Raw genomic sequence first — 67,038 nt, forward strand, 5'->3', positions numbered from 1 at the left:
ACCGCCGCTGTTCAAGAGATGATTGTTCTTGTGTACTGGTTAACATCCTACATTCTGGGGCTGCCAAGATGAAAGTTCCTGTCCACCAAAACCTCTCTACACTCTACAATGGCACACAAACCTGCATATTAAGCAAAAAGTATATGTCTGGCCCATAATAGAATGGCTACAATGTATATTGAATCAATGAATGAAACAATGATATATTTTAACTATGCTAACATATTGGTGTGGTTTGGGATGGGGGCTAGGAAGTGAGCAAGACAGATTCTTAATAAACATCTTTCTTCAGTTTATTAGGGTACCAATTTATATAGAGATGAAAAAAAGTTGAAATCCTGTAAGTAGTTATTTGGATCAGGAGGTAGTAGTACCATTAATTTTCAAAGAGAAGACTGTTCTTTTTTCTCTTATGTCTTTCCTTTCTAGAAATGAAAAACCTTATGAAGCTGTGGCTTTTCAGAATCTTTCAACTAACTTTGATTTTGGAAAAATATCCAAATATCACTTTCCTTTCTATTCAGAGGGATGCTTCATCAAGTTTCATTACTACAAATTAAAGCCTTTTGCTTTGTTCAGGAATATATGAAAACTTGACTTTGGAAGAGTATTCCCTCTTTCTCTTATAATTAATAGGCTATTTCTTATAGTAGTTTTAGGTTTACAGAAAAATTAAACAGAAAGTTCCCATATACTCCCTCTTCCTCCACCTACAAACCCAGTTTCCTCTATTATTGACATCTTGTATTGGTGTGGTACATACCATGAAACTATGTGGTACATAGTTTCACTGCCCTAAAAATCCTCTGTGCTGCACCTATGCATCCCTCCTCTCCTCCCTCTAATCACTGGAAACCACTGATATTTTTTCTATCTCCATAGTTTTGCCTTTTCCAGAATGTCATATATCAATACCTAGAATCATACAGAATGAAGCTGTTCCAGACTGGCTTCTTTCACTTAGCAATATGCATTTAAGATCTTCCTTAAACATGCATTTAATGTCTTTCGGTGGCTTGATAGCTCATTTCTTTTTAGCACTGAATAATATTCCATTGTCTGGATGTGGCCTAGTTTGTTTATCCATTCACTTATTGGCAAGTTTTAGTTACTTCCAATTCTTGGCAATTTTGAATAAAGTTGCTATAAATATTCATGTGCAGGTTTTAGTGTGAACATAAGTTTTCAACTCATTTGGGTAAATATCTAGGAGCATGATTGCTGGATTGTATGGTAAGACTATGTGTGCTTTGTAATAAACAAACAAACTGTATTCCAGCATGGCTCTACCATTGTGCATTCCTAGCTGCAATGAATGAGAGTTCCTAGTGCTCCATGCGCTCAACAGCATTTGGTGTTGTCAGTATTCTGAATCTTGGCCATTTTAAGTGTGTAGTGGTATGTCATTGCTATTTAATGTGAAATTCCCTAATGATATATGATGTTGAGCACCTTTTTATTGGCTTGTTTGCCATTTGTATATATTCTTTGGTGAAGTATCTGCTCAGAACTTTTTTGCAGTTTTTAATTGAGTTATATATTTTCTTATTGTTGATTTTTAAGAGTTCTTTGTATATCTTGGATAGAAGTCCTCTATGAGATAGGTGTTTTGCAAATATTTTCTCCTGGTATGTGGCTTGACTTTTCATTCTCCTAGCAGTGTCTTTTGCAGAGTAGAAGTTTTTAACTTAATCGAGTCCAATTTAGCTATTTTTCTTTCAAGGATCACACTTTTGGTACTGAAGCAAAAGTCATCTAGATTTTCTCCTATGTTATCATCAAGAAATTTTATGGTTTTCATATTACATCCAGGTCTAGGATCCATCTCTTTAAAAAATATTTATTTATTTATTTGGCTGCGGCAGGTCTTAGTTGCAGCACGTGGGATCTTCACGGAGGCACGCGGGCTCTTTTGTTGAGGTGTGCCAGCTTCTCTCTAGTTGTGGCGTGAGGGTTTTTCTCTCTCTAGTAGTGTCACACGGGCTCCAGAGCATGTGGGCTCTGTAGTTTGCAGCAGTCTGGCTTTCTCATTGAGGCACATGAGCTCAGTAGTTGTGGCGCGTGGGTGTAGTTGCCCTGCAGGATGTGGGATCTTAGTTCCCCGACCAGGGATCAAACCTGCATCCCCTGCATTGTAAGGTGGATTCTTTACCACTGGACCACCAGGGAAGTCTCTCTAGGATCCATCTTGAGTTAATTTTTATGAAAGGTGTAATAAGGTTGGAGTCTAGATTCATTTTTTTGAAAGTGGATGTCCAGTTATTCCAGCACCATTTGTTGAAATGGCTATTCTTTCTCCACTGGATTGCCTTTGCTCCTTTGTGAAAGATCATTTGGTTATTTTTGTGTGGGTTTATTCCTGAGGTCTCTATTCTATTTCATTATTCTATTTGTCTACTCTTTTGACAATACCACTCTGTCTTGATTACTGTAGCTCTATAGTAAATCTTGAATTTTGGTAGTGTCAGTCCTCCTACTTTTTTCTTCTTCAATATTGTGTTTGCTGTTCTGATCTTTTGCTTTCCCGTATAAACTTTAGAATCAGCCCATTGATATTGCAAAGTAACTTGCTGGGGATTTGGATTGCATTGGGTCTATAGATCAATTACGGGAAGAACTGACATCTTAACAGTATTGAGTTTTCCTATCCATGAACGTGAAACGTCTATTTATTTAGACCTTTGATCTCTTTCGTTAGAGTTTTATAGTTTTCCTCACATAGGTCTTGTACATATTAAGTTAGATTTGTACTTAAGTATTTCTTTTTTTTTCTTTTTCTTTCTTTCTTTTTTTTTTTTGGAGCTAATGTAAACAGTCTTGTGTCCCCCCAGCCCCCCTGCCCCATTTTATTGAGATATAATTGACTTACAATATTATGTACGTTTAAGGTGTACAATGTAATGATTTGATACATGTATATACTGCAAAATTCTTACAACAGTAAGGTTGGTTAACACATCCTTTACCTCCCATAATTACAATTTTGTTGTTGTTGTTATTCTTATGGTGAGAACATTAAAGCTCTACTCTCATAGCAACATTCAAGTATACAATACAGTATTATTAACTATAGTTCATAGTGTTGTGTGTTTTTAATTCAAATTCCAATTGCTCATTTCTTTATTTAGGAAAGCAATTGACTTTTATATATTAACCTTATATCCCACAATCTTGCTATCATTACTTATTCATTCTAGGAGTTTTTCTGTTTGTGTTGTTGTTGATTCTGTGGAATTCTATTTATTGCCCTTGTTTTTTGTTTCTTTTTTGTCTTCCACTCTCTTTCTGCCTTCTTTGGTTTTAAAAAGAGGCTTTCCATATGATTCATTCTATATGATTACATTTTCTCTCCTCTCTTGGCATATCAATTATACTTTAAAAAATTTTAGTCGTTGCTCTAGAGTTTGCAATATACTTTTACGACTAATCCAAGTCCACTTTCAAGTAACATTATACTGCTTCACCAGTAGTGCAAATGTCTTTTAATAGGGTTTTCCCAATTCTTCCCCCCATCCATTTTAATAGTGCTGTCATTCATCTCACTTATCTATAAACTATAATCATCAACTATACTTTTACTTTTATCTTTCTGAACAAACTGTTATTTGTTATCTGTTAAATCAAAAATAAGAAAAATTAAAAAAAAATTTATTTTACTTTCATTTATTTGTTCCATAACACTCTTCTGGTTTTTATGCAAATTTGAGTCTCTAACCTATATTACTTTCCTTCTCTCTGAAAAACTTCTTTTAACATTTCTCGTAAGGCAGATCTACTGGCAACAAATTTTCTCAATTTTATTTCTCTTTCATTTTTGAAGGATAATTTCACTGGCTACAGAATTCTAGATTGGTGGTTTTTTTCTTTTGACAGTTTAAATATTTCACCCATCTTTTCTTGCTTGCATGGTCTCTGAAGAGAAATCCAATGTAATTCTTATCCTTCCTCCTCTATAGGTAAGGTATTTCCACTACAGCCCTCTGCCCCATGACTTCTTTCAAGATTTTCTCTTTGATTTTCTGCAGTTTGAACAGACTTTTTGATATTTTTCCTACTTGGTATTCTCTAAGCTTCCTGGATCTGTGGTTTAGTGTCTGTCATTAATTTTGGGTAACTTTCAGCCATTATTTCTTCAAATATTTCTTTGTTCCTCTCTCTCTCTTCCCTCTCCAGTATTCCCATTACAGTTAGATTACATCTTTTGTAATTGTCCCACAAATCTTATTCTGTTCCATCTTTTTCATTAATTTGTTTTCTTCACATTTCAGTTTTAGAAATTTGTATTGACATATCTTCAAGCTCATTCATTCTTTCCTCAGCTATGTCCAGTCTATTGATGAGCCCATCAAAAGCATTCTTTATTTCTGTTACATTGTTTTCAGTTTCTAGTATTTTCTTTTGATTCTTCCTTAGAGTTTCCATACCTCTGTTTACTTTACTCATCTGTTCTTTCATGTTGTTCTTTTTCCATTAGCACCCATAGCATATTAATCACGGTTATTTTAAACTCCTGGTCTGATAATTACAAAATCTCTGCTATATCTGAGTCTGCTTCTAATGTTTGGTTTATCTCTTCAGATTATGTTTTTTGTCTCTTAGCATGTCTTATACTTTTGTTGTTGAAAAACAGACATGGTATATTAGGTAAAAGGAACTTAGGTAGATAGGCTTTTACAATGAAGTCTTATGTTTGTCTGGCAAGGAGATAGGCTATGCTACTTTTTGCTGTAGTTGTGGTGTCTGAAGCTAAAATTCTCTCTAGTGTCCTTGTTTTTGTTTCTCTTACTGTTTTTGGATATCCCTAGTGATTCTTTAAATAGGGTCTGAGGCTTGCAGTTCTTTTAGCTCTAATCCCCTGTTATTACCCAGGAGCCCTACTGATGTGGTGGTATGGTATGGTAAGGTGTGGATGGAGGGAAAGCATTCTATAATCCTATGATTAGGGCTCAGCCTTTTGGTGAGCCTGAGTTGAGGATTTCCCTTCTCTCATGTTGAAGGCTAGAAGGGGCTGGAGTTGAGTGTTCCCCTTCCCTAAGGTAGGTTAGGCTCTGGTAAAATAGCTTCCCTTGAGGACAGATCTTGTTAAGAACAGAGTGCTCTGAAAGTGTTTCAAAAAGGTGATTTCTTCTCTAGCTGTGCAAAAAGCAAGAGATTTTCCTCAGATCTTCACAGTGATTATTTGTTAGGCTCCTGGAGTTGAAACTCAAGAAAGTTGTGGGGCCCCTCTAAGGCTGAACCCCCTATGTAGTTTTTAATTCTCAAGCTGGTCCACACAGAGCCTCCAGCAGTTCCTCACTTGCAGTTTAAAGTGTTCCTACTGATATTGGCTCCAACTGTGATGCTGACTTCAGCTTCTGGCTTCCGCCCCTGGTAAACTGTGATCCTCTGGTAAGCTATGATTCTCTATATCTGTCTATCTGTCCCTCCAGGTTTCAGGGCAGCAGTTTGCCCTGTGACCTCATTTCCCTGGTGGATCTAAGAAGAGTTGTTGGTTTTCAGTTTGTTAAGTTGTTTTTTCTTATTGCAAGGATGGATCCTTCCAAGCTCTTTAAATGTTGGACCAGAAACTGAAAATCCTTTGGCATTCCTTTGTAAATTTATGTTTAAAATGTCTATCATAACTGAAAAGTGCTAGTGTCAAAATTTCAGTCTATTCTTTTTCTCCAGAAAGTCAGACAAATATACGTATTTATTTTCTGTTTTGATCCTTGAAAGAAAAAAAAAGACTTTTAATGTCTATTATCTGCTAAGCACTTCCTTCCAAATGATATGCTTTTTCGTTGTTCTTATAATAGAATAGATCAAGGTGGAGAAGAGGAGGAGCACTAAGGATAGTAATGAGTCAAGAATCACTTATTGACCAGTAGGTCTTCTTATATAGTTTGATACATTCTAACTTATCTGAATCTGATGTGTTTCACTCTTTAAAAGGCTCAACGCTGTATGTTATTTAGTACTAATCTAGATTTCAAGTTTTACCCTGCCTCTTCCTGAGTCACTGCCTAACTTACTACTATAGATATGGGTTAAGGGTCAATTGAGTCATTTGCAAGTAATCTTTCAGCCTACTTAGAAAGTTCTGCAAAGTGGCTTGGAATGAAATTTGGACACTTACAAAGATTAGAAAATAATTAAGATTGTTCGTTAAGGTTTATTCACATTATAATGATTTAAATGCATTTATTAATGGGTGTTTATAAAGAGGATACTTTAAAATTTTACCCCATAGAAAGTTTTGCTTTTTAGAATTCTGTTATTTAACAGGATTGATTGAATTAGGGAACACTATTTAGCTACTTTGTAATTATGTGAAAACAAGTTGAATATTACCACTTTCCATGTTCATATGTGTGAGTATACACATATATATGTCTACATACACACATAAAATACCATATTTTATACATTTTTCTGAAAGGAAAATTGAACTTTGAGGCAAATGTAATGACTATTCAAAAATATCTTTTGCTGATCGGATTATCATTCTGCTTTAAACTTTTAAAAATGACTTAGATTTGGTATTACAAAAGGCTCACTTTTTGTTGTTGTTGTAATAAACACTATACGTGTTAGCTATAATCACTGGCCAGAGAGAATTTCTCACCAGCATAATGAGAGAGGAAATGATTGAAGATCTCTGCAATCATGCTCATATACAAGGGTGGGAACACTATGGGCAGTTCTACAGTTGAAAACAGAGAATATATGTGAATTTATATTAACATAATTGGCATTCTTAGGAAGTTAAAACTGGCTGAACTGCGGTAGAAGCCCAAGTAATTATCACTAGCAGAGGCACAAATTTGGGGGTAATAATAATGATAAGAATAATGAAAACAAGACCACCAACAATACTAATGGCTAACATTTATTGATAGTTTACTACGTGCCAGGTATTGTTCTAAGTACTTTACATGTATTATCTCATTTAATCATGCCCGGATTCTATGGCATAGACATAAATTAGTAAACTGAGGCACAGAGAGGTTAAATGACTTGTTAGAAAGTGTCAGAGCCTGTACTCAAGCTCACTCTTTTACGCGGGCCTCTCACTGCGTGGCCTCTCCCGTTGCGGAGCACAGGCTCCGGACGCGCAGGCTCCGGACGCGCAGACTCAGTGGCCATGGCCCACGGGCCCAGCCGCTCCGCGGCATGTGGGATCCTCCCGGACCGGGGCACGAGCCCATGTCTCCTGCATCGGCAGGCGGACTCTCAACCACTGCACCACCAGGGAAGCCCTCAAGCTCACTCTTGACCCTGGCATCGGTGTTCTTAACACTAAGTTTTCAGAATTTTAAATTAAAAGGTTTTTAATTTACAGAATTATTCTTTCCACAATTAAAAAAAGAAAAACATGAATAATTATTTTTGGTCCTTTCCTCTTTTCAGGCATTTTCCATGTTACTTTTCAAGAAGACTTATCATTCAGTGTTGTAGATTTGGAAAAAAAAAAGTAGCATTAAGATCAATCTTTAACCATATCTCTGGATCTGCTGACCAGTTAAGAAGAGGTGCTATGTGAATTGATTTTTGTCTTACCAGAGTTTAATGCTTATGTTACGTGGACCATTGTTTTTACATGACAATATAATTGAAATCTACTACAGATATCCACATTAATTTATAACCCAAAGCTAGATTGTAACAATATAACTAATAAGGCAAAGGTGAGAAGTAAAATAATCTAGTGCCAGCTGGACATATGCGTGCAGTGCTTCTTTGTTTGGCTCAAAACACATTTCTTTTTCATTTAAAAGATTGACAGTCTTGAAATGTACGCTTCAAAAGCCAAAAAGTGATTAAGTCTTATCCAGGAGCTTGGCAAACAGGCAATAGTGGCTGCCACCATTGAGGTCCCCTGCTCAGGTCTCGGTGCGGGTTTTGGAGTCTCCTTCCTCTTTCCTGTCTACACAGTGAACTCAATTCAGGTGGTAAGTCTCGAACTAAGGGTCGTCTTCCTCTTTTTCTAAATCCATCTAAGATTATTTTCCACTCTTTGAAAAGTAACAAGAAAATAAATGTCAACCTAAAACCATTTTTCCTACTTTTTTCTGAAATTCGGGTTTATGCTTTTTTATTAAAGTCACGTATCTATTTGTAATGCTTATAATAATTTCAGATTTTAAGAGTTCCTGCTACCTTAACTACTTCCTTTGAGAGGTTTACAGCAAGAGGAGTTTATTTTATATTTTTATTCGTATTTACTCAGTAATCAAACTTCATCACTGAGAAACTTAGGGGACAAAGAGAGTACCCTAGTGTTCTATGGCAAAGGCTGCGGTCGGTGACATGGCCCATGGTTGGGTAACCTGGCAAGAAAGACCCCACCGTAACACAGCTGAGCAAAGGGACCAAGGGTTTGCTGCCACGAAGCGAAAAGTCTGCTTTTTTTAAACTGAGACTTGGCAGAGCGCGCGGCAACCCTGCACAGCACAGCTGCCGGAGAAAAAGACAGCGGGAGACTTGCTGCTCCGAGAGCAGGAAGTGTGATGCAGGCTTGGGACACAAAAACCGAAATCCCTTCTCAGCAGCGCCTCCCAAAGCCAGCCAGTGCTTTCCCTAGGAGAAGGCGCAGAGTCCCCAGACCCAGGCTGGCCGCACCCCATCTCCTTTCTCTTTCCTCCGCAGCGGCACACAGACGAGCACGTGAGCTCGGCAGCGCGTCCCAGCTGTGCCTCAGCTGACCGCCTCCTGATTGGCTGAGACAGACGTGGGCTGGGGTGGGGACTGGCCGCCTGCGTCGCTCGCCATTGGCTCTCAGGGAACCCGCCTCCCCCTCAGGTGAGGCGGGCTTGCGTGTGCGCGCCCTGTGCTCAGCGGGCGGGCGCGCCCCCGACACTCCCCCCCACCCCCCGCGCGCCTCCGCCTTTGCCCGCCCCCTGCCGCTGCCTCAGCTCCTCAGTGCACAGAGCCGCCTCGTCTGAGGGGACGCGAGGATTGCCCTCGCTGCCGCTTTCGCCAGTGCGTTGGGCCGGGCCCTGACAAACTGCCCCAGGGGAGGCTCTTCGGAGCCGGACCTGGACCCCTGCGATAGCCGTCTGATCTCCCGCCTCTGGTCTCACGAGGGGTTTCCCGCCTCGCACCCCCCACCTCTGGACGTGCCTTTCCTCCCCTCCCCGCGTGTGGAGGGAGCCAGCGCTTAGGCCGGAGCGAGCCTGGGGGCCGCGGGCAGTGAAGGCATCGCGGGGACCGATTCGCCATGGAGGGCGCCGGCGGCGCGAACGACAAGAAAAAGTAAGCCCACTCCCCCAGCCGGCCGCGTTCTCCGCCAGACCTCCCGCCTACCCGCCCGCCGCCGGGGGCTCGCGGGCCGGCCTCCGCGTTCCGGGGGGCCGCCTTTTTGTTTCTGCCTCTCTCCCCTCCCCTCTCTCTCCCCCCAGCCTCGCCGGCCGGGCTCCCCCACTGTCCACGTCGCCATCTTGTCGTGGGGGGTGGGAGACGCGTCGAAAGTGCTTTCAGGGGCCGGGGGCCGGGGGCTGGGCCCTGCTCGCCTCCCCTCCCGGCCGCCCGGGCCTCGCACCGCCCTCCTTACCCGCCTCAAACCCCCAGCCTGCCGCGTGCCCCACTCCGTGTGGACTTCCCCGAGCCTGAAAACCCCGGGAAGAGAAATGAGCCGCAGCTCGGTCGCCGCCGCTTGCACCCGAGCTTCCGCTCCTTCCCGCCCCCATCCTCTCAGGTTCCATTGAAAACTCGGCCCCGGGGCGGCCCCTGCACGCAGGTCCTGGCTTCCCTGTGGGCTCTGGGCCCTGGGTTTCCGACCCAGGGACTCGCGGGGTTGGATGCGATCTTGCCCCGCGGTTGTCCGGCCAGGCGTGTGTCTTTGCCTTTGTGCATTAGGGATTTGCCGCGATGGCCTGGGATGCTAACTTTTTAGTTTGCACGTGCAGGTTTGGTTTGGTTTGGTTTTAATCGCCTTGAAAAACTTGCCTAGAGCGAGAGTCGGAGTAACGGGAATTTAGGGGAATGGCAACATTTTAATGAGAACATAAGAATTGGATACTTTCTATCATCTGTCAAGAGAGCCCAGACTTTATAAGTGAATTATATGCTTCATTCATTCTTGGAAATATTTTAGTGAAAACGTAGCGGCTGGCTAAATTCAGGCAAACAGTTTTAATGAGATTGAAAGAAAAGTATATGATCAGAGCAAATGAAATGCAGCAGTAAAATGTTGCAAAGTTTTTGGACAGACCTGCCTCATTTTCCTGAAATTGAAGTATATTAAAATATACCCGAAGTAAATAATCATCCTGTTAGAACTTAATGCAAGTTTTAAAAACACCTTGAATTTTGAGTCTTAAGTGGTACATTTTAGGATTTAGGATTAAGAATTGTGAGTCCAACCAGTGGAATTAAGTGACCCACCTCCACTCCCACCTTTCGGTCCACTCTGGTATTTTAACCTTTGAGGAAATTATTTTAAGGAATTGAAGATTTATGGTAAGAGTTCTGGTTAGTAGGCTGGCTTTACTGTTAAGTCCTCCCCCTCGTCTGGGAGAGATTAACTGCCCTAATCAGTATCAGCAGAAGATAAACTTGTTTATATTCTTGCTATTTTGTGGATTCCTTTTTGGTCTTTATCTAATGGAATGATAAGTTTGCAGTTTGTATACACCAGAGAAAGCACGTATAAAATTCAAAAAGTGAGTAAACAGGTCTAGATTTCCATTCCAAGCGTTGCCAGGAATTAATTGCAATTAATTTTGCAGAAGTGATTACAAGGTTTTTGATGAAATGATGAGGCTGCTATATTGTAAACCTAAGGCACACCATCTCTATGTATTGCCAATATTCTGTCCTTATATGCTGAATCATATTTAATATTGTGCATGAAGTTATGCACCGGTCACTCCCTTTTTGTATGCAGTGTTCTACTTATTTCTCCTTTGTAGTTCATCAGTTGAGAGGAGCATAAGCAGCTTTAATATAAATGAGTTAATTAGCTACTGTGCTTCACTCCCAAGTCTAAACTAGTTCTTAGATTTTCCTCAGTCACATTTGTTATTTTCAAAATATTCTCATTTGAAAATTTAGCAAACTTGGATCAGATTTAATGTTTCTTAATACAGAGGTTCTTAAAACTGAAAAATTAAGTTAAACAATAAATGGTAGCTACACAACTTTTAGATGTTGTTTGTTAAAGATGTCTGTTTTTTTATCCTTTTCTAACTAATTTAAAACTTTTTGAAAAGATAACTGAAAGATTGAGGGGCAGAGATTTTTCTCCTTAGAATTTTTCCATTTTAAGTGAGCCTGTAGAGTGCAGGTGGGGAGACAAATTTGTCATTTTTAAAGGAGGGTTAGGAAATTCAAAACCTGAAGGATTGGAAAAAATCAGAACAGAGGTTGGGTATAGTTATAATAGATTTAACATAGGGAATTTCGTGTTGATTCCTTAATAGTAGGGATTGGACTTAATAGCACATTAATGTTGATTTTTAGATTTCAGTGGAATGTCAAGAGGTTCATTGTTCGCTTTCAGGTTTCAGGCCAGACTCCTTCAGTGTTTTCCAAAACATAGTTATTGGATCATTAAAGTAAAGTCTCAGAGAATGGACTTTTCTTAACTTCCTTCTTTAACTTTGGTCATTAAAAATCAAGAAGCTCTCATTTACTAGTAAACTTTTTTCTTGTTACAATTTTATTTTGATTTCCTCTTGAAACTCTTGAAGAGGTTGCCTGGTGGTTAAGAGCGTAAGATTTGAACCTGACACTTCTGAGTCTAGCCTTTTCACTTGTTAGCTTTGTGAGCTTGGGCAAGTTACTGAATGCTTGTGAGCCTATTTCCTCCTTTTGAAATGATGATAATAATAGCAACCATCTTAGTGGTTATTATGAAGATTAAATGTGATAATGCCTAGTGCTTGGTTTAAGGAGTCTTGGTAACATTATACACTTGAAAATAGGTGTTACCTGTTAAAGTTTTAGTTTAAACTTCCACAACACTTTAAAACTCTTTTTTGCAAGTCCTTCCAAATATTTCTTTGTGTTAGTTCCCCTTCTCCCCACTTTCTTTTCTGTATCTCCTAAAAATGAAAAGACTGTCATTGGATCCACAACTTTAAAGGGGATTCTTTTCAGTTAAAACAGTACATCCCTGGATTATGTTGGCATCTAGCATCAATTATTCTTGAGCATCTGATCTACTGTCTACCTTAGGCCCCCTTTTTCACATTTCCTTACCCCCTTGTTTCCTCCCCAAACAGGCTACTAAAAATTTACTCTGGACTTTAGAGACTAGAGTCATAAACACATATACTAGTCAGACAGTTTATTTTAGCAGGGTATGTGCAAGGCACTGCAGTCTTAGGAATGGCAGTAACTTAAAACATTTTTTTTTGTCTTGATGCCACAGTTTGGAGTAGACAATTTTATAAATATTAATCTTTGCTAAATATGATGACTTGATAAAATACTTGTGGTAAAACATATGAGCCTACATAGTAGAAAAACTGTCCTTTACTTATGAATTTCTCCAGAGGTAAGATCTTAGGCTTTTATCTCAAGGCAAGGCTTCAAGCCTGTACTATTTGTCTGATTTTTGTAGCTCGATTTGTATAAAATTTATATTAGTGCACTCTTCCATGTGTATGTGTTTACTGAATTATCATGTTGTTTTAGATTATGTGTGGTAGTTCATTCCTGCGGTCCACTGCAAAGCATTTTGTGCAGTTTAGATAACATCCAGTCTTTCTACCTATTGACTTCCATTGTCTTTGCAGCTCTAATGGTGTTTGGGCTCAAGGTAAAGATTTTGTGGTTACATTCTATTGTTTTATGTTAAGAATGGTGTATAGGAGGCTGAGGGGGATTAGTCTCGACTGATTTTTTTCAGAAGAACTCATAATAGTTTATTGTGTTTGGTGGTGAAATAAAAAACTTATCATGCATGGATGTTAAAGATTTGGGTTAGATTACTGTGCTTATTTATAGACATGTCCTCTTAAAATATAATTTTTAAAAATTTACATATTTAAAATACTATATTCTTTTCTTGTCTGAGATTGTTAACATAGGTCTGTTTTTCAAGTAGGAGAAAATAATCTGCCTTAAATGTGTTGTTGGATTAGTTTTCTATTAGGATATTGATTTTACTTCATAAGAAGAATGCTCTCTTTTTTTCTTGTTTCTTTCTCTCTTTTTTTTTTAAACACTGGGGCTAATTATCCAGTTGGTGGATTTTACCCAGCCTTCTGCTATTTGTGATGTATGTATGTATGTATGATATATGTGTTGTGTATGTTTTCTGCTTAACTAGAGGGTTAGAAAAAGAATTTGAAACTAGAATTTGAAACTAAGATAAGCCAATCTTCTTGTTGCTCAGTATTTTCGGTGAAAGTATAGTGATAATTTTTAAATCTACTATAGGCCTTGGAATTTTAAAGATAATTGTATCTGTGTCTCGGCGCATCAAAAATTAACTATTTTGTATGTGCATTGAGTTTTATATTAAAACTTGTATTTTCTGCAGTAAAAAGTAATAAACCCATATCTGTTTGCCAGACATGACCCTTTTAGGAAAATATAATGTATAAAATCTAAATCTATAAAAACAAACTTTAATGATTACCTCATGACTTTTTTTTCCTCCATAGCTCTTGAAGTGATTGTGGGTTTTTTTTAAGTTGTGGTTTTAAAAAACAACATAAAATTTCCCACCTTAACTATTAATAACTGTACGGTTCAGTAGTGTTACGTATATTCGCATTGTTGTGTAACCAATCTCCAGAGCTTTTTCACCTTGTAAATTTGAAGCTCTGTAACTATTAAACAACTACCTCCAATTTACCCTTCTCCCTACCCCCTGGCAACCATCATTCTACTTTGTTTCTATGCGTTTGACTACTAAATACCTCATATAAGTAGAATGATACAATTTTTGTCTTTCTGTGACTGGTTTATGTCACTTAGTATAATATCCTCAAGATTCACCCATGTTGTAGCATATGTGAAAATTTTCTTCCTTTTTAAGGCTCAATAATGTATATTAGATTTTGTTTATCCATTCATCTTTCGATGGACACTTAGATTGTGTTGACAAAAATAATCAATAGACGATCCATAATAGAAATAGGAAAGGGTTTTCTTTAAACCGAACTGAGGACTATAGCCCAGAAGACAGCCTCCCAGATTACTCTGAGAAACTGCTCTGGAGAAGCATGGTTTTAGCATAGTTTTATGTCTTGTCAGAACAAAAAAAACATCAAAAACAAGTCAGAGATACATTCCTTCAAGGTTTCAAAAAAAAAAGCAGATCAGCAAGCACACAGCTAGTATGGCCTTGGCACCTGGGATGGGAGTCTTATCATTGAAGGAGTACCAGCTTTGGCGTCCCAGAAAGGGAGGCATTTAATCTTTATTTTTAACATGGACATTCTTTACTTCTGGTCAGTGTGCCCTTTTCTGTAATAATTAAAGCAGATGTACAGTGTATATTTGGTAGGCCACAGTCTGTTCTAGTTAGCATAAAATTCAAGTTAACTTATGTATAAGCCAGAATGATTTCCCCACACCTCAACATGTGAACATTTCTTTTGTCAGTTGCTTCCACTTGTTGACTGTTGTGAATAGTGATTCTATGAACATGGGTATGCAAATATCTCGTTGAGATCTTGCTTTCAGTTATTTTGGATGTATACCCAGAAGTGGATTGCTGAATAATATGATAACTTAATTTTTTAAGGAACTGCCCATACTGTTTTCTATAGTGGCTGCACCATTTTACGTTTCACCAACGGTGCACACGGGTTCCTATTTCACCACATCCTTCCCAACACTTGTTATTTTCTGTTTTTATGGTAGTAGGCATCATAATAGATTTGTTGAAGTGGTTGTGTTTTTAAGGGTTAGTTTGTGAATAATTAACCAACTTAAAACTAACAGCAGAGAACAGTTGCCACTGGAAGCTTTATCAGAAGCGAGGTTAAGCAACTCTAAAATGAGAATTAAGTTTTTCTAGTGACTTAGAAAGATGTGATGTGCCAGTACTTCTTCAGAAAAATACTTACTGTTTAAAATGGTCTCTACCTGTTCTATTGTTGATAAAGTCCCATTTCATTAGTAACTTTGTTTTAAAGAACTTAAAACTATAATTGAAATGACTTATTTTTATAAAATAACTGTTCCCAAGATGTTATCTTTTAGTTGTTCTGGTGATCTCACCTGTTATTTATGCGTGTCTTCATTTAAAACTTTCACTTGGTTATAATATTAAACATAAAGATTATTTCCAAGTATGATTTTCAAAATTTATTGTTTTGTAAATGGGACAAAAATTAGTGATGGAACATAACTTACTGTAGTTTTTGTAGTTCTACCAGTTGTTTTGAAAGTCACGATATATTTAAAGTGTCTACTAGCTAATATTGCAGTTTTCACTCATTAGTGACAGTTCCCTGTGCTTCTCCACTTTTCCTAATAGTTGGTGAGAATTTCTTTTTCCAACTGAATAATAGTATGGTAAAAAATAAACAGAAGGTTTAAAGGCAGAACGTTTAAGTCTTTGAGTTGGAATATATTTTTGTTCTTATATATAGATCTTTTCTCGTGAATTCAGATGCTAAGCAAATTTATCTAAAGTGACCCCTTCCCCTTTTTTCAGTTATAAAATTGAAACATGTTTCAATGAGCAAGATCACAAATAGACTGAATTTGAAACTTGTGATGTAAAAGAGATTACTGGCATACAGTGACCTCTTAAGTATTTAAATGAATAAATGAACAAAATGAAAGGATAACTGAATGAACAAAGAAAGCAGAGGAAGATTTTAAGATTTTTAAAAGGATTTTTTGGAAGTCATTATTGCTCTTCTATGTTGCACTTTTGATAGGAATTTTTCTTATGCTGGGGCATCTCTTGTGCTACTTTAGAACTTTCTTGAATCTCGAATTTTAATTTTTCATCACTTAAAAACATTTATAGTATCTATTAAAACCAGGTCAGAAAACACTTTTGTTAATAAATATAGCTAGGTAACATGTACTGGCCTTGAAAAGATCTCAGTACCCTATTTTAAGGTATGTTAAAGGTTAGTGACTGCCAATTCTATGTATTTAGAACACCGAGTAAAAAGTTTACTAAGAGGCATGTATGGCTGGGGAAAATCAGCTAGGCAAATGTGGAAAATATCTTAACCCTTGTTTCATCTTTAGCAAACATTTCTTAAATCTACTCTAAACTTCCAGAAAGTTTGGACCAGTTTATATTCTCTAGCAGTATTTGAGAGTGCCCTTTTCTTGTACTTCATCATCATTAAAGTTTGTTTTTAATATGAAACACTGGGTTTGTAAGTGTATTAGGATTCTTTTTATTGCAAGTGATGAAACACAGCTCAAACTAGTTTGGGGGGTGTGGGCTGGGAGGCTGTTAGTAGCTCACACAATCTAGCTTTGGTTTAAGGGACAGTTAGACCCAGAGTCTTAAGTGATGTCCTTAAAGTGTAATCTCAGGCTTTCTCTTGAATATTACTTGGTTTATATTTTGCTTGATTTGCATGTTGGCCTCATTCTGCCATTGACAAGCTATTAATATGGTATGAATTATGGCCACTAAGCATTCCCATGTCTGCATCCATACAGTTTGTGATGATAAAAAAAAAAAAAAGAAAACTCCCTCTGTCTTCTAGTATCCACATATCAGTTTCTTGGATGAATGCCAGTTTCCCTGCTTGGACTATTCATTTCTAAATGTCAGTGGGGTTCCCTTATTACACGAGTCAAATGTCTTTTTGTAGATTATTTGATTGTCTTGATGTAGATTATTATTTATCTCCTTATACAGGACTCTTGATCAATACTGGGCTATAGGTTTTTGTTGCAAATCACCAGAATTCATATTCTGCAGAGTTCTCTATCAAGCCTAGTTGGTCTACAACTGTTCTTGCTGTGCCTTTGGGAAAGCTTAAAATCTCTTCTCTGGACTAAGGCTTTCATTTCTTTAAGAAAGATGTAGTAATGAATGATTAATGGCTAAGAGGTTTGGCTGTAGAGGCTGGCTGCTTACTTTTTCACTTAAGCTGTGTAATCTTGCACAAGTTGCTTTACCTCTCTAGATCTCACTTCGTTTATCCGTAAATTAGGGTAAGAGTAATTGCCTTATAGTATTGTTGTGAGGATAAAAGAGATATTAACCCATGTGGAACACTCATAACAGTTCTTGGCACAAAGTAAGGGCTTAATAAACTAGAAACCAATTGTATCCGTATTATTATTATATTTATTAAGTTGTTTTCAGAAGAGTTTCACTCCCTTGAAGTCTCATGGTATTATTTAGAATCCTTCAAACCTTCTTTAGGACAGTCTGACAAAGGCTGATGTCCTTTTGAGCCAAACCATCAGTGAACTTATAATAATATTAGAATAGTTGGTGGTGCTTTTCCTCTACATTGTTATTTTTCCATGAATGTCTGGCCTTTGAAAATTAAGTGAAGATACTTGTTTTTTTGTGTAGACAGGTTATTCTAAAATAATCATTTTCTACAGTGATAATAGTAAAGGAAGAAGAATATTCTCAAGGATATTTGTTTGGCTGTTACAGGATGGGAAATTAAGAAAGCCTACTTTTCCATGCTCTTTTGATGTCAGAACTTCATTAAATGTCTATTTAGTCTGTTTGCAGAGGAGAGTTGGAAATTGCCTACCTTTGCAGGTAACATAGCTAAAATGTTTAAATGAGTTATGTGTCAAATCAATAGAACCTTCATTGTGAATGGAGGAAGGGATATTTTCTTGGATAATATGAAGAAGTTGATTTATCTCAATGATTCAAAAAATTTTTTCAACCCTAGACCACTACTCTAGCACCTAACCACCATGGCCTGTAACATATTATTGCACATTCATTTATTCAGCAGATATTTGTGCATCTAATTTGTCAAGCAGAGCAGTGAATTGTTGATGGCTCAGGCCATAGTTGAACATTCAGTTTTTGGTGTTAATTGATTCATCCATTATGTGTTCCATCTTTTATTTTTTAGTACAGTGTGATTTTAAGTTTGAGGTTCTTGCAAAATAATTGACTTTAGGATTGAAATTTTTTTATTTATTTGTTTTATTTATTTTAATATCAACCATCACAGGAGTATCTTCTATAATTGTGTTTACATATTTGCCAGTCTGCTGTGAGAATTTTCTTAGACACACACAAAAAGCACTCTCACAAAACAGTCTATTCATTTTTGCAGCTTTAAATGTTAGAAAGTTCTTTATCCCAGTATTTCTCAACCCTGACTGATGTTTAGATCTCTTCTGGAGCAAAGTAATCCTGTGAACCTTTGAGATGTGCCCAGTGACCTCAATCTGTGTGTACCACGTTTAAAAATGTAACCCTGTTCCTTTTAGTGATCATTTGGTACCAATTTGATCATAAACAAATGCAACTTCAAACACAGAACGTTTCTAACAATGATAGAGATCTATATAGAGATCTTCTAGATGATCCATAACATGCTTTTTTCCTTTTCTTTTTCTTACATTGCCACCAAAATGAGAATAAGATTTAAAAATTCTTATAGCTTACCTTCAGCACTGCTTAACTCTATTGAGCAAACCCTGCCATGTTGTAACTCCCACTTATTACTCTCTGGAATTGCGTAAATTATGAAATCTGCCTTCTGTGTGACATCCTTTTCAAATATCTGAAGGTAGTTATCATGTCTCTTCCTTCTATTCCCAAGTAAAAACATCCTTAATTTCTTTAATCTTTTAATTTAAATTTAAAAATTATATGTTAAGCATCTGATGTGTGGAAAGGCATCGGCCGTATTAAATACAGAGGCATCATTCCTAGGTGGAATCTGAGAGCTGCCACTTAATAATAGTATTACTTATCCTCTTTTTATAGACAAAGAAATGGGATCAGAGGGTTACTTGAAATTTTATTTGGTAACATTGGATGGATTGGTGTAGGTGGAAAATCAAGACATTTGCTTCAGAAAAACTTCTCTTTTGTCATCGTTTCCAGAAACTTCATCATGGTCAGGGCTTAGAACTAAACAGGAAAAATCTTCAGGGTGTGATTTCTGTGTGTATACCTTCATTCCATGTGATTTTTTTCCTACTATATAAGAAAACTTGATTATTATAACTTACGTATCTTGTTATATTTAAGCAAATAATTAAGGATACATTTTTCTGAATATACACATGCATAAAGTTTAATGTCACTGACCTTGATTTCCAGTCTCAGTTCTACTACTATCGGAAAGCATATGATAAGGGAAACAGAAAGGCATTTACAAGCTGAGAGGGAGGTAATGCTAAGGGAGAAGAGTAGTAGAGTAGGTGATGTGATTTCGGGAAAGCCATTAACACACAGCTGTTACGGACAGTGAGTCTCAATCCTTTGATGTTTGTGGCATTCATAAGGAGTTTAAAAGGTGATTTATAAAAAATTATTTCAGAGAATTGAAAAAACGTCACACCATTATCACATTTTTCATTTGGTCGTCTTTAAAGCCTAATTATGCTCTGATCTTTTTGAGGAAAATACTGGTTTTTACTAAGCACATACTTTATTACTGGCTTGTCATTGAGTGGTACCTCTAGCTTTTTATTCCCTGCAATTGTACTTCGTTCTACATAGTATTGCCCAATCCACTCAGTTCAGTGTTCTGCCTGACAAACACAGTTATCATGGTATGTGTAGGTAGCTGCAGCTACAAATAAATTTTTCTCAGTTTTCAAATTTGCTGGCTAACCTGTTAAACTTCTGCTATAAGATCTGCTGATGTTTCTCAAATTTCTGTGGCTTAAGAATCACCTGGGTGTTTAATTAATATAAGGATTCCCAGGTACCCATCCGCAGAGGTTCTGATTTGGTAAATTTAGGATGGGACTCAGGAATCTGTAAACTTTACAAGCACCTATAAATGAAACACAAACCTTGAACAGCTAGGATTGCTCATCAGAATCATCTGGAAAATTCTTTTTTATTATTATTTTTTTAATTGGACTTCGTCTATTTTTTCTTCCAGTTTTCTTGAGATATAATTCACGTAAAGCACTGTGTAAGTTTAAGGTGGACAGCATAATGATTTGACTTATATACATCATGTAACGATTACCACAATAAGTTTTTCGAACATCCATCATTTCACATACATACAAAATTTTTAAAAAAGAAAAAAAGGTTTTTCTTGTGATGAGAACTCTTAGGATTTACTCTCTTACAAACTTTCATATATAACATACAGCAGTGCCAATTTATTAATCATGTTGTACACAGAAGACTGTATTTTAAACTGACCTGCCAAGCCTACAAGTTGAATTTCCAGGATTGGGATCTAGGTACAAACATCTGGGGGGAAAAGTTTTATTGGTGATTGTGATGCAGACCACAGGTCAACCATTGATTAATTTTGTGTAAGTCCATATTGTATTTTATTGTTACTGAGTTCTAAGTATGTGGCTATGTTAATGTCTTAGAATCTGGATATGTTTTCTCTGTTTGTAAAGCATTTGGGCAGATTTTTAAAGAGAAGGTATTTAGTAGACAAATTTTGAGTGTTGATGAACAGTCTTTTACTTCTCTGGGCATTTTTGAAGGACACATAATGAAGTATTTTCTTAGAGCAGAGGGGTAATGCTAATTTATTAGCATTGCAGATTCTCAGGCCCCATCCAGCCCTTCAAATTGGAAACTCCGATTGTGAGGGAAGCTAAAGTTTGAGAACCTCCATCTTAGAGTAATAGCTTCACATTTTTAAAATTTATCTAGTACTTTATATATTGTAAGGGATCAAAGATTTTTTGAGAGGCTCAATACCAATTCTGAACTGAGGGAGTTGATTTTTAAATCACTAGTTAAGAATAATCTAAAAACAAAAGCATATTCTTTTTCCAAACAGAACTTCAATATACACAATCATTAAACAGATGTAAATCTATTAGCTAATTAATTTAATTAGTGCATAGATAGAATATTTACATATTAATGCTATCTCAGATGTGATACAGATTTCATTTTCAGAATGTACCCTCTAATTTAAAAGTGATTCTATTTTCCCCCTATTTATTTTACTGCAACATTAGAAAATCGAGTGTTAAAACTAAGCATTTTTGTGAGGTTGTTGGAAAGTGAATAATCCATCTTTCTCTAATTGTGGACATTTAAGAGATCTTAAGTTAGTAAGTTAGTAAGATAATTATCATCTAAACCAAGAAATTTTTAAGCTGCTTTCAAAAATAATACAAGTATATGTATTTTTTTTTTTTTTTTTTTTTTTTTGCGGTACGCGGGCCTCTCACTGTTGTGGCCTCTCCCATTGCGGAGCACAGGCTCCGGACGCGCAGGCTCAGCGGCCATGGCTCACGGGCCCAGCCGCTCCGTGGCACGTGGGATCTTCCCGGACCGGGGCACAAACCCGTGTCCCCTGCATCGGCAGGCGGACTCTCAACCACTGCGCCACCAGGGAAGCCCAGTATATGTATTCTTAATATTTTTTGTTATAAACCATTTCACCTGGCTTTTGGAATTTCAAATTAATTACGAAATGATGAATTTTCAAAATCTGAAAATTAGATTACAATGAGAAACTGAAAATACTGAATTATATTGCTTACTCAGTTTTACTTTCCATTCCCTGGAAAAAATATGATTGCTCTTGCTTTATTCCAAAATGAAGAAAAAATTTAACTTGTTTTCAGTTAGTCTTTTTGGAAAACAAGTTTAAAAGATGACTACTTCTTTCAGATTTTTCTGTCAAGTGCAGGTGCACTGATAGTGTCAGTGTTAGTTCAGTGGTGGATTTTCTTAAAGAACAAAATAATCTGTGATCCTGCCATCTTGAAACTGCTATTGTTAACATGTGTAAACTTTGCTAACCCTTTATATATTGTATCTTTCTGGTTTTATCTGTGCATTCATAAGTTATACATTTATTTATATACATAAATATGCATTACATAGACACAGAGAGAAATGGATTCATACTCAAATTTTGTTGTAGAGCCTGCTGTTTTTGCATACTACTGTGTTGTAACATCTTATATAAGTACAGATTAATTTTTGTAGACTTCGCCTTGTCTCCTAAAATTTTATGTTACTTGGTTTTGTGGGAAGATTATTTCTATGGCTAATGTTCTGTCAGTTAGGGGTTGACCCAGGTAACGACTATTGAATGAAGACAAGAAACAAAGACATATTTGTCCTAGAATATAAGCTCCATGGGGGTAGGAACTTGGTCTGTTTTGTTTATTGTACTATGTCCCATGCTGAGAACAGCATCTGTCTTATAGGAGATGACCAAGAAACATTTGTGGAATAAATGAATACATTCTCTAACATGAGTATCCTAAAGGTTCATTTTTAAATTTATTGATTAGAATTCAAAGACATTTTTCTGGAGAAATTAATTATAAATAATAGCTAGCTAACTGTCCTGAAAATTTAATTTGAAATGTCAAATTTTTGTTGATTTGTCCATTAAGAGGGATTTTTAAAAATTAAACATTATCTGAAGTATTCTGGTTTTGCAGCAATTAGCAGATGGAAAATATAACAACAGATCCTATTTATGATGAGAATACTCCTAATAATAAATACAAAATACTTGTCTAAGGCTAACCCCCCTTGGGAAAAAAAGCCAGTAAGATTAGAAATCAACTTACTGAAAACTTTTGTGTCTTATGATAATAATTACAACACTTTCTAGGAAAAGATTATAGAAAATAAAAGGAATCAACTGTCATGTTTCCAGCTGGACTAGGAAGACATAAATGCGATAAAGGTATTGATTTAATTGGTTAACAACATTAACTATAACTCATGCATTTTCCTGACATAGATTGCAGTGATAGGGGAAGTAATCTTAAACTTCAAGCTTCTTTTTAGCAGATAGGTATTCTAGTTTCTCAGCTCTCTCCCTATGCTCTAAATCGCTTCTCTGTCAAGATCACTTACTCTCCTTGGTGATGGTATCGGTGCTATTCACTGTTACACCGCTTGGTGAATTTTTTTTATTTTTAGCTTTTTTTTTTTTTCCATCCTAACATCTAGTATGGTTACTTATATTTGAAAGTGCATATCCAGATAATTGCAGTAAATCCAAATAGTATGCCTTGTTCCCAGTACTGACATTGTTATGCTGTTTAACTATGATTGTAATCTATAGGATCACAGGAATGCTGGTGAATCACAAATTCAGTGATACCAAAAAAGAATGTTGAAGGGGCAGTTAACCTTCCATGGACCGAAGTTAAAGTCAAATAGCAGATTTGGGCCAAATACTTGAAGCCACTTACGCACATGCCTACTAAGAACACAAAAATGAACGAGGCAGTCTCCTGCCTCCAGGAAGCTTTAAGGACTGTAGAGGAACATAAATATAGCAAAATAACCAGAGTGGTCGGATCTAGGGGAGAGGAGCAGCTTTTGGAAGACAAAACAGAGACAAAGTAATGATGGAATTGAATCTTGAAAGTTTCTCACATAAATTTACCAAGTTACATATTGAGAAGGATACCCCAGCAGAGAGAGTGGAGTGAGTGAGCCATAAATGAATAAAATACTATGCTTTTGCGTAACTACAATGTGGCCGAAGAAATGTGGGAAATGATGAGGATGAAGAGATGGGCAGGAAACTAGCTAAAGGAGGGTTTCATCTGAAAATAATTAGACTTTGTTCTGTGTACCTTTGATGGGATTTTAAGCAGGACATAATATCAGAGTTCTTAGTTTGGAAGTATCATTGTGGTAGTAATTTGAGGGCGAAATTGAATGAAAATGATGGTGCAGATTAGTTCAGTCAGTGGTTCCTAAATCTCACTGTGTATCATATACATTTTGGGAGTTTTAAAAAACCCAGATTTGGGGGCCCTACTTCAGATCTACTGAATCAGATTTACAAGGTAAGGCCCAGAAGTCTGAAATATTGACTGTCCCCAAGTAATTACAATGCAGCTAGATCAGCATTTGGGAATATCTCATTAGGTAACTATTTCAGTAGACCAAGTGGGAGGCTGGTTATGCTCCATGAGGGCTGTTCTGCTTATCACTATATTCCTAGTACTTACACAGTGCATGGTACTTGATAAATGCTCAATAAATATCTACTGAATGAATAGTTCTTGAATGAAGATGGTTATTCTGAGGTTCAGGAAGGCCACTTCCCATCTAGTGTTTTGGTTCTCTAAAGAGTTATGATAATTAAATGAGCTAATACATTAAAGCATTATATTTATGTGAAAGCAATACACAGTGCCTAGCACATAGTAAGTGCTCAATAAATGTTAGAAGGGGGAAAATTCTCTTCATCTTTTCTCTCATGGTACTTTGTGTAAATAGGTATCTTGGCAATTGGTTTATGCCTGACCAGAGCTCCTGAAGTAAGTATGCAGATTGGTTTTACTTTGGGGAACTGGATGTTAAGCTAATAAAAAAACAGCAACAATAGTGAGCTTAATATGTTCAAATTAAGTACAGAGATGCTCCTCTGCACAAATTAAAAATAAAGTCTAGTGGGAGTATATGAGTTGATTAGATTACTGATTCTCTCCCCTTAGTGGCTGGCAGTACCCATTAAAGGGTGCTTTGCCTTGAACAGGTAGTCGGTGGGGCACAAAGGATTGCCATTGTTAGATGCCTTTCAGTTAGAATTTTGGATTTATAAGCAGACTCCAGGAAAGAGCCTGGACATGAGTTCCTCTGAATAGCTTAGGGTCAGGTCCTAAATTCCAAAGCCAACCCCTATACCTCTCTTTTATGTCTTTGGAGATGTAAAGTAGACCAATTTTCAACTTTATAATAATGGCCTGGACTTATAAATACTTACCTTGGTTATTAAAATGAGTTTCTGAGAGGCAGCATAGTCTAGTGTTAATAGCATGGTTTCTAGAGCCAGACTGCTTAAGTTTGAATATAGGCTTACCATTTATTAACTGTGTAAATGGGTAAACTATTTATCCAGGTTCCATTATCTGTAATATGGTGATGATATAATGATTTAAATAAGTTAATAGGTGAAAAACGTTTAGAATACCACTGTGTACATAGTACGCACCATGTGTAGATGTTTAGATTTAAAGCTGCAGGCCAAAATGCCAACTAAAGAATGAAAATTTCCTTGGAATTTCCTCTGACCTGAGACATTAAGAAGTACAGAGCAGTTAAAACAATGAGATATACAAATTTCATCTCTCAGCTTGGCAAAAATTAAAACAATAAAAAAGACCCATAATATATATTACCACAGAACACATGGGCAAATAAATACACATTCATGGGTTGGCAGAGACAAAAACGGAAACAGATCTTTTTGGAAAGGATAACTTAAATGCCACATCCTTTAGATCATGGAATTTCACTTCAGAATGTCTATCTTATAGAAATACACAAGAAGTGCAAAACAACAACAACTTATACCTTCAAGGCCAGAAAGAATTTTTAAAGCTGCAAATAATAGAGCTGAGAGATTTTTTAAAAATTTATACCTTAACTTTATTAGAAATGTCTGATCATCTGTTAACATTTCGAATGATTATGATCTAACTTCAGTTCTTAAAGTCGCCAATATTTACAATTAGGAATGCCAACAGGCTTTTCTTGTGCAATTAGTAGACAACACAGATGAATTAACATATATGCAATTATTTTGTGTTCTTATTAATCTGAAGAATAATAGCCTTTCTCTGTAAAATGGCTATTGCTTATTCATGAACTCTGTACACAAGAAGCTTAATAAGACAGCAGCTCTAAATGCATTTCCTATACAAAATCATATGAAGATATAACTACTAGCTTCTTGTCCAGTACTGTATGCTAAATAATAATGAAATAGTAAGTATGTGAAAACTATAGTACCACAAAGATTAAGCTATACTGCTAGTTTACTCAAACATTGATTCTAAAATGGTCATGGAAATGGGTAAGCAAACTATTCAAAAGACAGAATTTTTACTGTACTCTTGACTGATTTCTAGTGTGACTATCTTTACTTGATCTGTACTTAATAAACACAACATAGATGGAATTGGTAATTTAGAGAATAACAGTGCCCTTATTTGCATGCTAAAAATCTGCCTGTTCTGGTCTACAAAACTTTTATTGTGCCATCTAAATAGTAAGTAATAAATAGTACAGGATTCATCTTTGTGGGACCTAGATTCCATGCTCTACCAGAAATAATTTGTGGTCAATAGTACTGTAATTCTGTGGGGTATGAACTGATAAAAAGAGCCTTCCTGTGAGTAGACAAGAAGCTGGGCAGTTTAGATGCTAAAACTATTAAGAATTTTGGAAGTTTTAGCTTTAAGCTGAGAAATGTTTTAAGAGCTCCTGTAGTCACGTGTGAAGAACATCAGATAAATTTCTTCATTAAATCTTTATTACAGGTCTCCTGATTGCTTTATGTCTAGATTGATTATGAATAGAAGACATACTGATTTTCATCACCTTCTTCATCTAATTTAGGTTTGTCAACTCTTGAGATATCATATTACTTGTTTTATTGAGGCTTACTTTTTTTTCCAAAATCCTGGCTCATGCTCAAATTCTTATTCTCACAGTCTTCACTAGCTTAAATATATTATCCTTTAAATGTTCTATCCAAGCTCACATTTCTAATGGATTTGTCTTATAAAACGTGGTTGCCATATCTTGGACATTCATTATCTTCAAAGTTCTGAACAATACAACTATTTCAGCATGGTTAGCTTGATCCGATGCCCTTTAAAAGCATATAGCATGTAATATAAGGATTTAAGTTTTTCACCAGGTGTTTCAGTTGGGTAGTAATTTGTTGGTAGCTTAGATTTGGTTGAGTAATTAAAAGAAAGAGGGCTTAGTAAATCTGATGAAAGTTGCTGATTAAATTCTGATCACCTGCACTAATTGTGGCATTTGAACCAATATTCAGGTTTATCATGAGATCATTGATCATCACTGTTTTTTTGGTGATTTTACTTGAACCAGACAGGAATCTGTTTCCCACTCCACTGCTGCCTCTTACCTGCCAATTCAAAAGGGAAAAGAAGTGAGAGAAACAGTATCTGAGAGGCTAGGGCCAATAGGGACACACTAGATGTCTCCCCCACCCCCAGGAACTTCAGTATATGTATAAGATAGGTTTTAAAAATTTTTATTATTGTACATTTTAAAGTTCAAATTTAATACATTTACTTAAAATCAATGAGAACAATGAAGTTCTAATGCAAATAAAAAATGAAGTTGTAGACTGAGGACACTTGGATTTTCATGTTAGACTTATAGCATAGAATATATTTTTGTGTTTTTTAAAAATTCTACAGCATTGAGAAAATCCTGATCACATAGATCAGTAGTTATAAGTAGTAATAATTTTTAATAGCTCACCTTCAATCTCAAGGTATTCAAGTTAAATTGATCTAGTTGCTTGAATTGAAATTTTTGTATCAAAGTTCACTAATAATAGCAAATGTTCACATTCCTTATTAAAGTATAAAAGTCAGATGAGCACACAAACTTGAGCAAGTGCTAAAACTATATCATCACTATTGTCAAAACACCGCTGCTGGAATTTCACTTTGTAATTATACAGCATAACAGGAGCATACTCTGAGAATGAAGAGCCTTGCTTGTTTTTGAGAATGTTACTTCTATGATTGAACCTCATAACTTTGTAGATCATTGGAGGGAGGAGAGATTTAAGGTGGAGACAGTCATGTGCTTAATTCACAGAATATAAGGAAGATTAAGTGAAATAATGCTGGCAAGGTTCTTAGCACAGTGCTAAGTGCTCAATAAATGGTAATGGCTATTTTCAACATTTAATAAATAATTGATTTAATTGGATTAGGTTGAGGGTCATAGGAGAGCAGCTGAGTATTTGAGGTAGAAGCAGTATTCTCCATTAAGAAGATAAAGCCTTGTGGAAGAGCAGAGACTTAAGTAAAAAAAAAAAAACCACCTGTGTTGAAATCCTGTCTGCTACTGCATGGCTATTTTTAACCTACTGAATCCCAGTTTCCTCATCCGTAAAATAGGGATAATATTTAACCTGTTTACAGGTTGTTATGAGAGAACTAGTACAGGATAGTGTTTGACACATAGTAGGTTTTAATAAACAATAGCTATTAAAGAAGAAGCTAAGGATAGAACCAGGTTAGCCTTGTTTACCTTCAGCTGGGTCAGGAGGAATAGGTAGTGCTACACAGTGAAGCAAAGGAAGATGGCTCTGCTTGGATGACTTATGAAAATCTTTCTGACTGATTTTATTCTTGGAAGAGTTCCCTAAAGACGTATGATTATATTGACACCCTTATTAGTTTTTCTTAAACTGTTCTCTTAAATTCTTAGTATTATGCCACATCATTTTTTTCTTCCATATGCCTGCATTTATTTGGTACCTTTTGTGCCAGTAATACTGAATAGATAAGGGGTTGCTAAAGGAGTAAGCAAGCTGAAAACAGTAGCTGATTATAGATGCTGATATAAATTCCTGTAGCTCATAGTCAGTATTGCTCATGTGGTAGCATATAGGGTAAAAAGTCTCTAAGTTGAGACTACTTTTGAATGGCTATGAAAGTGCAGTCTTAGATGTACAGGCTACTTTTAAGATTTTGGCCAATCAAAAACATCCTCTCCAATTTGATGTGCCAGGGAGGAAACACTTGCTTTGGACAGGTGTGAAGCTTCACCTTAGACTTCTTGTGAGAGTTCCTTTTGTCTGCAGTAATCCAAAAATTTGTGTAGCTGTCTTTAAAAAAATACATTTATGTAGTAGGATAAATCGCTATATAATTTAACTACATGGCATCTTCTTATCCTTTCATGGTAAGCAGAAAAATGTAAAATGAGTTTTATTCAAGCAAACGCAAACTAACGTATTCTGTCTTTTTTCTCTCCTCCTCCTCTTTTGTTAAATAGGATAAGTTCTGAACGTCGAAAAGAGAAGTCTAGAGATGCAGCCAGATCTCGACGAAGTAAAGAGTCTGAAGTTTTTTATGAGCTTGCTCATCAGTTGCCACTTCCCCATAATGTGAGCTCACATCTTGATAAGGCTTCTGTTATGAGGCTTACCATCAGCTATTTGCGTGTGAGGAAACTTCTGGATGCTGGTGAGTTGTTTTACAAGGACATGATAGGTCTAAAAATTAGAAATCAGAAGTAATTGGAAATTACTTTTAGAAGGTGGTCATACTCTCACTTCTTTTGTAACATGATATCCTTTTTATTGCCTGCTTTTAAAGCTTCATTCAGGAATTTTAAGATATTGGCCTCCCTCCCCCTTTTTCTCTTGCTGCACTTACCTACCTACCTACCTACCTGTATCTATCTTACTTTTAATGACATGACCCTTCTCTTTTCAGTGGTTTGCCTTGCTTCATTAGTTTAAATAATCATTAAAAGCCCCTGGCAAATCTAATTTTAGTCTTCCTGTCCTCTGGCCTTGACTGTTTTGTGTTAAAATAATGACAGGAGAAAAAATTTAAATATATAGAAAAAATATATGCTGCATGTATTAAATAAAGTATCTGGGGAAAACTTTATAAAAACATCTGAATATTACTAGCATTTAAGTATAACTTTTTAACTAATTATTTTTTCCTTCTTGTGCTTTTTTTAGGTGATTTGGATATTGAAGATGAAATGAAGGCACAGATGAATTGCTTTTATTTGAAAGCCTTGGATGGTTTTGTTATGGTTCTCACAGATGATGGTGACATGATTTACATTTCTGATAATGTGAACAAGTACATGGGATTAACTCAGGTAAAATACCCACATATTAAGAGCCCTTCTATATGTATTTAAGATTTTATGTTATAGGTCTAATTTTTTTTTTTAATGTTTTTACAGTTTGAACTAACCGGACACAGTGTGTTTGATTTTACTCATCCGTGTGACCATGAGGAAATGAGAGAAATGCTTACACACAGAAATGGTGAGAAGAAAAGTTTATTGTTCGATTTATTGTGACAGGTGGTTTTACCTAATTGGATACTGTCACTAATTTAAAAATTTTGCTGTTGTAACCTAAGGCCAAACCTCATTTCATGCTTAATAAAATGTTACTCTATTCTTTGTTAAGTCCATGTTATTCTATTTTTTAGGAATTTCTTAAAAATACCTAAATTTTAAAAAAAGCCCACCTAATCCATAAATAATTATACAAATATAAGAATTGATGAAATGGAAAAATAAATAAAAATCAGGACCAAGGAAGTTAATTTAGAATGTAACTTTAAGGCAAGGGCAAGTCATAATACAAATAATAGGATTTTAGACAGTTATTAAAGTTGAGGTGCCAGTTCGGGTTCAAGCTTCTAAATGCCCAAGAAAAAGAAAAAGTTTACCCAATTTTAAAGAGCATAACTGCTGTCTGACCCCTCAGGTTGTTCACAATAATTTGAGACTATGCAGTTCAGTTAGAAAGTATTACATTATGGATGCCTCCACATTAGCAGTAACAAAAAAGACCTGCTCGGACCTTTAACTCAGGAATGAATTGTTAAAAATAATCAAATGTTTGGGGGCTTCCCTGGTGGCGTAGTGGTTGAGAGTCCGCCTGCCGATGCAGGGGACGCGGTTCGTGCCCCAGTCTGGGAAGATCCCACGTGCCGCGGAGCGGCTGGGCCCGTGAGCCATGGCCGCTGAGCCTGCGCGTCCGGAGCCTGTGCTCCGCAGCAGGAGAGGCCACAATAGTGAGAGGCCCGCATATCGCAAAAAAAAAAAAAAAAAAAAATCAAATGTTTCACGATTTGGGAGAAAAGTACCTTGTGAACTACCAAAAACTGAATTAAAGTCTTTTCACACCTGTGACTTTTTTTTTTTTTTTTTGCGGTACGCGGGCCTCTCACTGTTGTGGCCTCTCCCGTTGCGGAGCACAGGCTCCCGACGCGCAGGCTCAGCGGTCATGGCTCACGGGCCCAGCCGCTCTGTGGCACGTGGGATCTTCCCGGACCGGGGCACGAACCTGTGTCCCCTGCATTGGCAGGTGGACTCTCAACCACTGCACCACCAGGGAAGCCCACACTTGTGCCTTCTTAAACAGAGTATATGGATCATAATTTGATCTTTCTTTCATGACTCAAAAGTTACCACACTGAAAATTTGTCATTTTGCTCTGTGGTTGCTCTTTGCAGCTCTCCCATTTAAGTGTAAGTTTGTTTGCTTCCACATTAAACAACCTCATTTATATTTCTTTGTTAATCATTTTTTATGGTTTTCTGTTTAATCTCACCTCATTTATACTACTAGTTAACATTTATTGAGAGATTACTCTGTGCCAGGACACTGTTTTCTGAATTTTATGTGCTTTAACTCCTTTAAAAACCCTGTGAGGTTAACTATTTCTATTTTACTGAGGAAACTGAGTTACAGAGTTATTGAATAACTGGCTGAAGATTACTTGGTTAATAAACAGCAGAGTAAGGGTTAAACTAAGGTAGACTGGCTCAAGTCCACACTCCGTAGTACTTTAGAGCTCTTTTCATGTTCACCAACTCTCACTACATTCTACTGCCATTTCTCACCTTGGAGCCCTCTTCAGTTATTTAATTTCATGCCGTGTTCTTACTGTGAACTTGGAAAGCAAATGAATACTTTTTAGAATTCTGTGTAAAGGAGGAGTAAATATACTCTAAGCAAGGACCTAAGTGGGCTGTTGATGAGTTTAATATAGTGTTTACACTTTGAGGTTTGTATTGGCAGCTCAGTGCTTCCCTTGGGCTAGACTATAAATGCATTGATATATGGAAGTCTTGATTTGGTAATGATGCTAATGCATTATTCTAAATCAGATATAGTCTACTTATTATAGCTTAAATGTATGTTTTTAACCAAATTTTTTTTTTTTTTTTTTGCGGTACGCGGGCCTCTCACTGTTGTGGCCTCTCCCGTCCGGAGCACAGGCTCCGGACGCGCAGACTCAGCGGTCATGGCTCACGGGCCCAGCCGCTCTGTGGCATGTGGGATTTTCCCAGACCGGGGCACGAACCCGTGTCCCCTGCATCGGCAGGCCGACTCTCAACCACTGCGCCACCAGGGAAGCCCAAGCAAATGTTTTTTTAAAGCACATGAACATTCAAAGCACACGTGCTCTCTTATTATAATAAATCTGTCATTTAATTATGAACATTTAAAAAAATCATTCCTAATGTTAATGAATTTTTGATATTTTGTTGGGAAAGAAAAATGCAGATTTTCACTTTTAGCAAAGTGGGGCTGCTGCAATGCATCACACTAAGAGCCTGTGGTATTGTTTATACAGCATAGTCCTATTTCATTTAAATTCTAAAAATAAAATTTAGAGTTCATTAAATTATTATAAAATATTTATTTTTATAGGGCTAAAAACTTAGTTGTTTAAAAACTTTTTTTCATTAGGAAAATGCTAGTACTTTTCACTTACCATAGTTTTTAAATTTATTAATATCTTCATGTCCCAGTTCAAAGGCTTTGGGTTCCCAAAGGTCAGTCCAATTCAAGTTTAGATTTTGAAGGACTGAAAATACCCCAGAGAATTTACATGTGGATCTCTGCTGCTACCACAACGCCCACCCCCAACACACACACATCCCTAATACCATCACCAAGACCATTATGGTTCTTGTGGTGTCTTTTTAAAATCCACTTTCAAATGCTTCTAGGGAGGGCAAATTCAGTCCTATTTAAGTAAACTCAAATAACTTGCATCAGCACCAAGACTGCCCCAACTTGCCTATATTCCATAATTGTGAGTATGAACTAGAACTCTTCTTTCTCAAGAGTCCAGTATTTCTAGCTAAGCAGCCTAAATTTAAACATATTATCTTGTTTCTTTTCCACATGTTACTTTTCTTTCAATATACTAGCCTTAAAATCTCTAGGTCTTTTTAAAAAAGTTCTCTTCTCCCTTATTTCCATTAATCTTTGAGTTTTTATAGATTCTACCTCTTCATTTGTCTTTTGTCACCCTTCTTTTCACTTCTACTGCCTGCTGCTCAGCCCCTCATTACCATCATTGTATTCTAATTCTAACATATCATATATATTGATGCTAGATTAATGTTCCTGAAGTTCCTATTGTGCTTCCCAACTCAAAATTTTTAGAAGCTGCATTTTGTATATTTAAGGCTGGACTCCTCATTGTGGCATCCATGGCCCTCTGTAGTCATAGCCCTAACCATCCCTTCTAAGTTTGTCTCATTACTCCTCTGCATGTACTTTATATTATAGTCAAACTGGACTATGCACTGTTTCCCAGATATGTGCTGTTTTTTCTCACCTCTGTTTTTCGTTCTCTTCCTTCTGTCTGGAATACTCTTCTTATTCATCTCTACTTACTGAAATTCTAATCTCTATTTTTCTAAGAAGGACTTTTTGGTTTCCCCTTGACTAGATTTCCCCTTGACTAGAAGTTATCTTCTAATCTCTCTCTGTACTCCTTTAAAGAGTTCTTGTAAGCCTTGGGCGCTTACTCTACATCGTATTGTTGTCATTGTTGGCCTCACTACGTATACTCAATCTTTAACTTCTTCAGGACAGGCATTGTGTCTTATTCATCTTTATATTGCCTGAAGTATCTAGTCCAGATCCTGAATAATGAATATTTTTGTATTTGTTGTGAATCAGACTGATCAACGAAGAGGAGAAATCAAGTTGCTGTTTGTTTAGTCACCTGAGTCTAATCTCATTTTTTTAGTTATCTGAGGCTTGGAATGGGAGTAAATAGACTTGAGTTTATTTAAATCTAACTTTGCTTTGAAAAGTCATTCAACATGGTTTTTTTTTTTTTTTTTTTTTCCTAGTAACAAAGTAGAGATAATTTCCTTTTTGCTTTACAGGAAGATTTAAGAAAAATCAGATATATAAAAATGTTACTTGCTATTGAAAAGAAATTTTCTGTTTTAAAAGTTAATATACAGAATATTTATTATAAATTGAGCTAGCACATCTAGTAAAAGTTTGGAGGAGTTTGCTGAAGTTCATTTTTTGGGTGTGCTTTGTACACTGATAACACAGTTATAGGGCAAATTCATACCATGTTTATATTTCTTTGTAATTTGACCAACCTTACTGGCTTGAATGTGAAATGATTAAGTGCTATCCCAAATATGGATTCTCATCCCACCAACTCAGGGAATCACTACTACTGTGAACCCATTACTTACTAGAAGTGTTAACCCTTGGGTGTGTTAGAATGCGCAAAGCAGTTGTGCTCATGTTGACACTTTTCATTGAATAGCACCTAGGTGCTGGGGACTATGCTACTCTTACTGTAATAAATTTATGTGTTTAATTATGTTTTTTAACTTTATTTCATGTTTTCATTAGGCCTTGTGAAGAAGGGTAAAGAGCAAAATACACAGCGGAGCTTTTTTCTCAGAATGAAGTGTACCCTAACTAGCCGGGGAAGAACTATGAACATAAAGTCTGCAACATGGAAAGTAAGTAAAAATGATCTGTGAATGCACTTGATTTATAGATAAATTAATACATCTTGACATTTCTAGTATTAAGACAACATTGGAGGAGTTCCCTGATGGCGCAGTGGTTAAGAATCCACCTGCCGGGCTTCCCTGGTGGCGCAGTGGTTGAGAGTCCGCCTACCGATGCAGGGGACACGGGTTCGTGCCCCGGTCCGGGAAGATCCCACATGCCGCGGAGGAACTAAGCCCGTGTGCCACAACTACTGAGCCTGTGCTCTAGAGCCTGTGAGCTGCAACTACTGAGCCCATGTGCCACAACTACTGAAGCCCGCATGCCTAGAGCCTGTGCTCCGCAACAAGAGAAGCCACTGCAATGAGAAGCTTGTGCACCGCAACGAAGAGTAGCCCCCAATCGCCACAACTAGAGAAAGCCCATGCGCAGCAACGAAGACCCACTGCAGCCAAAAATAAATAAATAAATAAATAAAATTAAGACAGTATTAGAACTATGCGGGAAAAACTTACTGTTCCTTGGCATTTATAGATTTAACATCCAAACAGTGTAGTGATTCACCAGTTTGAGGCATGAACTTAAGTTATGTGCATTGTGACACTACTGGCTTTGCCAACCACCCAGTGTTTGAATCTTGATAGAGATTAATTTTCTATTCATTGTTGTATCATTTCTTTGCTCAGTGTTGAAACACAGTCATCAGATCAAAAAATAACCATCAGGGCTTCCCTGGTGGCGCAGCGGTTGAGAGTCCGCCTGCCGATGCAGGGGACACGGGTTCGTACCCTGGTCTGGGAAGATCCCACATGCCGCGGAGCGGCTGGGCCCGCGAGCCATGGCCGTTGAGCCTGCGCGTCCGGAGCCTGTGCTCCGCAATGGGAGAGGCCACAACAGTGAGAGGCCCACATACCGCAAATAAATAAATAAATAAATAAATAAATAACCATCAAACAGTGACCAGATAAGTGAAAAATCGGCTCAGATTTGTATGAAGGCAAATTTTTTTAAAGAGTAATCTTACGGTGCCTGAGGAGTAGGTCATGGGTGGTGTTGTAGGGAAAACATTTATTGATTTTCAAAAATGTAGTAATCTACTAATGACAATAAATTTTATCAAAGCTTACTTGCCATATCAGACTCAACTGTCTCTGCATTTTGTTTTTTACTAGCATAAATTTTTTTAAAAACTGCTTTGTTTTTCTTCATACGTAGGTACTTCACTGCACAGGCCATATTCATGTATATGATACCAATAGTAACCAATCTCAATGTGGGTATAAGAAACCACCTATGACGTGCTTGGTGCTGATTTGTGAACCCATTCCTCATCCATCAAATATTGAAATTCCTTTAGACAGCAAGACTTTTCTCAGTCGTCACAGTCTGGATATGAAGTTTTCGTATTGTGATGAAAGGTAAATGAAATATAAAATATAACTTGAAATTTTTAATTAGTCCACAGAACGTTTTTTAACTATTAACTGTAATAAAGACTATGTATGCTTTCTTCCACTTAAGGTGAATACAACCATACATCCTAGAATTTAGTAAAATTAACTTTATAGATTAATTCAGCCACATTTATTGCACATTTACTATGTACCATACATACTTACTCTAGCAGGTGCTATCCAGAGATTATTAAGATGAGGTCTTTTTCCTTTAGGGTTTCTAATTTATTTAAAGAAAGAATAAATATATTTCAGAGATATACAGTGCATAATTTGAGGAAGGATTACTTCTGTTTGTGGATTAGAAAGGAAAGTCTTTGGTCATCTCCTCATCCTACATATTTTTCCTGAGCAGCTTCATCCTTGCCCATGGTTTCTATTGCTGTTTCTCAAATTTCTACTCATAACTATTTCCATTTAATTGCCAATTTGATATTTTTATCTGGATATTCTTCTGTGTTATAAACTAAATATTTCTGTACTTGACTGAAACACTTCTACCCCTAAACAACAACTTCAAAAACAGCTTTTCCTCTTTTAATGCCTGTCACGATTAATATACCACTGTAGACACATGACTCCAGCAAACATTGGGAAGTCGTCCTTAACTTTTCTTTTGCTTTCATTATCTACACTCCGTTGGTTCCTAAATCTTAATAGATTTACTATCTACATATACCTCCTGATCCATTCCCTCCTTCCACTCTTGCTTTCCTGCCATTGAGTTCTTCAGCTTACTATTACCTTTGGCTTGAACTGTTGCCATAGTCTCCTAACTGCATCTCTGCCAACAGATTTGTGCCCTTTTAATCTCATCCAGGTTTCCAAGAAGTGGACTTCCTCATGTGAAAATCATATCATGTCATGTGAAAATGCCTCAGTTGCTTCCCTTCATCTTCACACACAAAAAAACTTTTGTTTATAAAAAATATTGTAAGAGCAGGAGATTTTTATTTATCAAAGGAAGACATACATTTTGAAAAGCTGAAAGAAAAACAGACCTATGCAATAAATCTAAACTTCTTAGTATGGCAAGCAGAGATATTTACGATCTGGCCCCTGCTGACTTCTCCAAATTAATCAGGAGGAGGGGAAGACCCCTTCTGATGATGCCCCCAACACCCTACAGCCAGAGAACTCCACATGCTGTTTTTATTGTCTTAGTGCAATGATGGTTTCCTCAACTCCAAACACGTACTTAGCTTCCAAGAGCCACCTACTGCATCTACTTGTAGAGCTTTCCTTGTTTCTTTAAAAAACTACCGTTCCTTGTACATATTCTGTCATAACCTTTTCTCAGCTTTTGTAATTATTTGCTTGGTTGTCCCATTTTGTACTATAAGAGTGTGTAACACAGTGGCTGAAGGCATAGGTTCTGTACCCAGACTACTAAATTCTGACTTTGCTGCCTATATCCAGATGATCTTAGACACATTACTACTTTTCTTTGAGCATCAGTTTGTTTAGAGTATAATACATGTATCTGTATTATCTTCAACTTGAACATTATGTGAGAAAACCAATTTGAAGCCCTTAGCTCTAACATGAAGTGGATAAGAAGCCCCAGCCCTACTGGACAAGAAAATGTGACAGAGCACTGGCTTTGGAATCACATAATTCTTGATTCAGTCCTGGTTTGTAGTCCTGGTACTTATAGTGTGGCCTGGGTGTTAGAACTTAAATGTACTAAAATCTCATGTTCCTTATCTGTTAAGTAAGGGTCACGCTTCAAAAGGCTGTTGTAAGGAGTTTGTTGAGTGCCTAGTACACATAGTGACTGCTTCACCACTGGGGTTAGCTTTAAGAAAAATGAAGACAGAGAGCTAAGAAGTATTTTATGGTGTTTACTGGCTGTATTTATGTCAATGTATGATAGAACAGAGATGGCCCATCGTTTTTTTAGGAATTATTTTTTATTTTTTGAACCAGTATGAAGTATAGGGGTGGGCTGGGGAGAAAGAAAAGTGATAGAGCTACAATGAGAAAACAAGAAAGGGAGTGACATTCCCCTCTGGTTATATTAGAAAATAAGCAAAATGGTCGTGACAGAGGGGTAAAGGCAGCCTGCTTAGAGACCAACCAAGTAAGGTTTCGAGTCTGACCAGGAGATTGTTGTTTTCTGGTTAGAGCTCTTTCTAGGAACTTCTCACAGCTATAACCCCTAAGAACCAAGATACAGAAAAAATTTTACTCAATTTTGAGAAAATCTAACATATCAAACTTCTTATATCCAAAATGTCCCCCAAATGGCTATTATTTATTATACTAATTTCCACTTATAATCATTCAGACATTTGAGCATCTACTATGTTTGTGGCACTAAAGTAGAAATGAAGTTTAATTCCCGCCCCATGATACTTAGAATGAATGAATCCTGTACTGCATAGTTGCTTTAGATTACAGGTTTCCTAGTCCATTAAAAACACTTTCTGATTAAACTTTCTGGATCACTCCTCCCCTTTTTGGTACAAAAAGCTATGTATTTCTCTAACATTAAATTATCTTGACCTTTCTCCCTCAAATATGAATACAATTGACCTTCTAGGAAAATAATGCTGTTTATATTTTGATGTTTATATTTTAGTGATAGACATACCTCAGCTCAGATTGAGAAGCACTGATTGACGTCTGATTAAATCAGAGCTCCTTAACGTGATACACAAAAGCTCTCATTAATCTGATCCTCCTGCCTACTTCTCCAGCCTCACCTCCCCACTTCCCCCTGCTAACCACGTCAGAGTCTTTGTTGCCTGTACAGTGTCGACCATTTTCTCATCTCTGGCTTTGCTTGTAGTGTACCTTCTTTCTGAAATGGTTTTGCTCTCTCTTTGACTCTCTTTTATACTCAACTCATAAGTCTCCTTTAAGAAGCTGTCCCTCACCACCACCATTCCTTATCATGGATAGGGCTGGTTCCTCTGATTCCTGCACGATTCCCATCACTGCACTTGCCACATAATTTCATAAGTACTGTGGTAAGTGCATCAGAAAATTCACCATACTTTGAGGTTTGCCTTTGCACTTTCACATCCAGAACAACGCCAGGCACATATGGGAATATAAAGGTTTAAATAATGAAAAAAATTTAATTCCATGAGAGTTTTATTCAAACATATAACCTATATGAGACCAATTAAAATCATTTTTAAAGCATAATTTAAAGAAATAGGATTTTTTTTTAGCAGTAGTTTCCTTTGTAATGCTGCCACCTAGTGTAGATGTGTTTAGAGATATCCCTTAGTAAAGAATTCTGGATTTTGGCTTAGTTTAGTTTAGTTTTTGGTTTTTTTTGCAAATCAGCAATTTATCTGTTTATTTATTTTGGAATAAACTATGGCAGATCTTGCCTTAAGGTGTGACAACACAAAGAGTATTACTTTTATACATTTTTTAGGAGAAGGATATCTCCCCTGTGTGTTTTCTGGAGTTAGCTGGTTTTTTGGATACAGTGCATTATATAACTTTTGCTTGTGCCTCAGTTAGAAAGTCCTTTGAATCCTAAAGTCTGAGAAATCAAAGAACTTAACTCATGTTTTGCTCCCTGAAAAGGAGAGAATATTTCTGTTTAGCATGGTGCTAAGAAGACAGCTTTCTCTTTCTCATGAAGTGGGCTCCATTTCAGACTGTGGTTAGAGAAAGTCATAGATCTAGTCTCTGTTCTAAAGGAACTGCCAGGGAACCAGAATGGGTAAATGGATTATTTTCCAGTTCATTTTCAGTTTGATATCACAGTTTCATCTGAAATGAATTCCTATAATTTTATGTAATTTCAAAAACTAAGTACAAGAGTATCTCCCCAAACCAACATAATATGAATTTATTTAGTTCCTATGTTAAAATTTTGTAGTAGATATTGATCCCCCAAAGTGTGAAGCCTTGCCTAGAGGAACTGTTATATAAAGAATCTGATTTTGTATACACACACACAAAAAGAATCTGGTTTTATGGTAGAATAATGTTATGGGTTTAGTCTATAATTTAAATTAAATGTCATTAACTACTTTTAAAGCTTTTATCATTTAATTTAGCAGTCCTTCATATCTATCTATTACATTAATTAACTGTCTTATTACCAAAAGTATGTACAATAAAATAGGTAACAGAGATAAAAGGGTTAAATAGCAGGATGAACCCTTAGGCTTAAAGAAATGCATGGTGCTGCATTTAGTAACTGTAGAGTTACTATAGGTGAGATATAAGTTTATCTAAACAAAGAAGAATGCTCTTTATTTTTGAAAATTCAATTGTCCATAAGATTAAGGCATATCAGTTACTCTGGAGAAGCAAAATGTTCTTCATTAGTTAGTTTCCGTCATTTTTATTCTTACTTACATTTTTTATTTAACAGAATTACAGAATTGATGGGATACGAGCCAGAAGAACTTTTGGGCCGCTCAATTTATGAATATTATCATGCTTTGGACTCTGATCATCTGACCAAAACTCATCATGATAGTAAGTATAGATATTCTAATTATTTAACTCTTGCAATTTCTACTGTTTGGTTATATATCTAACTTTTTGGTTAAAATTAACCAGTCTTCCTAGACCACACATTTTAATAAGCCACTTCATAAGTGATCTGGGTCATTAAATCTTTGTTTTGTATTTATTATAACCAATACCAGTTAAAGCAGAATCATTTAATGATATATAAAACTGCCCTGGCATTTTAAAAAATCTAAAAAATATGTATCATAGAATATAGCATCATTTTCAGAATTCATACCTAAGTATTCAGAACAGTTAGCACAAAGAACGCACTGAGAAAATAACTGTTCAGTGAATCAATGAATGCGAATATGATCAACATCATGCACTAGTCAGTGGAAACAGGTACACTTGACGTAAGACATAATGCTCAGTTTTACTCATATGAATGTTATTTGAGGATCCCATGATAAGTAAAACTTTGGAATTTCTCAATTGTCTGTTTAATCTGTACCTAAACATGACTTCGCAGTGTGATTGGGGAATGCCTGAATGTCACTGAGTTAGCATGATTAGCCTTGAACTGAAAAATGGGCCTAAGTCCACAGTCAGGGTCCCAATACTCATGATGATATCATCATTACTATTTATCTAGTACTTTCTCCCAAATCAGTAATTAAGATTGCCTAAATTGCCAGAAGATTTCAGAGTGATATCAACTGAGATTCAAATATGCTAGCACATCTATTTGAAGCATCTTTGGTTCTCTGGAAACTACAGCAGGAATTTAAGGAAATGATAGCAGTGCCACTTTGTTGAATGTTCTCTGTGGAATCAGGGCTATGCATTCTCTAATATTTCTGATACTTTCAACCTGTAAGTAGTTAAAGGAATTTTAGTCACTGCTGTCCCTCATCCCTGGCTTTCATCTTATTTAAAGTGAAGGTCGGCAGGAAAGGAGTTTATTTGGGGGATTAGAAGAATGAAATAGGTACATTTTCCGCTATCCTGGGGTGTTTTCTCTGTCTCTCAATTTAAACAGTTAAAACTGATTCTATTAAAATAAACATTTCTCCTTTTTTCTAAAACAATGATCAACATTCAGCATCTATTCATTCGATTAAAAATTCAAAGTTATTTTCTCTACATGACTCTTTTCCTTTTCACTCCTAGTGTTTACTAAAGGACAAGTCACCACAGGACAGTACAGGATGCTTGCCAAAAGAGGTGGCTATGTCTGGGTTGAAACTCAAGCAACTGTCATATATAACACTAAGAACTCTCAACCGCAGTGCATTGTATGTGTAAATTATGTTGTGAGGTAAGCTTGGAAAATAAATATTTGGGGGGAGCAAGTAGTAAGTCTTTGAATACTCTTTTCTTTTATAGACAGATTATAAATGTTCACTGAATTTTATTTTATTTTCACATTTCTACCTAATTATGGTTTTCAGTACTCTGACCTGAGTTTCTAGGCTAGCTATTTTAGTGATTCCACTAATTACCATCAGTAGCTATTCATCCCCATCCTTTTTTATTCCCATTTTTTAAAAGACCTTGAAAAAAATACCAGATCTCCTATGGATTAGTTTGTTCTAGTCATACAGCTACCAGCATAAACTATCTCAAGGCAGCTATGTTATTTTTATAAGAAGAATTCTGGCCCTGGAATAGTTAGGTTTGTATCATACCTCTGTCCCTCATTAGCTCCATGACTTGGGGAAGTCTCCTCATTTCTCTGAATTTCATCCATTTAGGAATACTTGCCTCAAAAGGTTAAAATGAGGATTAAGTGAAATTCTACGTGAAATTACTGTTAAAGGCTGTATGTGTGACACATGGCTCATGTGTATTCATGAACTCTTCTCTTAGTTGATTGGCTTGTGAATATTATGGATATCATAAACTAATCTTTCATTTGATCTATTTCAGTAAGCAATTGCCCACTTCTAGTCCATCTTCTACATTACCACCAGGCTGAGTTTTCTTGCATGGATATCTGATCATCTCATTTTCCTTAAAGTTGTTTTAAAGATCCCTTTATCACCCCCAAGATAAACCCTTGCCTACTTGTGTAGCATCATTTGTCATTATTTTCTGTACTCCCATGCTTTTGTAGATTTAGCCTTCTTTCTAAAATCTGTGGCCACCTCTCTTAGGAAGACTTTCATCATTTGGTTTTTATTTTTGCCACTTCTGACACCATCCTTTAATGTTTTAAAATTAGGCAAAAGAGTTCTTTTGTGACCTTCCCATTATATAAGAATCACCCACTTGGAATGTCCTTCTTTTCCCCTATCCCAGTCTGCCTAACAGATCCTACTTGAGTCCAAGTTTCACCTTACTGGCCTCTGTGACACAAACCTTCTCCATTTTAGCAACTATCACTTTGTATTTCAGTTGTTTGCACACATACTTTCACAATGGGTTTTTAAACTTCCCGAGGGCAAGGGTTAGATATTTTAAACTTTGTATCCTCAGTTCATTTCACATGGTAAACACTTAATGTTTGTTGATTAAAGGGAGCAATAAAATTAAGCCAAACATGAAGATGGGGCTGTTGTTCATCGTCTCTCTTCAACTCTATCCTGTAGGTGGTATCACCAGATCATTTTCTTACCACCAAGGAAAAAACAGTTCCCCTCTTAGAAGGACCTTCGTCATTTATATATCTTTATATTCTAGGGCCATCCTTAGGTCTGCTTCATATATGAATGTCAAAGAGTTCTTCTGTGCCAATATCCTTACATGTGGGCACAAAAGATCTGTTTATTGTCCTACATGTACTTGACTGTTACATTTCTTTGTCACTACCAATCGTCTCAAAGGAATAGCTGAAGTTTCTTAATTGAAATTAGTCAAATACTTGAATTATCTTGTATTGTGAATTTTAATAGGTCTTTATTTCATATTGGTATTTTAAACCCTGAATGTGACCAGGTAGGCATGAGAGCTGTTTTAAGGCATCTTAAAATGTTCCTTTCCATAAAACAGAATTTTGAATTTTTTTTGAGAGACAAGGCCATTTCAGAGTCCTTCTTCCCCCCACATTGTGCCAAGTGCTCATTTAAGAATTACTAATCTCTCTTTTTTGACAGTGGTATTATTCAGCACGACTTGATTTTCTCCCTTCAACAAACAGAATGTGTCCTCAAACCAGTTGAATCTTCAGACATGAAAATGACTCAGCTATTCACCAAAGTTGAATCAGAAGATACAAGTAGTCTCTTTGATAAACTTAAGAAGGAACCTGATGCTTTAACTTTGCTGGCCCCAGCTGCTGGAGACACAATCATATCTTTAGATTTTGGCAGCAATGGTGGGTCTTTAGTTATTTTGTTAATTGCCTAAACTATGTTAATTGTCTAAACTTTAACATTTTTTGTTGGTAATCATTTGGACATTGTGGTCTTTGCCCCTGTAATTTCTCAAAGTGTTTTTAAGGTATTTCTTCTTCCCACTTTTAATTGTTCACTTTTAATAAGCTCTGCTATTTCTATAGCCTACTGTCATATTTTTTCACAAGTTAGCAGTTATACTGCAGTAGACATAAGTTGCATTAAAGGATAAACAGTCATACCAGAAATCAAACATTGAAAAAAGAAAAATGTAATTTCAAACTAGGTTAAATTTTAATGAATAAACGATTTGAAAAAGTTGGAACTGAAGGGGTTTTTATGCTATATAGATTATAGACGTTGTCAGTAGTAGATTGGAAAGATGACTTAGACTTACGGTTATACCATAATATCTGCAGACTTTCGGATTAAGTAAAATTTGGTAACATTTTTGTTACTTGAGTGAACTAGATAAACCTTTTGTAAAAGGGAGCATACATTTCTGTATATGTTGAAATCTAGATAGTCTTTAAATTGACGAATTTTTCCCCCTACAGACACAGAAACTGATGACCAACAACTTGAGGAAGTTCCATTGTATAATGATGTAATGCTCCCCTCATCCAATGAGAAATTACAGAATATAAATTTGGCAATGTCTCCATTACCTGCCTCTGAAACTCCAAAGCCACTTAGAAGTAGTGCTGACCCTGCACTCAATCAGGAAGTTGCATTAAAGTTAGAACCAAATCCAGAGTCACTGGAACTTTCTTTCACCATGCCCCAGATTCAAGATCAGCCAGCTAGTCCTTCTGATGGAAGCACCAGACAAAGTTCACCTGAGGTAGGTGTCATGATATAACAAGAAAAGGATAACTTACAGATTTTAATGTTTAGGGATATGTATGTAAATTTGAACCGCATGTCATAGTTTTGTTTCTATGAATTTTAGCACTTTTAAAATTACTACAAAAGCTATGCCTGACTTAGACCTCAAACCATGTTTTAGGCTCAAAGACAGTCAGGAACATGGGAATGAGCTGCCTTAACATAAGGCAAAAGGTAAAACATATGTTGCTCCTCTGTGTATTTATATCAGTAGGACAAAAAAAGTCTTGAACTTAGATATCCACAGAGAACAATACTGTATGCCTATGATTGATCTAAGCCCATTCATATTACCCTTTGAGTTGGAGAATTATCCAGTGGCAAAGGGCTTATTATTAGCAAGGCTTAAAAGGGAAAGGACTCTAAGCTCTTTGCCCAATTTAGTACAATTTCCATCACTATTTTGACGTTCTGGATAAGAGTAACATGAAAATACCAAGTCTTACCCAGAAAAAATATTTAGTAACTTTTTAATTCAAGTTCTGTCTCGATATTAGTTTTCCTATAAACAGAATAAAAATAGTCTTTAAGGGCTAGGCTGGGCCAAGACTGAAGGTATCATATAGGGCTCTATTTCTCAATCTAGAATGATTTGATTTCAGAGCTTCCTATGTCTAAAAACATGCTCATGAGTACGGCAGCTCAGATTTGAATATTATGACTTGATAAATGAGGCTCAAATAAGCCTAAAAAAAGTGGTATATTATTTTACATTAAATATTTACTGACTCAAACTGACAAGCTAAAAGTAGGAGATTTGACATCTCATAGCCTTCTAGAGAATATATCCTACTCTCTGGTTGCTCAGTTTGCCTAGCACAAAAATGTTCGAGTCATTTTGTTTTTAATCCATAAAAAGTAAATCTAACAAAAATGTTAAGATGAGGGAAGCAAAATTTTATGCTTAGAATACATAGCTATAGTTTTTTGGTTAGAATTCTTGCTGAAAACTAAACTAGTACTGCATTCATTAAGGTGAATACAAGTAAAGAACTTAAGTCTCCAGCCCTATCCTTGCCTGCCCCCCAGAGTAGCTGTGAGATTTTTAGGTAGATCACCACAGCAGTATGGCCTCTCAGTACACAGCTAGATTCCAGTGAGTGTATCATCTGGTTATTGGCCAGTTAGGTACCATATGGGAGTTGAATTATTAGGTGAGTTTTATTCTTTAGAATAAGCAGATAAATGCATCTTTTAATCTTATAAATGCTGTTATATTACATACACTTAGAAATGGGTGTACTGACAGAATTATAAGTGTAAGCTCAAAAATCTCATTTCTCACTAGTTAGATAAAATTTGATAGAAGAGACAGACTTTGTTGTGTATTCTCTGAGGTTAGGTTTGCACATTCTAACAACTAGCAAAACATTTATGTAAGCTTCTTCAGGGAAAAGTAAATATATTAATTCTTTTTACAGCCTAACAGTCCCAGTGAATATTGTTTTGATGTGGATAGTGATATGGTCAATGAATTCAAGTTGGAATTGGTAGAGAAACTTTTTGCTGAAGACACGGAAGCAAAGAATCCATTTTCCACTCAGGTATATGAACTTGTTTATTATATATATTATTCAAAACTGGCTTTGGGTTTAACTTGTTTTTCTTTTATATGGTGTGGCCATTGTAAAAACTCATGTATTTGTTGTTTTAAAGGACACTGATTTAGACTTGGAGATGTTAGCTCCTTATATCCCAATGGATGATGACTTCCAGTTACGTTCCTTCGACCAGCTGTCACCATTGGAAAGCAGTTCTACTACTCCTCAAAGTGCGAGCACAATTACAGTATTCCAGCCGACTCAAATGCAGGAACCTCCTATAACCACCAACACTACCACAGCCACCACTGATGAATTAAAAACAGTGACAAAAGATGGTATGGAAGACATTAAAATATTGATTGCATTTCCATCTCCTCCCCACGTACCTAAAGAAACTGCTTGTGCCACAACATCACCATATAGTGACACTGGAAGTCGGACAGCCTCACCAAACAGAGCAGGAAAAGGAGTCATAGAACAGACAGAAAAATCTCATCCAAGAAGCCCTAATGTGTTATCTGTCGCTTTGAGTCAAAGGTATTTATATGTAACATTAAAGTTATAGTTTGTTATTTTTGAGGAAACATGTATGATGGTAAATTATTTCTAAATGTAGCAAACTTTCTGATATATATGCTTTAAGGAACATAAAATTGACATACAAATTCTGAACTTAAAACAAGCACTCAAAAACCCATTTCTAAATTAGCTTGTGTATTACTTTATAGTCATATCACTTATCTAAATGTAGGAGTAGAAGGGTCTTCTAATACCTCTAAAAATAAAATCCAGCCAGTAAGTTCTGTAAATGTTCAAAAATTGGCCCAGTTTCTTGTAATTGCTTAAATCAGACTCGTTAACTATCCTTACTTGCCTCCATAGCTTGGAGCTCTTTTTAAGCTTACCTGAAAAAGAGCCTTTCCAACTTAAGGGTATTTCCAGTTCTCCAATCCAAATTGAACTTGATGGTCTTCAGTCCTCAGTATTCAATATAGATATTTATAAGCATTTAAAAAAATTTATGTATAGTTATAAATTCCTTTTTTTTTATTTATAGAACAGTATATCATAGGTTAAATATTTTTTAAAAGCTGTAACAGGAATCTAAGCATGTGTCATGGCATTGCTTCTATGGAGCTAGTTTGAGCAAACATATGGACACTATCCAAATTTTTTTTTTTTTTTATTTTTTTTTTATTTTTTATTTTTTGCTTTATCACAAATTTAATCAGTTATATGTATACATATGTTCCCATATCCCCTCCCTTTTGCGTCTCCCTCCCACTCTCCCTATCCCACCCCTCCAGGCGGTCACAAAGCACGGAGCTGATCTCCCTGTGCTATGCGGCTGCTTCCCACTAGCTATCTACCTTACGTTTGGTAGTGTATATATGTCCATGCCGCTCTTTCACTTTGTCACAGCTTACCCTTCCCCCTCCCCATATCCTCAAGTCCATTCTCTAGTAGGTCTGTGTCTTTATTCCTGTCTTACCCCTATGTTCTTCATGACCTTTTTTTTTTCTTAAATTCCATATATATGTGTCAGCATACAGTATTTGTCTTTCTCTTTCTGACTTACTTCACTCTGTATGACAGACTCTAGGTCCATCCACCTCATTACAAATAGTTCAATTTCATTTCTTTTTATGGCTGAGTAATATTCCATTGTATGTATGTGCCACATCTTCTTTACCCATTCATCCAATGATGGACACTTAGGTTGTTTCCATCTCCGGGCTATTGTAAATAGGGCTGCTATGAACATTTTGGTACATGTCTCTTTTTGAATTATGGTTTTCTCAGGGTATATGCCCAGTAGTGGGATTGCAGGGTCATATGGTAGTTCTATTTGTAGTTTTTTAAGGAACCTCCATACCGTTCTCCATAGTGGCTGTACCAATTCACATTCCCACCAGCAGTGCAAGAGTGTTCCCTTTTTTCCACACCCTCTCCAGCATTTATTGTTTCTAGATTTTTTGATGATGGCCATTCTGACTGGTGTGAGATGATATCTCATTGTAGTTTTGATTTGCATTTCTCTAATTAGTAAAGATGTTGAGCATCCTTTCATGTGTTTGTTGGCAGTCTGTATATCTTCTGTGGAGAAATGTCTATTTAGGTCTTCTGCCCATTTTTGGATTGGGTTGTTTGTTTTTTTGTTATTGAGCTGCATGAGCTGCTTATAAATTTTGGAGATTAATCCTTTGTCAGTTGCTTCATTTGCAAATATTTTCTCCCATTCTGAGGGTTGTCTTTTGGTCTTGTTTATGGTTTCCTTTGCTGTGCAAAAGCTTTTAAGTTTCATTAGGTCCCATGTGTTTATTTTTGTCTTTATTTCCATTTCTCTAGGAGGTGGGTCAAAAAGGATCTTGCTGTGATTTATGTCATAGAGTGTTCTGCCTATGTTGTCCTCTAAGAGTTTGATAGTGTCTGGCCTTACATTTAGGTCTTTAATCCATTTTGAGCTTATTTTTGTGGACACTATCCAAATTTTAAGTTACAATTTTTGTGTATAATTTGTAATAGGATTTGACACATTTAAAATTTGAGGCTGTAGTCAGAGGAAACAAGTCAGTGGAGCAGTGTGTGGAGGAGAGGAATGATTCCTCTACAGTGCCTAGACTGAGTCAGATATCAATAGCAATAGGAAAAAGCACTGCCATAGCTAGAGCTTATGGCTTTATTCTCCTGCCCTGCATCACTGCTTTGACCTAGAATGCTAGGAGAGGCCTTTTCCCAGAGCTAGGAAAGGATCTTAGGGCTTTAGATTAACAAAGAAGTATTTAACATTATTGTTTTACTATTATCACCAACCGACTTTAGAGCTCCTCTGGGCAGTGACGGTTCCTCAGACATTTCTGTGTTACTAATACTTAACTCAGTACCTAACATGTAGCACTTGCTTCAATAAATGGTTATTGGATGGAGAGAAGAATGAACATAGCAATAGAATTGGCAGTGATCTGTAATTTTCAGTTACAGCTACAGAGAACCATGGGCTATTTGGTTTTCTGAATAACAATTTACTTGTCAAAACCAAAGTCCAACAAACATCTAGTCATTTTAGCAATTTTTTTTATGTTAGTTCCAATATAGTATTCACTAAACACTTTATGAACTTAACCATTCAGAACTATATGGAGGCTTTTTCTTTACTACCTCTCTAGGTAATTTGCAAAATCAAAGTGCTACGGTAAACCAGACAATTTGCAGCTTTTAGAGCAAAGATTAAAAATAAACCATTAAAAGTACTACTACTAAGATGATATTTACATGATAGACTGAGTTACGCTTAATAAAGGTAACATTTATATAAAAATTTAAAAATCTGCCTGTCTATATATTGATGGTTTCATAGAATTTTTAAAAAATACAAAACAAGACTGCGTGTAGGAGAGCCGTTAGAGTAGTACATCCCTTACCCATATGCCATTCTCAACTAGATGGGACAGCAAGGAGCTACTGTGATTATGTTGGGGGTGGGCAGGCGGTTCTTGAAAAGGCGAAACAGATGTAACAAAATCGATGTACTTGACACATAAAACAGTTCTTCACTATTTAGTATTAATTTTAGATGCAGATAGTTCAAGTTTGATAACCAGATCAATACTGAGGGCAAAATGGCTTAGTGGGAGGATCACTGGGAAGGAGACTGGGTATCAGGAGACCTGCAGTGTACTTCCATATCTGTAACTAATTAGCAACAGAGCAAGTTACCTAACAGGCCTCAGGTTTCTCATTTACAGAATGTGTATTATATTACCTGTATTATCTTGGGGATTGGAGTGAAGCTACAGTGATGTAATGAACATGCAACGTTTTATAAACTGAAAGCGTAACCCAAATGTGAAATTAATCTTTTATTACAGTAGTCCCAAGAATATCTGTGTATTAGGTGGGATGAAAGGCCAATATTTAACTCTGTGACATCAATTTAGTTCTGTTCAGTTCTATTTTCTAAATAGGGAAATGCATATTTTAGGAAATTTTGTTTTAAAAAATGAACTTCGGCTTTCAAGGTAATAAACTTTAGTCATCAGGACGGTTCTCTTATGTATAACATTATATTCCTTAATGTTGGAAAATAGGCATTATATATTTCATTTTTAAAAAGCTAACTGGATATTTTTTAAATAAATAAAACAACCATATTTTTATTAAAAAATATTTTTCAGAACTACTGTTCCTGAGGAAGAACTAAGTCCAAAGATACTAGCATTGCAGAATGCTCAGAGAAAGCGAAAAATAGAACATGATGGTTCACTTTTTCAAGCAGTAGGAATTGTAAGTGTGACAGTATGTTTGCTTTTCTATTCTAGCTAATGTGCTATTTCTAAGTTAGATATATAGGTAACTCCTTGTATCTTCCAAATACTAATGTTACATTTTCAGAAGTTATACATTGTTTTTTTTCACTTGTACACACTCTTTCTTAAAAATACAAACATTTAATGAATCCAGTCTTGGTGTAAAAATTCCAAACACTAGAGATGTATTTTGAATAAGTATAGTTCTCCCCTCATTCCACACCCAGTATCACCACCAAGTCTCTTTCTCTTCCCTTTAGGTTACTTTCCCTTCTTACCCACAGAACAGTCAGTGCTGATGTAATCCATACTGATATTTTCAGCCCAAATTAACTGGAAAGCATTTACACACGTAGCTGTCATAATGAGCGGCAAATGAATTCACCATAGTATGAAGAAAAAGAATTTAAAATAACTGAGGGCAGTATTTAAGAATCTTGCCCACATATTGTTAGCAAACTTACACTGATTTCAAAGTTTTGACTTAAAAAAAATTCAACATAGTAAAATTGAAATAACTTTACTGTTTTTAGGGAACATTATTACAGCAACCAGATGATCGTGCAACTACTACATCACTTTCTTGGAAACGCGTAAAAGGATGCAAATCTAGTGAACAGAATGGAATGGAGCAAAAGACAATTATTTTAATACCCTCTGGTTAGTTTATTCTTTCTGCCCTTGAACATCACAAAGAGAATTAAAATATATGAAACTTTTATTTAGGAGCTTTACTCCAAGTGAGTGATTTTCACTCCTTAGCAGGATTAAAAAGTAAGGTTGCATTTTATTTGATCAGTAATAGCTATTTCAAGATGGAACTATGAATTTTTAGTAATTATCTTGGATCTGTGTCTGTGTGCTATCAATATTGAATAGAAGCTGAAACTTGCACATTTTAATGCCTTTTTCTAAATTGGTTTATCACGCCTTTGTGCCTTCAAGGTATCCTTTAAACATTTGTGACATAGCACCAGTAACAATTTTTTGCACTTTCTTGTTTACACGATTGTGGTTTTGCCTAATAGACTAAAACCCTTCTAGCGCTTATTTGCCTTATTTTCCCCAATACCTAGTGCATAGTGGCTATTTAATAATATTCATGGATTAGATGAATAAATACTTACGTATCTTTGTTTTTCAGATTTAGCGTGTAGACTGCTGGGGCAATCAATGGATGAGAGTGGATTACCACAGCTGACCAGTTATGATTGTGAAGTTAATGCTCCTATACAAGGCAGCAGAAACCTACTGCAGGGTGAAGAATTACTCAGAGCTTTGGATCAAGTTAACTGAGCTTTTTCATAATCTCATTCCTTTTTTTGGACACTGGTGGCTCATTACCTAAAGCAGTCTATTTATATTTTCTATATCTAATTTTAGAAGCCTGGCTACAAATACTGCACAAACTTGGTTAGTTCAATTTTGATCCCCTTTCTACTTAATTTACATTAATGCTCTTTTTTAGTATGTTCCTTAATGCCAGATCACACACAGCACATTTTCACAGTTCTTTGGTATTTAAACCATTGCATTGCAGTAGCATCATTTTTAAAATGCACCTTTTTATTTATTTATTTTGGGCTAGGGAGTTTGTCCCTTATCGAATTATTTTTAATAAGATGCCAATGTAATTTTTTTTTAAGAAGGCAAGTAACCTTTCATCATGATGAGTTTGAAAAATTTTTACTCAGTTTTTTCACATTTTACATAAACAGTAATGATTTGCCAGCAGTACATGGTAGCCACAATTGCACAATATATTTTCTTAAAAAAATACCAGCAGTTACTCATGCAATATATTCTGCATTTATAAAACTAGTTTTTAAGAAGAAATTTTTTTTGGCCTATGAAATTATTAAACCTGGAACATGACATTGTTAATCATATAATAATGATTCTTAAATGCTTGTATGGTTTATTATTTAAATGGGTAAAGCCATTTACATGATATAGAAAGATATGCATATATCTGGAAGGTATGTGGCATTTATTTGGATAAAATTCTCAATTCAGAGAAATGATCTGATGTTTCTGTAGTCACTTTGCCAGCTCAAAAGAAAACAATACCCTATCTGTAGTTGTGGAAGTTTATGCTAATATTGTGTAATTGATATTAAACCTAAATGTTCTGCCCACCCTGTTGGTATAAAGGTATTTTGAGCAGATTGTGAACAAGAAAAAAATCATGCTTTGTTAGCAAAATTGCCTAGTATGTTAATTTGCTCAAAATTTGATGTTTGGTTTTATGCACTTTGTCGCTATTAACATCATTCTGTTTTCATATAGATTTCAATAATTGAGTAATTTTAGAAAAGCATTATTTTAGAAATATATAGTTGTCACAGTAAACATCTTGTTTTTCTATGTGCATTGTACAAATTTTTCATTCCTTTTGCTCTTTGTGGTTGGATCTAACACTAACTGTATTGTTTTGTTACATCAAATAAACATCTTATGTGGACCAGGCCCCCTTTGATCAGCTTTTATGTTAAAATAATATTTGCTTTAATACCTCCAACTCATAATATTGTTTACCAACAGTTTAAGTATTTTATGAATATTACATTACTCTTGTTTATTTCTACATTTATCTTATGGCCATCACCTTAAGTTATACTGTGTCCCTAAATGTAATGTTAAATAATAACCGTAATGTTCCACTGTGAAAAGTATGCTTTTAGAAAAGAAACTTGTCATTTATAAACCTTTAATTTATTAAAGTAAAACAAAATTTTAATGTTCTAATATGAATGGGATGAATGAAGCAAATCCTGAACATTATAGTTACATAATGTTGTAAGGGCTAGAAAGTTCCTCTAAAGCAGCGGTCCCCAACCTTTTTGGCACCAGGGAACGGTTTCGTGGAAGACAGTTATTCCACGGATGGGGGGTGGGGGATGGTTTCAGATGATTCAAGCGCATTACATTTATTGTGCCCTTTATTTCTATTATTATTACATTGTAATATATAGTGAAATAATTATGCAACTCACCATAATGCTGACAGGCAGAGGAGCTCAGGCGGTAATGCGAGTGATGGGGCACGGGTGTAAATACAGATGAAACTTCGTTCGCTCACCTACCGCTCACCTCCTGTTGTGGGCCCGGTTCCTAACAGGCCACGGACTGGTACCGGTTTGTGGCCCGAGGGTTGGGGACCCCTGCTCTAAAGATTTCCAGTCTATTGTCACTCACAGATAAAGAAATTTAGACCTCAAATGATAAAGGATTTGTCCAAGCCTTAAAGGTAATAAATGACAGACCAAAGATTTAAACTTAGGTCTTCTGACTCTAATATGAAACTAGAAAAACGCTGCTTTGTTTTTGTCTTAAAGATACTGTATATTTTAAATTTTTTTAATAGCTTTATTTTTTTCCTATATTTTAAAAATGAAATAGCGTTATTTCTTTTATGATTGTAAAAGTAATACATTCCCACTTAAAATTTAAAAAATCAGCACAAAAGGATATAATAAGAGACAGTGAATCCCTGCTCCTAGAAGTAACAGCAAATTATTTTTATGGACAAATTACATAGGCAGTGCCAGAGCCTTAGGCCCTGTATCCTGAGGTTACAGGAACAAAATATCCTGCACAAAATTAAGCCACAGATCTTAGGAGGTGGTTTTTATCTTAGAATGAAGAAAATCTGATTACAATTACATGAAAATATGGGGACAAAAGTTTACAATATTAAGAATCTAAGTTTTTAGGGGCATATGCATATTTCCCTGCAAATATTATGATTCAGAGTGCTTCTGCATTTAATTACAGATAGTACTAGAGGTGGTATTTTAGAATAAAGTAGTTGCTTAATATTCCCGGGTTGAAATTTAAAATTCTGCTCATTTTGTCAGCAAATTAACTTAAGCTGAAATCTAGAAGTTTATCGTTTTCAATTATTAGTTAATGGTCAGAGTAGGAAAATGACTTGTGGAGCAATGACTTAGATGAGAAAGCCACTTTAAAGGCTGGGAGAAAACAAGTATCCACCCCTTGGTCATTCAGAAAATAAGTCCCCTGGAGTGCTTGAAGCTGTTTTAAATAGCAGAACCAGCCTTTCCTCCCAGCATTGTGCCAGCCTCTTTGAGACCGTAACAAATGTCTTTATAATGCCTTTAGCCAAGTATAGCTCTACCCCAGCAGCTACAGTCCTGTATTGTCTCCCTTCCTGATGAATGCCTATACTTCTTCCTCTGGCGGTGCTGTGAGTGAATGACCACGGTATTATTTTTACATCTGAAAAAAGTATGGCAAAGGAGCTTAGTGTATTTTGTTCTAAGCCTCACTATTAACTCTGGAACTGAAAAAGAGTTCCCCAGGGAGCCTACCATTGCTAGGTACCACTTCTTTTAGATTAGGAGTTAAAATGAATCTAATGTCTTTAAGTGCTATATGCTAGACTTTGTGCTAAGCATTTTGCATGTTATCTCACAATCTTCAAAAAAACACTATGAAGTAGTACCTGTATCTCATTTTGTAGATGAGAAAACAGTCTTGGAGAGATGGCCTATGATTCAGAGTGTCTGAGCTGGTGAGGTGCTAGCCAGTCCAGTAGGACCTTACCCCTTTTCCCATTAACTGTTTAAATGGCAAATAGAAAGCAATGGGGGTGTAGGGAACTGAGGGTGGGTGTCCCTTGATGGTAATGAAATCACAGAGGACACTGAGGGGATGTTCTATGAGAGGAATGGCAAGGCAAATGGAAATGAATAAAAGTGGTGTTCTGGTGCTATTTAGTGGGTTTTGAGTTTGAGCTAGAGATTTCGGTGTCTGGTTATGGAGACATTAACTCAGGTAAATGAGGTGGTATATGAAATGCACGTTGATAAACTATAAAAGGCCAGATGAATATATGGTATGGTTCTGTCAGCGCTATTTGATTTAATAGCACGCTAGACACGTTTATTTTCTTTTAAGTTTGTATTAACCTCACAACTACCATTCTAAAGTTTGATTTCCCCTTACAACCTCTAAAATGCAAAAATGATGAACTTAAAATTACTGGCTTTGCAGAAACCTCAACATTCCAAAAGTTCAAATTTCCAATGTAGCAACGTCAAAAACAAGTTGCAAATAATACAAAATCTTTTTTTTTAAACGGTGTTTGGTTAAATAAAACCTTTGCAAACATGTTGCTATGTGGAACCAACAAAAATTAAAAAAAAATTTTACTGGGATGTTTTTTAAGTCTGCCACTAACCACTTTGCTCATATTTCCTCCCTTTAAATAGCGCTGAGCCTGTTGTCCCAGATCATTTTACAGAGAATTAGTTCAATCTGTAGGATGTGAAATGAAATAGTCTCCCTGTAAGACAAAAACTACACCTTACCTCTACCCTCCTATGAACACCTTCCGGAGCTTTGTTGTGGTCACATCTTTCAGAGGTTTGGACATAATTTTTATTCTTACCTGTAGTGGACGGTATTATCCAAGACGCTGCTCAGACACCCGATCTCCTTGTACTATTTAATTTCTTTTATTCCTTTGTCTTGGCTCCATTCCGGCACGGAGAGGAAAGACAGGTGCCTGAGAGCGGCAGTGATCAGACCCTCAGTGGGGAGAACAGCAAGGATGCGGAAGGGACCGGCACCACTTCTGTCCCTGGCGCCCTGGTGCCTACATGATGACGATGTGAAATGTGAGCCGCCCGGAGAAACTTCTCCAAACCCCGCCCGCCGCGCTGCAGGCCACGCCCCTGTACGTGCTGGGGCTCAGCACCGCAGCCCCGGCCCCGCCCGCGGCCGGGGACTGGGAGCCGGCGCCAGGCGGCAGGAATGGCGTGTGTGGCTGCTGTTCCGGGCTCCCGCCTACGTGTGGGAGCGCATGTGGAGGCACCGCCCCGCGCGGCCTTAGGATGCGCGCGCGCGCGCGCGGGCCGAAGGGCCGGCGGGGGCTCGTGGGCTCCGCGCTGCCCTTTGTCTTCCGTGACTTGCTCGCTTGGGCTGCCAGCCCTTCCTGAAACTTGGCCGTTTTGGATGTTGGAGTTTGGGGGCAGGGGGGAGATTTGAGGGAAGGAGAAGTGAAGTGTTGCTGTAGGTAGAGCTGTCTTCCGAACTCCCAAGCAGATGCTTTGGAGTGTTAAGCTGTGCTCTGTAGAACAGAGAAATGCCGAGGGGTCGCCTAACAGATTGCGTAGCTATGCAACAGTTTAAAAAGATTAGTCCTATCCACGAATCTTATAAAAAACAGAGAAGTACATTTCAACATATTACCCCTAAGGCACTCAAAGGCTTCGTTTATTTTAAATAAAGCACTTTGAGATATGCTTGATTAAGTAATTAAATGGAAACTTTAGCTGCCCCGGGTGGGTTTTTATTGTTGTTGTTTTGTTTTGTCTTGTCTTGTTTTTGCTTGTCGTGTTTTTTGAATTTATTGTGTGTGCACCCTGAGAATCCTTTGGGAGAAGATAATATTTTTGGAAAGAAGGGAGGTGATGGGCTTCCCTGGTGGCGCAGTGGTTGAGAGTCCGCCTGCTGATGCAGGGGACACGGGTTCGTGCCCTGGTCTGGGAAGATCCCACATGCCGCGGAGCGGCTGGGCCCGTGAGCCATGGCCGCTGAGCCTGCGCATCCGGAGACTGTGCTCCGCAAGGGGAGAGGCCACAACAGTGAGAGGCCCGCGTACCGCAAAAAAAAAAAAAAAAAAAAAAAAAAAAAAAAAAGAAGGGAGGTGAGTGTGGAAAACAGAAAAGCCTGGGGCATTAAATTTAGTCTCCTGTAATTAGGTTATGATCGCGCAGTTGTAAAGTACGGAGCCAGGTATTGTTTAGAATAAATAAACTCGCTTTTGTATATACACAGCTGACTACATTTTATATTTTATTTTAAATTGTTTTTTTCAGGAAAATTCATTGTTGATGTTTTCTCAAATAGAATTTCCTAAAAAGTAGGACATTAAAAATTCTCTTTTAATTTTAACATTTAAAACAAGTGGCCGAAAAAAAAAAAAAAAGCAAGTGGCCGAGGTATTCTAAATATTTTTTTCCTAATAAAAACTGAAATGTAGCCTCAGTCACCATGTTTGTGCTTAATTAGAGGTGTCATTTAGGGAGAATACTAGAACTCTTTTGGTCTTACGGATGCTTAATAAATCATTGTAAACTGGTGATTCTTCACGGAGGAGAGCAGGCCAGGGGATTGGAGGAGCGGGGTTCTTTAATGTTTATCACAAAAGCATTTGTTAAAATTGAGAAACATCATATATAGCCTGACAAGTAGGCTAGGACGCTAAGTCAAATATTTTTTAGAGATCTTTGAAATATTAAAACATTAAGAAACACTTTTATGTAGAAATCCTTTCCATATATTTCTGGATAATATTACTGGCTCTTTAAAACGGCTTTTTTTTTTTTCTTTTTAATGGTTCCACACACAACTGCTTATGACATACTCTAATAGGAGTACTGGACAAGCTTTGGGGTAAGCCATTATAAGCTGTTGCCTAATTCTCCGGCCTACTGGTAGAGTATTTAAAGCAAAAACCTAACTGAAGTAAGCTACGAACATTGCAAATTACAGAGGAGCCAGCACAGCCTGGGTAGGTGCTTTTCCTCTTTGTAGGCAAATTCAACTGCAAGTATTTGCCATCCCTGTGAACTTCACCTTTAGTCCTTCTGCTTTCTTACTTCTCTTTCTTTTTTTCAACGTTCTGTGCTCATTTATGCATGTCTTATCTCCCCTACCAAACTCTTAGTTCCTTCAGAGCAAGGTTCCCATCTGATTCATCTTTGAGTATTCCTAAAACCTTGCACTCTGCACAAGGACAACTCACATGATTGAAGGTAGGAGAGGATCTTGTGTGACAGAGACCAGAGAAGAAATGATCAGAGGAATGGAATGGGGAAAACAGGACCATTTTCTAGCTCTTCCAATGAAATCCATTTATTCAAAGAACAATTACCGAGGGTTGACTGAGTCTAAGATCTTTGTGATGTTTTGAATGTTTGTGGTCCCTCAGAACTCATATGTAGAAATCTTACCTCCAAGATGATACAGTATTCGGAGGTGGGGACTTTGGGAGGTGATTAGGTCATGAGGGTGGAGCCTTCATGAATGGGATTTGTGCCCTCGTTGAAGAGGCTCCAGAGAGCTCCATCGCCCCTTTGGCCAAGTGAGTATACAATGAGAAGTTAGGAATCTGCAACCAGGAATAGGGCTCTCACCAGCTAGCACTAACCGTGATAGTATTCTGGTCTTGGACTCCCAGACTCTAGAACCATGAGGAGTAAACTACCCAGTTTATGGTGTTTTGTTTTAGCAGCTTGAACAGACTAAGACAGGGTTATTCTGAGACCTGTAGGTGATAGAAATATTCTAGAATGTGGTGCCTGCTATCAGTGGGTTAATTCCCATTCTACGAGGTTCTAACACATTCAGCTATAATTGGGCAAACACAAGTGAAGTTTGTATTGGTCATTAAAGATGTTCTAAGTCATCATTACCTTACCTAGAGTTATTACCAAGGTAATAATTCATTATCATCATCATTACCTAGAGTTATCTCTAGCTTGATAGTCCATGTCCAGGCCAGACTGCTCCCCACAGGCACGTCAAGTTTGGCCTCTCAAAAACTAACTCCTCATATTACTCAGCCATAAAAAGAAATGAAATTGAGTTATTTGTAGTGAGGTGGATGGACCTAGAGTCTGTCATATGGAGTGAAGTAAGTCAGAAAGAGAAAAACAAATACAATATGCTAACACATATATATGGAATCTAGAAAAAAAAAAAAAAAGGTTCTGAAGAACCTAGGGGCAGGACAGGAATAAAGACGCAGATGTAGAGAATGGACTTGACATGAGGAGGGGGAAGGGTAAGCTGGGACGAAGTGAGAGAGTGGCATGGACTTATATATACTACCAAATGTAGAATAGATAGCTAGTGGGAAGCAGCCGCATAGCACAGGGAGATCAGCTTGGTACTTTGTGGCCACCTAGAGGAGTAGGATAGGGAGGGTGGGAGGAAGACGCAAGAGGGAGGAGATGTGTGGATATATGTATATGTATAACTGATTCACTTTGTTATAAAGCAGAAACTAACACGCCAGTGTAAAGCAATTATACTCCAATAAAGATGTTAAAAAATAAAAATGATGAAAAAAAGTAAAATCCTAAAAAAAACAAAAACTAACTCCTCATATGCCCTCCAAATGGCTCTTCCTCCTGCATCACCTGCTCAGTGAATGGCACCACCCAGTCTCCAAAATCAGAGCCCTAGACAAAACTTGTCACTTTTACCCTTATCCACCACATCCAGTCTGATGCTGTCCTTTTCTTAAATGTTCATTATGGAAACTTTTGATCATGTACAAAAGTAAAGAGAATAGTATAATGATGTCGAAGTGTCTCTGCAGTTTGGGTTCTTGGGGAAGTAGACTCCAAGATGGAGATTGCAGGACATTTATCAGGGAGTGTTTTAAGGGAAAATATGCGGACAGGAAAAAGCAGAAGTGGGCAGAGGGAGAAAACTGAGCTGAGATGCAGTCCCAGCAGAGGCTTTCAGCAGCCACATGGGAGGTGTGGACCTGGGATAGCCCTTGAGAGGGGTACCAAGTTACAGAAAGGTCTGAGGCCCCTACAGTGACCAGTCATTAAATGTGGGCTGCCCTCTGAAGAAATGACCTTTAATGAAGGCACTCTTCTTCCGCTGAGACAATCCCCAAGAAGGACTGACAACTGAGGACCACCTGCTGCTGCACTCCCAGCAGCCAGAAGAGTAAGCCATTCCTGAGACATCTGGGTGCCTTATCCAGCATCAGCCACAGTACCAGCTTCAAAAATCTCAACTCGTGGCTTTTTTCATCAGTACCTTTACGCATCCCTCCCTTCCCCACCCATTATTTTGAAGCAAATTCTAGACATCATATAATTTCATTTGTAAATAATTCAGTATGTATCTCTAAAAATTATATTCTTTTTTTGACATACCGCAATACTATTATTACACCTAAAACTTTAACAGTAATGCTTTAGTGTTATCAAATCGTCAAAGTCAGTGACACAGTCTTTTTTTTTTTTTCTAGGTATTTAATTTACACCATTCTCTACATGTCCACTAATAGAGCCTCATCCTTTCTTGCCTGGGTTTCCTATACCTCCCCTGTTATCTGCCCCATCCCTGCTGCACTGCACTGTTGCTAAACCAATCTTCCTAAAGCAAAACTATGGTTATGTTATTTCCATACTTAAAAATTCTGAATGTAAAATAGTAATTGTCCTTGAGGGGTGGAGTATCAGAAGACTTTTACTAATAATACATTTCTGTATCTTTATAATATTGTATAGGAAATATGATTACTTCTGTTAACAGAAAAAGCATTTTTAAAAATATTCATAGCTATTGATTGTCTTTAGCTGATAGTTCAAGTGCTTTTATATTTGATGTTAAGTCCAAAACTGTGAGGATCTGATACACACACACACACACACACACACACACACACAGAGAAACACCAGACCTCTAGACCAGAGAACAGACCATTTATTATTCATAGAGCATGTTAATTCTGGTTCCCTGGTGCCCCAATTCCCCACAGGCTACACAGTGAGGGCCAGGTATTCACCTGTATGTGCAGCAGGGTTTGTACCACAAGAGAGGAACCCTCAAATTATGAGACTTGGAGCTTACATGCAGCAGCTGGCACATCTGCCCATCTAAGGAATGTAAACAAATTTCTCTGTGGGGAGGGGAGAGAGGGTCTCTGTCTTTCCTTTACAGCCTTGGAATGCAAGCAAATGGCTCCAGGGGAGATAAGTCTCTAAACCTCTTCAGAGTTTTCTGTCTTTAGGATGTATATTCAAGCATCTTCACTCAGAAGGCTCAGAATGTACAAGAACACTAAGAATTTCGGGGGGTTGTGGGGGGAATCTCCCAGCACAAACCATTCCAGACCTTGGGATCTCCTGCCTATTTTTCCAAATATTACAACTTCTTTCTTTTGCATCCAGTGCTGCAGAGATAAAACGTCCTAACATTCTCTCTTCCTCTTTGCTCATTTGCACTTGCTTTTTTTCTGCATCAGCAGCACTCTTCCTATTTTCATCTTCATCTTCTTAATTCTTTCCCTGATTTTTCACAATTCAGTTCTACTTTAGAAAGCTTATCCTCTCAGGGACTGGTTAGGAGTTTCTCCTAGGTGTGCCCATGTTGTGCTGTGCTCACCTCTTTCATATTTATCCCACTAAAATTTTAATTATCTTCTTGAGGTGAGTTGTTCTACATTAGATGGTTGAAAACCTGAGTTGCCTTTAAATGCATCCCCAGGAAAACGGCAGTATGAGGAGCCCTATGGACTTACTACCCTGTGAAACAACTATAACTGGTGAAAATTTTAGACAACAACAGTTTAAAGTTTCTTGAAATTGTTTGAAGGGAATACAGCAGATGAAGAAACATTTATTCAAGGAAACCTACTAAATCTTGGTAGGAACAGCAAGAGTCAGTGGCACCTGAGCCATGACCTGCTGCCTCCCCGACCCTGCTCAGTATGACAAAAGCTCCACTCTGGGCGGGCATGGCCAAGAAGGTGGGGCTCACTCTTCCCCCAGATCTCAGTTAAAAATGCTATGGATCTCCCTGGGAGAGCCAAGCTGCCAGCATTTCTCATCCTCCTTAGCTTCATGTTGCAAACGTTAAATTCCAGATAAGTATGTCCTACAGATTGGAGAGATTAGGAACTCCTTTCTTCCTTTCAGACACTATTCATAGGACAGAGGCCCTATCCCTGATTCAGGAGGCTATGAGTGCTGGGACCCCAGTCACCCTCGCCCCAGCTCACACAGCTCACATGGGGGTTCCATGCCAGGAGAGGCAGCTTGAGAGGCAGAAGCTAATGCCCCCTTCCAGAACCCTGCTTATAAAGCAGGGGTATCACTCTGAAAGACATGGCACACAGTCCCCATTCCCAGCTTGAGCATTGGCTCACAGATTTTGCCCGGGGGGAGAGATAAGTCCACTAGAACAGAGAACTCTGAAGTTCTCCCCAGAGGAACTGATTTTATTTGGAAGAGTGTGAGAAAATTCAAACTTCAAAGTGCTCTTGAAAACAATGCATATTTTGGTGGCAAGTAATTAAGAGGAGGCTGGTAGCTCCATGCAGCAAGAAGATAAACTGAAGAACAGCTAGTTTACCAGAGAGAGCCCGAGAAAGAGACAACTAAGAAGAGCCCTCTGGGATCAGAACAAACCTCAAGACTGCATTCAATGGCTATCTCTGCAAAGGAACCTAAATATAATTGGACTATGAAGCAGTTCATGCCCCAGGACATTGTCAAAAGCAGTAGAACAATCAGCTGGCATTTAGTGGAGTCTACTAGCTGGGTGTGATACCAAAAGAGGCAGACAGCTTAACGGAAAGACCAGGGAAAGAGACAGTCAAAGAGAGCCCTGCTAAAACCACTATCATCACACTGTGGCTGTATGCATAGGCTTAGGGAATTGATCCACATGCAGGAAAAATTATAAAACTTTATTGATGATGCTAAAGATTACTTAAATACTTATAGGATAGGGAGACTCAATATGATAAAAATGTCATCCTTCTCAAAGTGACATGGATTTAATGCAATTCAATCAAAATCCCAATGGTACTATTAGAGAAATCTGACAAGTTCAATTTAAAATTTATATGAAAAAGCAAAGGTCCAAGAACAGTCAAGATACTCTGGAAGAAATATAGCAGAGGGAGGAACACTCCCAAACTCATTCTACGAGGCTACCATCACCCTGATACAAAAACCAGACAAAGATGTCACAAAGAAAGGAAACTACAGGCCAATACCACTGCTGAACATAGATGCAAAAATCCTCAACAAAATACCAGCAAACAGAATCCAACAGCACATTAAAAGGATCATACACCATAATCAGGAGGGGTTTATGCCAGGAATACAAGGATTCTTCAGTATACACAATTCAATCAATGTGATACACCATATTAACAAATTGAAGGGGAAAAACCATATGATCATCTCAATAGATGCAGAAAAAGCTTTTGACAAAATTCAATACCCATTTATGATAAAAACCCTCCAGAAAGTAGGTATAGAGGGAACTTACCTCAACATAATAAAGGCCATATATGACAAACCCACAGCCAACATCGTTCTCAATGGTGAGAAACTGAAACCATTTCCTCTAAGATCAGGAACAAAACAAGGCTGTCCACTCTCACCATTATTATTCAACATAGTTTTGGAAGTTTTAGCCACAGCAATCAGAGAAGAAAAAGAAATAAAAGGAATCCAAATCGGAAAAGAAGTAAAGCTGTCACTGTTTGCAGATGACATGATACTATACATAGAGAATTCTAAAGACGCTACCAGAAAAATTCTAGAGCTAATCAATGAATTTGGTAAAGTAGCAGGATACAAAATTAATGCACAGAAATCTCTTGCATTCCTATACACTAATGATGAAAAACCTGAAAGAGAAATTAAGGAAACACTCCCATTTACCACTGCAACAAAAAGAATAAAATACCTAGGAATAAACCTACCTAAGGAGACAAAAGACCTATATGCAGAAAACTATAAGACACTGATGAAAGAAATTAAAGATGATAAAAACAGATGGAGAGATATACCATGTTCTTGGATTGGAAGAATCAACATTGTGAAAATGACTATACTACCCAAAGCAATCGACAGATTCAATGCAATCCCTATCAAACTACCAATGGCATTTTTCACAGAACTAGAACAAAAAATTTCACAAATTGTATCGAGACACAAAAGACCCCGAATAGCCAAAGCAATCTTGAGAAAGGAAAATGGAGCTGGAGGAATCAGGCTCCAGGACTTCAGACTATACTACAAATCTACACTAATCAAGATAGTATGGTACTGGCACAAAAACAGAAATATAGATCAATGGAACAGGATAGAAAGCCCAGAGATAAACCCACGCACATATGGTCACCTTAGTTTAGATAAAGGAGGCAAGAATATACAATGGAGAAAGGACAACCTCTTCAATAAGTGGTGCTGGGAAAACTAGACAGCTACATGTAAAAGAATGAAATTAGAACACTCCTTAACACCATACACAAAAATAAACTCAAAATGGATTAAAGACCTAAATGTAAGGCCAGACACTATAAAACTCTTAGACAAAAACATAGGCAGAACACTCTATGACATACATCACAGCAAGATCCTTTTTGAACCACCTCCTAGAGAAATAGAAATAAAAATAAACAAATGGGACCTAATGAACTTAGAAGCTTTTGTACAGCAAAGGAAACCATAAACAAGATGAAAAGACAACCCTCAGAATGGGAGAAAATATTTGCAAATGAAGCAACTGACAAAGGATTAATCTCCAAAATTTACAAGCAGCTCATGCAGCTCAATATCAAAAAAACAAACAACCCAATCCAAAAAATGGTCAGAAGACCCAAGTAGACATTTCTCCAAGGAAGATGTACAGATTGCCAACAAACACATGAAAGGATGCTCAACATCACTATTCGTTAGAGAAATGCAAATCAAAACTACAACGAGGTATCACCTCACACCAGTCAGAATGGCCACATCAAAAAATCTACAAACAATAAATGCTGGAGAGGGTATGGAGAAAAGGGTATCCTCTTGCACTGTTGGTGGGAATGTAAATTGATACAGCCACTATGGAGAACAGTATGGAGGTTCCTTAAAAAACTAAAAATACAACTACCATATGACCCAGCAATCCTACTACTGGGCATATACCCTGAGTAAAACATAATTCAAAAAGAGTCAAGTACCACAATGTTTGTTGCAGCTCTATTTACAATAGCCAGGACATGGAAGCAACCTAAGTGTCCATCGACAGATGAATGGATAAAGAAGATGTGGCACATGTATACAATGGAATATTACTCAGCCATAAAAAGAAATGAAATTGGGTTATTTGTAGTGAGGTGGATGGACCTAGAGTCTGTCTTACAGAGTGAAGTAAGTCAGAAAGAGAAAAGCAAGTACTGTATGCTAACACATATATATGGAATCTAAAAAAAAAAAAAAATTCTGAGGAACCTAGGGGCAGGACAGGAATAAAGACACAGACGTAGAAAATCGACTTGAGGACATGGGGAGGGGAAGGGTAAGCTGGGACGAAGTGAGAAAGTGGCATGGACATATATACACTACCAATTGTAAAATAGGTAGCTAGCAGGAAGCAGCTGCATAGCACAAGGAGATCAGCTTGGTGCTTTTTGACCACCTAGAGGGGGATAGGGAGGATGGGAGGGAGACGCAAGAGGGAGGAGATATGGGGATGTATGTATACATATAGCTGATTCACTTTGTTATACAGCAGAAACTAACACAACATTCTAAAGCAATTATACTCCAATAAAGATGTTAAAAGAAAAGAAAAGCAGACCAAAAAAAAAAAAAAAAAAGATACTCCTGAAGAATAATAAGATGAAAGGATTTTCCTTCCTAGATAAGATTTTGGAAAAGAAAAAAAAAGCTGTAGTAATTAGGGTATGGTATTAGTGTATCAAAATCTAAATTGACCTTTGGAAGTAAATAGTAACCCCAGAAGCAGTCTGAAATTCAATTTAATTTGGTCTCATTTATTTTATCTGGCAATCCTACACATCAGAGGAGACAGGTACAAAAGTGTTCATCGTAACATTGTTTATAACAGCAATATCTGGAACCCACCTAAATTTGCATTGAGGAAATAATGGATAAACTGTTTATTCACACAATGGAATATTAAGCAGCAGTGAAAATAAATGAATTAAAGCTACGAGAAATAACATAAATGAATCTTAGAAATATTATTACACTTAAAAAGCAATTCAAAGACTTTATGTTAGAAATTGCAATACCATTACCATTTTAATAAAGTTCAAAATCAACCACAACTAAACAATATATTGTTTAGAGATCCGTACACGTGTGATAAAATATTTACAAGAGAATGAGAAATAAAATAAGGTGATCATTACGAAACTAATGGCAGAGGCAGGAGAATAGGTTAGAGGAGGAATTCAGAGATTGATGTGATGGGTGTTGGTCATGTTCTGGTTCCTATACAGGTAGAAGGTATATACGTGTTTGTATTCTTGCTATGCTTTTTACTCATACATGTTACGTACGTTTTCCTGTAATGCATATTACATAAAAATTTTTTTTAAAAGATCAATATCAGGAAAGTTAAGTGAGTTGAACCTCATCTACAGATAGAAAGCCCTTGTGCTTTTTGGATATCTCTCCTAAAGAATAAGAATAGCATGACATGCAATCAGAGAAATAGTGAAAGGTACAAAATACTACTTGATAGCTAGCTCCTGAGAGAAGCTAGGAGATGGTGTGTACACACAAGACCAATTCAACCAAATAATCAATTAAGTATATATAAAGCCGATACAGTACCTTCTGCTAAGTACTGTTCTAGATTGTGGTGGTGCTGGGGAGATGTTTACAAGAGCTTCTCAAGAGTGGCTGCAGAAGACTGTCAGCGCTACAACGAGAGAGCCACACATTAAGCACCGTATTATGTGGGTACAGACTGTAAGAGAATTAGTCCAGCCTGCTTCTCAGTAAACCCTCTTTAGATCCTCTTTCCCCGTGAGGGTGGTTTGAGGTTAGGAATTTTTCCTCCTTAGCCTTCTGTCATTCTAGGATTACTTTAAAGGAGAGGGACAGTAAGGGTAATATCGATTTGTATAAGCTAGCCTCATGTTAACCTAAAATCCTTCTTGGGCTCACAGGCCACTTGAGATGTAAACTTCTCTAACTC

General features: G+C 37.0%; 1 protein-coding gene across 2 annotated transcripts; it reads left to right on the plus strand.

Moving 5' to 3' along the window:
• Positions 1-9,199: 9,199 nt before the first annotated feature.
• Positions 9,200-51,594, plus strand: HIF1A (hypoxia inducible factor 1 subunit alpha; the record flags this gene model as incomplete). Of its 2 annotated transcripts, none has more annotated exons than XM_079700510.1 (15): positions 9,200-9,234; positions 28,841-29,031; positions 29,541-29,686; positions 29,774-29,858; positions 34,232-34,344; positions 35,552-35,754; positions 40,139-40,245; positions 41,395-41,542; positions 43,320-43,540; positions 44,117-44,403; positions 45,869-45,991; positions 46,104-46,528; positions 50,167-50,287; positions 50,832-50,958; positions 51,443-51,594. In XM_079700510.1, the coding sequence occupies 15 exons, from the start codon at positions 9,200-9,202 to the stop codon at positions 51,592-51,594; spliced, it is 2,484 nt and encodes an 827-aa protein (XP_079556636.1). The 2 variants fall into 2 exon arrangements, with proteins under 2 accessions (XP_079556636.1, XP_079556637.1); XM_079700511.1 differs by having other exon boundaries at positions 50,167-50,275.
• Between the last annotated feature and the right edge of the window lie 15,444 nt (positions 51,595-67,038).

This window comes from Hyperoodon ampullatus, assembly GCF_949752795.1.
Source record: "Hyperoodon ampullatus genome assembly, chromosome: 3".
Classification (NCBI taxonomy): Eukaryota; Metazoa; Chordata; class Mammalia; order Artiodactyla; family Ziphiidae; genus Hyperoodon; species Hyperoodon ampullatus.